A 72089-nucleotide genomic window follows, 5' to 3' on the forward strand; every position below is an offset into this window, starting at 1 on the left:
TGTCTCCTCGGTTCCCAGATGCTTACGGAGTGATGTTAAAAGAAGAGGAGCGTCATGTGTTTTATTGCTGTTGTTGGAAGAAAACCTCATATCTCCACAACGGTGACTTTACAGGAGAAGGAAAAAACCTACTTTACTTTTAATGGAAGTCAATGGAACCAGAATTGTTTACAAGTCATTTTGGGCCGTTTCTTTTGGTCCATTCATCATGAAATTTATACACCTTGTAAAGAGCAAGACGTACTTTCATATTATGTCAAAAACTGAAAAACGTAAAAAATGAGATATGAGGTTTTCTTCCGACAGCAGCGATACGCACATGGTTTAAAACGTTGAATAGACATCCTTATACTGTATAATCATTATATTCATGCTGTTTTGGACAGCATGGCTTTTTAAAGTGGTGCTATTGGGGCATTTTTCTGTTGTAACTCATCAAAGGCTTCTATTCCAGTTATCCAAAACCTAATATTGTGATAAGAATCATAAAAAACATTTTCAAGAATCACGATGCTGCATTCCTGGCATATCGCCCACCCTTAGCTTGGAGCAGCCAACCCGAAGGGGAATCGAGTCAAACCCCTGAAGCCACAAACACAGTCCTATTGTTTAAATATGGGGAAATGCTGGAGCTTCTCAGACGCAAGAAGGTGAGGAATCAAACGGGGACATTTGAGGAAGCCGTCATTTGAAAGAAAAACAGCTGGGTTAGGATTTCTCAACTCTGGGGTTATTTCATTCAGACCTGAATGATTCACCACGACGCTCAGACACATTTCTGTGAGAGATACGGTGAACAGTTCAGTCTGAGACTCCCAGACTGCCCAGGGCCTCCGGCGCTAACTCAGCATCACACACACTGGCACTGTTAACAAGATTACGGCCAGTGTTTTACATTCAAACCAGTATGGACAAAAAAATCTGCACTAAATGCATCTCAGAATATTTTCCCACATTAACCAACTATTTATAAAACACATTTATATGAAAAGAATGAGGAAATATTACACATAGAACTGCTCAGAATTAACGTCTCCTGGCCGTTCACTCTTCACACCTCAGAATTAACGTCTCCTGGCCGTTCACTCTTCACACCTCAGAATTAACGTCTCCTGGCCGTTCACTCTTCACACCTCAGAATTAACGTCTCCTGGCCGTTCACTCTTCACACCTCAGAATTAACGTCTCCTGGCCGTTCACTCTTCACACCTCAGAATTAACGTCTCCTGGCCGTTCACTCTTCACATCTCAGAATTAACGTCTCCTGGCCGTTCACTCTTCACACCTCAGAATTAACGTCTCCTGGCGTTCACTCTTCACACCTCAGAATTAACGTCTCCTGGCCGTTCACTCTTCACACCTCAGAATTAACTTCTCCTGGCCGTTCACTCTTCACACCTCAGAATTAACGTCTCCTGGTCGTTCACTCTTCACTCTCAGAATTAACGTCTCCTGGCCGTTCACTCTTCACTCTTCACTCTCAGAATTAACGTCTCATGGCCGTTCACTCTTCACTCTCAAAATTAACATCTCATGGCCGTTCACCCTTCACACCTCAGAATTAACGTCTCCTGGCCATTCACTCTTCACTCTCAGAATTAACGTCTCATGGCCGTTCACTCTTCACACCTCAAAATTAACGTCTCATGGCCGTTCACTCTTCACTCTTCACTCTCAGAATTAACGTCTCATGGCCGTTCACTCTTCACACCTCAAAATTAACGTCTCATGGCCGTTCACTCTTCACTCTTCACTCTCAGAATTAACATCTCCTGGCCGTTCACTCTTCACACCTCAGAATTAACGTCTCCTGGCCATTCACTCTTCACTCTCAGAATTAACGTCTCCTGGCCGTTCACTCTTCACACCTCAGAATTAACGTCTCCTGGCCGTTCACTCTTCACACCTCAGAATTAACGTCTCCTGGCCATTCACTCTTCACACCTCAGAATTAACGTCTCCTGGCCGTTCACTCTTCACTCCTCAGAATTAATGTCTCCTGGCCATTCACTCTTCACACCTCAGAATTAACGTCTCCTGGCCGTTCACTCTTCACACCTCAGAATTAACGTCTCCTGGCCATTCACTCTTCACACCTCAGAATTAACGTCTCCTGGCCATTCACTCTTCACACCTCAGAATTAACGTCTCCTAGCCGTTCACTCTTCACTCTCAGAATTAACGTCTCCTGGCCGTTCACTCTTCACACCTCAGAATTAACTTCTCCTGGCCGTTCACTCTTCACATCTCAGAATTAACGTCTCCTGGCCATTCACTCTTCACACCTCAGAATTAACGTCTCCTGGCCGTTCACTCTTCACACCTCAGAATTAACGTCTCATGGCCGTTCACTCTTCACTCTCAGAATTAACGTCTCCTGGCCGTTCACTCTTCACACCTCAGAATTAACTTCTCCTGGCCGTTCACTCTTCACATCTCAGAATTAACATCTCCTGGCCGTTCACTCTTCACTCTCAGAATTAACGTCTCCTGGCCGTTCACTCTTCACACCTCAGAATTAACATCTCATGGCCGTTCACTCTTCACTCTCAGAATTAACATCTCATGGCCGTTCACTCTTCACTCCTCAGAATTAATGTCTCCTGGCCGTTCACTCTTCACACCTCAGAATTAACGTCTCCTGGCTGTTCACTCTTCACTCTCAGAATTAACGTCTCCTGGCCGTTCACTCTTCACACCTCAGAATTAACGTCTCCTAGCCGTTCACTCTTCACTCTCAGAATTAACGTCTCCTGGCCGTTCACTCTTCACACCTCAGAATTAACGTCTCCTGGCCGTTCACTCTTCACACCTCAGAATTAACGTCTCCTGGCCGTTCACTCTTCACTCTCAGAATTAACGTCTCCTGGCCGTTCACTCTTCACACCTCAGAATTAACGTCTCCTGGCCGTTCACTCTTCACACCTCAGAATTAACGTCTCCTGGCCATTCACTCTTCACACCTCAGAATTAACGTCTCCTGGCCGTTCACTCTTCACTCCTCAGAATTAATGTCTCCTGGCCATTCACTCTTCACACCTCAGAATTAACGTCTCCTGGCCGTTCACTCTTCACACCTCAGAATTAACGTCTCCTGGCCATTCACTCTTCACACCTCAGAATTAACGTCTCCTGGCCATTCACTCTTCACACCTCAGAATTAACGTCTCCTAGCCGTTCACTCTTCACTCTCAGAATTAACGTCTCCTGGCCGTTCACTCTTCACACCTCAGAATTAACTTCTCCTGGCCGTTCACTCTTCACACCTCAGAATTAACGTCTCCTGGTCGTTCACTTTTCACTCTCAGAATTAACGTCTCCTGGCCGTTCACTCTTCACACCTCAGAATTAACGTCTCCTGGCCGTTCACTCTTCACACCTCAGAATTAATGTCTCCTGGCCGTTCACTCTTCGCTCTCAGAATGAGCTTCCTGTGGCTGTTCACTCTTCTGCTGGAAGCCTGGTGGTGAGATGATCTCTGAGTCATGATGCAGAGCTGAAATGGGACAGTAAGATGTTGTTTTGAAGAATTTTTGCCTCAAACAATCGAACAATTTCGGAATCGGTTCTCGTTACTTAACAGAGACGCTTCGTAATAAAAACACCTCCCTGTTAAATGCACTGCGTGTTTATATTTTACACATCATTTGTACTTTTAAAGCGACGCTAATTTCGCTCATTCATCAGCATTAGACCAGCTATCAGTCAGTATTGTGTTGGTACGCTGCTTTACACCAAGGCGAAACACACGCAGTGCCAAATGTAATCAGGTTCAATAATCAGGGGCAGTAACAGGGGGTGTAACACGATTCTCCCTCTTTTCCTGGTTGCTGTTCATCTGCTGCCTGACACAAATGCTGACGTGTTCCAGCACAATGACGCGGTTTATTCTGCAGCGGTTGGGCTGATAATTAAGGACACATTCGCTCGCGCTGGTCTCCGGCCAGCCCGAGATGCTCCTGGCATCGCCGGCCGATGCAGTAATGATATTTGCTTCTGATCGGCCAACAAAAACATTTGATCACACCGCACGGCTGTACGCTGCACAATAGGTGGTTTTCTTTCTGCTCTATTTTCTCCCCTGCTCAGTTCTGCCTTGATAATTGATGGAGTGAAACTCTCAGCAGGATTGTTTGTTTTTAGCCTGGCCCTTGTGTTTATTTCTCATGAGTGAGTGCACTGCAGAGGCTCAGCTGGTCTACAGGAGGAGATTATCCTGTGCTCTCTCATTGTGGGGCTCAATCCCACCTCTTTTTACACTGCCTTCTAATAGAGGAAATCTACTTACACACTCATCATCTCTCCAGAACGCTCAGTCAGCATTTCACTCTTTACACCGCAGCGTCTCTGCTTGGGTCCAAAATAGCTCTCAGAACTGCATTACTTACACAGCACTTTCAGGATCGTTACTAACTCATTTGTCGTATTTACTGAAGCACTATAGTAGCTAGTGAATCATTTATAGTAGATACTGAATCATTTATAGTAGGAATTCAATCATTTATAGTGGAACTGATTCAGTTAGAGTAGTTACCAAATCATTCAACACATAATGAATAATTTATAGTAAATGATGAATCTTTTATAATAGTTACTTTATCACTTTTTAGTAGTAGTTCAATTATAGTTGGAACTGAATCATTTATAGTAGTTACTGGATCATTTAGAGTAGATATTGAATCATTCATAATAGGCACGGAATCCCTTGTAATATTTACAGAATCATTTATAGTAGGAATTCAGTCATTTATAGTAGGAACTGAATCAGTTAGAGTAGTCCCTGTATCGCTTATAGTAGTTACCAAATCATTTGTAACACATAATGAATCATTTCTCGTAGTTAATTTATCATTTGTAGTAGTTACAAAATCATTTAAAATAGTTACTGGATCATTTAGAGCAGATATTGAATCATTTCAAGCAGGCAATGAATCATTTGTAATATTTACCGAATCATTTATAGTTGGAACTAAACCATTTACAGTAAATACTATATCATTTGCAGTAGATTATGAACCATGTATAGTAGAAGCTGAAGGTTTTGTAGTAAGTACTGAATAGGTACTGATTCATTTGTAGCAGCTACAGAACATTTATAATAATTATAGTAGATACTGAATCATTTGTAGTAGGAACTGAATGATTATTAGTAGTTATGGGATCATTTATGGCAACTACTGTAGCACTTATAGTAGAGATTGAATCACTTGTATTAGATACTGAATCATTTATAGTAGGAACTGAATCATTTCTATTAGATACTGGATCATTTATAGTAGCCTTAAATCCTCTGACATGCAGTTTCATTACTACTGTAAACACGGCTGTGTGTACGTACAGTATGTTTGCATTTGTTCTGATGTTATGTAGGAAATAACTCACTCACGGCCTGTATGTGACACTGACTCTCGCTCTCACTCTCGCTTTTATGGGCCTGAGTCAAGCCGAGCCCGCCGGGCCTCGGGCCTGACAGCGCCTGTATTTCTGGGGTACGTAACGTTAAATGACCTGAAATCAAAGGTCAATGTTGGGCAGGTAAAAAGCGCCCGACATCTGGAAAGCTCTGATGGGCCGCGGCGTGGGCTTTGGTAGTCGTCCCCGGGGGAGGCAGGAGGGAATACAAGCGGAGGCTTTGAAGCTCTCCGACTTCGCTTTGATAAATCAGACCAGCTTCCTCTGTTCATCCCTCCAGCCCTTGCCCCCAACACCCCCCCAACACCCCCACTGTGGCCCAGGAGTGATGGGCAGCATCCCCCCAACCCCCAAGCCTCAGAGCGACGACCCAGGCCGAACACGTTAGCACTGAGCGAGTGAGCAGCCTCACTGCGGTTTGTACCTCAGTGATCTACTGTCTGCCTCGCCGTAACAACGCCCCCTCCAACACGCCGACAGGAAGCGTGTGGTCCTGGATCCAGCGTTTAGCTCCAGGAGAAACCACTGAAGACACATTACTACAGCGATTATCAGGCTCTGAATGGGTTCTGCTTCACAGACTTCGGTGACGAGACTGGGTTTCCTGCCATAATGATGATAATACGAGATTGTTTCCATGTTACTTTGACTTATGAGTCTGTTTTTCGAGCTTACGGTAAGAACTGGGTTCTTCCTGGAACTTCCCGCATCGTTCCACAGTGTCCTTCGAGGTACAGCAGAACCACCAGCTCAGCAAGCGTCTCGCATTGTGCTAGATTTCATGAAAAACAAAAGATTTCATGCTGTTGCCAGAGCCAACAGTGGCTCCACCCAGGCTCCGCCCACATGTGTGCACTGTGCTGTTCACCTAATAGCCAGTTAATGGCTCAGCCTTCCCTACTGAAAAAAAGACCATTAGATAGTTAATATCTACTTGTCATGAATAATCCTATAACTACTAATAATCATTCAGTTCCTACTATGAATTATTCAGTATCTAATACAAATGATTCATTAAATGATTCAGTATCTAATACAAATTATTCATTATCTACTACAAGTGATTCAATATATATGTGATACAGTAGTTGCTATAAATGATCCTGTTGCTACTAATAATCATTTAGTTCCTACTATAAATGATTCAGTATCTAATATAAATGATTCCATTCTTACTATAAATGATCCAGTATTTAGTACAAATTCAGATTCAGATTCAGATTCATTAATTGATCCCAGGGGGAAATTGCAGAATTGCAATTTGAAATGATTCAATATGTACTACAAGTGATGCAGTATTTGTTATAAATGATCCCATAACTACGAATAATCATTCAATTTCTACTACAAATGGTTGTGTCTACTATATTTGATCCAGTGTCTACTATAAACAGTCCTTTAACTACTATAAATGATTAAGTAAATACTATAAACACATTTAGTTCCTACTACAAATGAATCAGTGTCAACCATAAATAATTCAATATGTATTATAAATAATCCAGTAACTACTACAAAACCTTCAACTTCTACTATAAATGATTCATAATCTACTGCAAATGATTACTGTAAATGGCTCCGTTCCAACTATAAATGATTCTGTACATATTACAAATGATTCAGTGCCTACTAGAAATCATTCAAAATCTGCTCTAAATGATCCAGTAACTACTATAAATAATTCAGTAATGATTCATTATGTGTTATGAATGATTTGGTAATCACTACAAGTGATAAATTAACTGCTAGAAATGATTCATTATTTACTATAAATGATTCATTATGTGTTATGAATGGTTTGGTAACTATTATAAGTGATTCCATCCCAACTGTTATCTAATGCTCAGACAGAGTACTCATAGAACCTTATTAAAAGGTTTTGCTGGTCCAACAGTCGCTAATAGTAAAGTGCATTTTCTTGATGGGTTGATATCACAGGGTAAAGGACTCTAATGGTGGAACTGGTGTTTTCCAGATTTTTCAGTTTTGCATCTGATGGTTTCGTAAAGAGACCTAAAGGTGTCCTACAGGAAACTACAGGAAATTCCAATTGGAATACATCTAACCAAACATTTATGGTTCTAGCTCGCTAAATTACGGTTACAGCCTGCTCCACTGTGGTCTGGCAGAAGTTACTGTAAAGGGTCTTTGTCATGGTGCTAGCTAGCCCACTCAATGTTGCTGCCTTCTGGGTTCGATTCCCCGGCCGGGCGACTGGCTCCTTTCTGTGTGGAGTTTGCATGTTCTACCTGTATCTGTGTGGGGTTCCTCCAGGTTCTCCGGTTTCCTCCCACAGTCCAAAGACACAGTCAGGCCAACTGGACATAAACTACCCATAGGTTTGAGTGAATGTGTCTGTCTGCCCTGCGATGGACTGGCGACCTGTCCAGGGTGTATCCTGCCCGATGACCACTGAGATAGACTCCAGCTCCCCCTGCATCCCAGAAGGAGCGGAGGCTTAGAAAATGTGTGTGTGTGTGTGTGTGTGTGTAGGTGTGTGTGTGTGCGTGTATAGGTGTGTGTGTGTGTGTGTGCGTGTGTAGGTGTGTGTGTGTGTGTGTGTGTTTTCTTTTCTCACACCAAAAAGTAATTAACTTGCACTTAATCACCATTTTCGACTGGAAATTTAGTAAACGAGGGGTCTCTGACTTTTGCATTCGAATGTTCCCGCATGTTTCCCATTGTGTCCGTGGAACATCATCAGCCGGAAAATCCAGCATGCCCTTTTTTAATATGCAAACATGTTCCGTTCCATTGAAGACCCTGGGAAATGCTAATAGATGCTGACAGAGCAGTTCTTTCCATCGTTCCTCAATGCCGCCCTTTTCAGAGCGTTTCCTGTTCATTAGTATCAATATACTTATTTTTCTCCGATCTCTATCAGTGGTTCTCTTTATTGACGAGATTCCTGTGGCTGTGAGACCCTCGAGTGTGGGGGTGTCTGGGGGTCCTGCAGGGAAGGAAAGTCCAGCTGGAGTTGGCCCAGCTGGTGATGGCACAGCCCCAGCGGAGCAGCCACTAATCCACTAAGGCCCCTGACCGGAGTTCTCCCAACACCACCCCCCAACTCACTCTTCCTCAATCACCCCCCCCCCCACACACACACACAGACCCCCTCCATCCGTGATTGGGTTTCTGACCTGGGTGGTCACCCACACCAGACACATCTGGTGCAGGACAACGACGCTCTCACTGCTGAAGCTTCACTGAGATAATGTGTAGATTTAAAGCGCTAGTTTTGGGGGTGGCGGGTCACAGATGCAGCCTTTTTTTGTGGGGGTGGGGGAAACGCTCCTTAAGTTGGGAAATGCTCCTTAATACTCCTTAAAAAATGGACTCAGTTGAGTTTGTGTTTTACTTTGTTTAACGTCCTTTAACAGCTATAAAATGTTGTATCTTAGAGACTATACATACATATATATATATATGATATGATGATATATATGATGGGATGAATTAGAGCGGAGACTGTGAGCCAGGCCTTCTCGTCCAACATCAGTGTCTGACCTCACAAATGTGCTTCTGGAAGAACGGTCAGAAATTCCCATAAACACTCCTAACCCTTGTGGAAAGCCTTCCCAGAAGAGTTGAAGCTGTTATAGCTGCAAAGGGTGGGCCGACATCACATTAAACCCTATGGATTAAGAACGGGACGTCACCCAAGTTCACATGCGTGTGAGGCCAGTAAACCACATATTGCACATATGAAATTAAATATTTCTGTTGTAATTATATGTGTTTGTATTTTTAATTCTGTCTGTTTAATCGAATGAAATTAAAATCCGGAACACTTAATATTTTATTTCTTTCGACGTTGACAAAACAACTAACGTACCTGGATAATAACGGCGCAGCGTTCGTCATTCTGTTACAGAATCCTTCAAATATTGAGTGGATCATCTGAAAACAGCTGTTAATTCATGCTTATGCTAATCTGACAGGCGTGAAATCTAAAATCTTAATATTTAATATTTTCTATATTGAAATGTCTGTTTTAGATTCATGATCATTTTCAATCTTGGCTAAAACAGAAACAATATTGCTCTCACTCTGAATGCTTGTATGTTATCGTATTTGTACTTGTATTGTTTACTAGTTTTAATAAAGGCCTTTAGTGAACAGGCTATATGCACTAACCGCAGTGCCTCAGGTGCTTGTGCTTCACTGTGCGCGGCAGCTTTGGTGCTGCCGTCATACATAAACTATAAGACACCAAACATATCCTGGGCCGACTGCTGTAAAATAAAGGCACAATTTTCCACGTTTTGTTCTGAGGAAGCCTCGTGTTAAGACGTCTTTATGAGACGCTCTCCGTCACTTGTGGTTGTCCCTGAAGGTTGGGAACGTTTTCGGAGAGCGCTGCGGATTTTGTGTCTCCTCTTTCATCGTCTTGCCGCACTCTTGGCCTTCAAACTGCTCATAAAGTCACACAATAACAGAGGCCGTTGGATTACACGGCCAGTCAGCTTCAGTGGTGATGCTCTAAACACATGGAGCTGGTGTGGGTGGTCCCTCGTGGATAAAGATCTCCTCCTGTCCTGTCACGGAACCCTCTCATGGAACGGCCGCTTCCTGCCAAACCTGGCATCTGTTTACCGCTCGGCCATCGAGGACACGCAGCGACGTTTGAACTTCCCTCGTTTAACTGCTCAAAATGACTAGAACCGGGTTCTCCGGTGTTACAGCGTCAGGTTCCTCTGATCTGATTTCTGTCCTCTGTTTTTAGATCACTGGCTCAGGAACACTGGATTCGGACATGATGTTCCCTCATTCCTCACTCAGGGGATAGGTACTAAAGCCCTGCTCAGTCTGAACACGGAGTTTTTCCCGGGGGAAGTGTGGGAACACGACGTGATGGGAGGAGCAGGGCGAGGACCGGCACCACCGCCCACGTTCCACCAGACACAACCAGTCTGTCAGCGCGTAGGGTTACTCATCAGCAGGCCGCAGAACCTTCCGTCGATTAATGCCTGAAGGAGTTTTTGAAGCGATGTAAAAGACGGATACAGGTTGAATGGTGAGTCCTATAAGGCCCATTTCACCCCTCGCCCCTGCCCTACCCCTCACGTCTAGGGGTGGGGGTCCCGATTCTTGCTGAGATAGAGGGGTGGGGTGAAGTGTTGGGGCTACATGATCCTCCAAACGGAGGTTTTTCAGAGACTCCAGACAGAGAGACATGAGAAAAACAGAGAAACCGGCGAGACGGAGAACAAGAGACCAGAGAAAACCCACAAATGTGGGAATCTTCTCTGTTAAAAAAATTACAGTAACCATCATTTTACCTTAGTTTAGTGTCGTTCCAGTGAATTTTGGTCGTTTTTCTTCATAACAAGAATAAAAATCACTAATATCATGCTGATGTCTCGGTAGCTAGCCAGCTAACTCTCCCATTCCACCTTAAATGGTCCATCAGTTCTGACGCCTGAAGTGCCAGAATGTAACTGCCGCTCCATTTAAGGTGGAACAGGAAAATTCCAACAAGAACATCTTGACTTCAGCTTCACATCACTGAAGAATGAGGGGTGGGTGATAATAAATAATAAGAACAACTGCAGCAGTGACCGCTACTGTCCTGAAAACGCCTCGTGTCTCAGGTACAGTCCAGCGAGCGTGCAGGGAGGGTGGGGGGTCAATGAGGTGGTCTGGCACTTGTGACCCATTCTTTCACTAATGTCTGTAGAAGCAGGCTGCATATTCCTACTACTAATACTACTGCTATTAATATTAGTAGTATAATCACTCTGTAGGTAGTCTGACCAGAGGAGGACGGGTCCCCCCTGGTGAGCCTTGGTTCCTCCCAAGGTTTCTTCCTCAGCTCTGAGGGAGGTTCTCCTTGCCACCGGCGCCCCCCTGGCTTGCCCACCTGGGGGTTTTACATTCTTGTTAAAACTCTGTCTTTGCTGGAATTCTGTGAAGCTGCTTTGTGACATCATCGGTTGTAAAAAGCGCTACAAATAAATTTGATTTAATTTGAAATATTCTAATATAATAAAGTCTTATAAAGCCAAACGTCCCCTTATTAAACAGTAATAATGCTTTTATCTGCAGATGAACACAAACACGGCTGTATTTGACTACAGAACGAACAGCCTGGCTCTTACTTACTGTAAAAGATGATAATAATTATTAATATGTGGTCACGAAGAAAAGAAGACTTTTATTTTTATGCAAATGTAAAGTCCCCTTGGTGTGTTTCTGTGTTAGTGAGTGTTGGTTCCTGAATTCAGTGCTTTATTTACAGTTTAGGCACACATTTTGTGTTTTATCGAAGAGAAAAATTCATTTTTGTCCACAGTTTAACACATTGGAAAAAAGAAAAGCGTAAAGTGTGGCATCGGAAAGACGTTCGTATTTATGTTTCCAGTAAATTCAGCGCATAAATAGACGTTTTGTGCTATAATATTCAGAAAAAGTGTCACATTTACTGTCCAAAAAGGGTTCTTTGGTGTCCCAAAGCAAGAACAAAAGGAGAGCACCTGTTTGATTGATTGACTGATTGATTGTTTGATTGATTCATTGATTGATTGATTCATTGATTCATTAACTGACTGATTGATTGATTGACTGATTGATTGGTTGGCTGTTGTTGGTTGATTGATTGATTGGTTGGTTGGTTGTTGGTTGTTGATTGATTGATTGATTGGTTGGCTGTTGTTGGTTGATTGATTGATTGATCGATTGATTGAAAAAAGCTCCAAGTAATGGTTCTTTGGAGAGCCGTTTTCACAAAAGAACCTTTTTAATGTTCAACATTAAGCCTCAACAAAGTGTAAAGGTTCTAGAATTAACCCCTCAATTGGTCAAGAACTTGTACATTATGTGAAGCTCTGAAAATTTCTTCACACAAAGCTCTTTATCAAACAAGGTTCTTAAGGGCAGCAAAAGGGTTCTTCAGTGGTGAGCTACTGTTACTGTCTAGCTCTACACCATAGCTTAAACTGTTAGGTACTGTAACTGTACTGAAGTTACTGTAAGAGAACCCTTTATTTGAAATAGGTCATATCAGTTCTGTGTACACGACGTAGATAATTAGGAAATCACCACAACGTGTCCTGGAGTGCACAAACTTTTGCATGCTCGCCTGAGTCTGAGTCATCCCGTAATTCCTGGTTTTCCCTCATCAAATCACTCAGTACTGGGAATAAACGTAAGCACTGCAGGTCGAGGGAACAGTGGCAGTGGACGGTTCTGGTGAGGTCATCATGTTTATGGAAGCTGCAGTGGTACAAACGCCTGATAGAGTGGAAACTGATAAAGACATCTGACGAGGGCGAGGCGAGTCGGGAGGCCCACGAATTCTCAGCTGTGCAGGACTTCCTTTCTGATCAGTGAGAGCCACTGATAAACCAAACCGTGGAACTGACCTCTCCATGGAGGCTGTTTCACAGCTGCTGTTGTTTTTTTGGACAAACTTTACAGAAATACCATTAAAACCAACGAGAAACTGTAGAACGGACTCGGTTTATATCACAATACCTACGTTTAGAGAACCAGGCGTCGCCATGACTACAACACAGATATAGACACTTTATTTACCATCCAGAACCACCAGAGACCCTACACGAGTCTTCTGAGCTTATATGGAATGTTGATGATGGAAAACAGTGGAAAATCTGGAATAATGAGTTTTCTTTGGGGACTATTTTGCCGCACAGCGCCCTGCATGTCTCCCTCCACCATGAATGGAGTTGAAGTTCTCTAAACTCTCATAAAACAGCGTCTCAGTCATCAGGCAGTGAATTCAGAACCAGTTCATGGAGGAACTTTCTGTAGGAGCTTTTAGAGGGACGTCTGGTTCCCATCACCACCACTGTGAGCAGCTCTGACTCGGTCAGTTTATCTAGAACCGAGAGTTTTACACCAAATCACCCTGAACTGCTCTGTTTACATCTTAACCATTTAATTATGCAGAAGTTTTGGTGGACTTCCTCTTTAATTCAACTTGGTAGTAACATGGGTAGAATATAAATATTACCAGTGACTTTTAAAGCTTGTTGAGCAGCACAGCAGTAGCTGCGAAAGGGCAAGTATACATTGCCCAACGGCCCTGATTACAAACATAACACAGCTCTTTTTAGCTGGATATGTTATTTGTGAAATGTGCGGTCATTAAAGAGGCTGCTGTCCCCTTTCCCCCAGTTCTCATTGTTTCGATGACCATCTGTGCTGGATTTCTCTGGCTGCAGAACACCAGGCAGACTCTGGGGCGGAATAACAGAGCGTGCAGTTTAGTGTTTGATACAAAACAAAAACACTGCCATTGTTTTTTCCCTCTTTGCCAAACATCAGTGCTCTGCTGGAGGTACGGGGGGTTGGCACATGCTCTTTGGATCAGCTTGCAGACCCCCAGGGTGGCCCAGCTGAGGGGGAGATGATTGCTGAAATAGGGGCTGAGTGACTCCCACACACGGAGCTTCCACTGGGCTCGTAGGTAAGACCAGTTCTGGGAGCCGTGACTGGACACAGTGCATCATTGTTCTCGCTGAGCGGCCACTGAAACGGGCGTTAAAGTAAGCTAGAGGAATAGAACCGTGCGGCAGGTCAGCTCGTTTTCCAGCATGACCAAATGAAGTTGTCCTGCGACGGAAGGACTTGAGGACTTCAGATGGACTGATTTCTCATTCCGGTGATGCGTTTCAATGATGCAGCTGAATAAGAGGCTCTGGGCCCTGTAGCGGTTCACCATCAACAGCAGCATGCAGCCGTAGAGGTGTTGCCATGGCGATAGCATCATCTGCAAAACTAGGTGCCCCTTCAGAAGTCACATGAATTTTACATGGAAATAAAACACATGAGGTTATTGCAGATTCCCATGTGATCACATGGGAAACAATTTGTGATCACATGGGAAACAATTTGTGATCACATGGGAAACAATTTGTGATCACATGGGAAACAATTTGTGATTGCATGTTATTTGAAAAGGGTTCTATATAGCACCCAAAGGGTTCTGCTATTGTTAAAATGTCAAGTATAACAATAGAAGAACCCTTTATCGTGCTATATAGAACCATATACACAACTAAAAAGTATGGTTCTTTAGGAGTTCTTTAGAAACGAAAATGGTTCTATATAGAACTACGAACTCTTAAAGAACACTACCTGATTAAAGGGTTCTTTGCATGTTGAAACATTTGCATGTTCTTCAAACTGATGGAAAATGTGTTATATATGGTTCTACATAGAACCTCCTTGAGAAGGGTTCTATATAGCACCAAAAAGGGTTCTGCTATTGTTACAATGTCAAGTATAACAATAGAAGAACCCTTTATCGTGCGATATAGAACTGTATACACAACAAAAAATGATGGTGCTTTAGGAGTTCTTTAGTATGAAAATGGTTCTATACAGAAAGAACCTTTTTCCTTATTAAAGAGTTCCTTGCATGTTGAAATGGTTCTTCAGACTGATGGAAAATGTGTTGTATATGATTCTACATAGAACATCTTTGAGAAGGGTTCTATGTAGCACCAAAAAGGGTTCTGGCATTGTAACAATTTTTCGTGCTATATAGAACCATATAAACTCAAAATTGTTTTTTCTAGGAGTTCTATAGTAAGAGAAAGGGTCCGACATAGAACCAAGAACTTTTAAAGAACCCTTTAACATTCAAAACAAACAGGAACAACGTGTGTTTATGATATTATCCATTTGAAACATGCATTATTTTCATGCAGAGTGACCGATCAGTGACCGCGGGATCCATCGGGAACGTCGTTTTATTGGCGTGTAATAAAGTGTGACGGTCCTGTTTCTGCCTGCGGTCTGATCTCTACACTGGACGTGTTCCTGGTGTACAGTAGATCCAGACCAGACTCCAGAACGTGCTGTAAAACGCCTCTGGTCTCCAGGGTCCACTCAATCCGGGGTCAAACGAGGACAATTACAGCCAGACACGCCCAGATAATTGTTCCCATCTTCACGGCGGGGAAGCAATCAGGAAGGTTACGACCGTTTACAGGCAGTACAGGTGAGGAGAACGTTTACACATTTGGCAGCTCATCAAGCTCTCGCTGCATTTACAGGGTAACCCAGGTAGCAGAGAACGTTCCCACAACTTCGGCTCACGTTCTCTACGAGTTTTAACAGCGTGTGAAAGGAACCCTCTAAATACAGCGCTCAAGAATCAACCTTCTCGATTAATGTACCGTCAAACGAGGACAGAACGTTTCTGAGATGATGTCAGAGACAGAGATTATGATACATGATGGTTTTAGAGAACGTTATAAAAGCCTTAAGAACAACCTGCCAGCAAAAAAACCCCAAACAAACATTAAAACCTTGTTTACACCTGGTCACTTCATCACGGCCTGTATTACAGAAACTTCTTAAGTCTGAAATGTGGTCTTATCTGAGTCTAGGACTGAATTAGTTCAGTAGCTATTCCACAATATCAGCTCCTCCCTTCATGATCTCCTCATTAACTCCAGATCAGAAAACAGCATCACTCAAACATCCGGCCCTCGTGGGCAGTCGTGGGCGGGAGGTTAGGGAACCGGGCCTGTGACCGGAAGGTTGCTGGTTCGTTCCCCAGTGCTGACGGTCCGTGACTGAGGTGAGAACGTTTATAGAGAAATAGGCTCTTCATGGGTTCTTTAGTAAAGACAATGGGTCTATAGAGAACCATGAACACTCAAACATCCATTTGCGTGATGAAATGGTTCTCTGTATGCTGAAATAGTTCTTTAGATTGACACAGAACGTGTCGTATGGTTCTATGCTCGTGGTTCTATATAGGACCATTGTCTATACTAAAGAACCCATGAAGAACCCTCTTTTTCTAAAAGTGTATGCTGGTAAATAAAAGCGTCTTATATTAAGTCTAAATATAATATTTGTCAGTTTGTTGAGTTTGTTATGCACTACAGTTCACATAATAATAATAATAATAATAATAATAATTATTATTATTATTATTATTATTATTATTATTATTATATTTAATACACTTCAAAAAATGGTTCTGAAAGGGTTCTTTAGTAAAAACAGTGGTTCTATATAGAACCACGAATACTTAAAGAACCCTATGAATGCTTATTATCTCTTTGATGAGATGCTTCTTCAGATTGATGGAGAAGCTTTGTAAATATGGTTCTACTTAGGGTTCTTCTATTGTTATGATATCAAGCTTGTGACAGTAGTAGAACCCTTTTTAGTGCTATAACGAACTATATACAACACACTGTCCATTAATGTGAAGAACCATTTCGCCATGCAAAGAACCCAGCATACACATGGTTATTTGAGTGTTCCTGGTTCTACACGAAACCACCGTCTTTACTAAAGAACCCTTGATCTTTTTTAAGGGCGTAGTTTGAAGAATTAAAGCTATGGATGATGTTCTTTAAAGGAACTGTGATCTAATGAGCTTCTTAAAACTCTGGCCTGAGACGTTTGTACAAGATTTAAGACGTCAAATGTTAAAGGAGAGTACAGTTCTTAAGGGTTCTTAAGGATTCTTAAGGGTTCTAAGGGTTCTAAGGGTTAATATAGACACACTGTGTCATTGTTTTCTTGCGTAAACAGTTCACAGACGTCAGCGCGAAGCCTGTTCTTCTCAGTGACGTCGCCGGCGAGGTGTGGTGGAGGACGCTGGAAAACATCTGCCCTCTATCTGGGCCTGTGTGGTCAGACGAGAGGAGCGAGTGGTACGTGATGCAGCCGGCTGGGGGGGGTGGGGTGGGGGGGGTGGTTGATGGGGGTTGGGTGCCCCCCTCTGCTGGAGGCACTGGGGTCACACGTGGTCACACACGGCCTTCACTCACTGTGGGCACGCTGTGGAGTTGTGGGCTCAGCATCTGGTCACCGTTTACACACCACGTCTCCTTATTTACCTTCTCATGACTCTCGACTGGCATTCTGAGAACCCGAGAACCCCAGAGGTTCCCCGGTTCCTCTCAGTGGTTCTTCCTCATGCCCTTACACTCCAGATCGTTCTGTGTTTGCCAAGATTTCAGATCTTGGATCTGGAGATCTGAGACTAATGATCTTGTGTTAAAAGTTATTAGCTGCTAATTTCTGTCTTTAAATTCATGGTCGATTCCCAAATTGATCAAAAATGAGTTTTATATGTTTCAGTTGGTCCGTAAATCTTAAAATTGAGTAGTTTACCGGTAAAACAAGCTGCAATCTCACCATAAAATGATATCTTAGCCAGTGAAAACAGCTGAAAGGTACTCAAAAAGTCCAATAAGTCTCATTATTATTATTATTATTATTATTATTATTATTATTATTATTATTGTCATCAAGTGGCTTCAGACCGCTGGTAAATGTATGTAAAGCGTTTTTGTGGCGCAGTAATAGTTGTGAGGTGGTCATAGGTGTGCACGTCTTCAAGCCCGGCTCGGCCAATCAGATTTTAGGACCGGAACGATCCGTTTTATAATTGTATAAATTTCTAAACTCTGATTGGCTGAGCCACAATTAGTGGATTCAGACCAATGGTGACCACATGGACAGTGCTTCTCCAGACTGTCCGGCCTTCTGTTTGGATCTTTGGTTCCGGTGTTGTAACAGTTGGCTTGTTTGCGAATCCTCAGCTTGTCTCTGTCGATCTTTGTTCTGGATGTTCTCTTTGTTTCGTACCCTCAACTGTTCTAAGCGTAACTGTGTTCTCCAACAGGCAGCTTCTTCTCAGAACGTGTCCAGAATAAGGGCCTCGGATTGGTTGTCTGCGATACATTTACCGTCCAGCGTTAACGTCCGTAAAGAAGCGCAGAAATGACCACAGGCTGGGGTTCTTCGTTCCTAGAGCCGCACTATATCTGAAGACCTTTTCCAGCTCCTTGTTCTGAGGCTGGGGTAACGAAACAATGGAGCCTCTGCCAAAACTTTCACAACACATGGCGATAACAATACAGAACAGCTACGGTTCTTTACCAAAGACAGGCTCTAGGTAGAACCATGAACACTCAAAGAACCATTAGCTGTTGGTTACATGGTGAAATAGGTCTTCATATTGATGGAGAATGTGTTGTATATGGTTCTGTATAGCACCATTTCGAAAGGGTTCTATATAGCAGGAAAAAAATTTTCTTCTCTTGTAACATCATATCAACAGCAGAACCATTTTTGGTTCTATTTTGGTGACACATTCTCCCTCAGTCTGAAGAACCATTTAAATATGTAAATGTGTTTTGAGCGTTCGTGATTCTATACTACACTTGTAAAAAAGGAGTTCTTTAAAAGTTCTTTAGCAAAGAAAATGGTTCTCCATATAATGAGCACTCACAGAACCCTTCGCACAATTAAATCGTTCTTTAGTGAAATAGTGTTGTATATGGTTCTACATGGCATTAAAAAGGATTCTTTTGTCATGACGTCAAGCTTCCAACAGCTTTAACATTGTTCTTTGAGTGTTTATGGTTCTATACAGAGGTTCTATGTAGAACCATAATACTATTATCTTTACAAAAGAAATCTTGAAGAACCATCTTTTTAAGAGTGCACTAAAGAACCCTTGAAGAACCATCTTTTTAGAAGTGTACTAAAGAACCCTTGAAGAACCATCTTTTAAAGAGTGTACTAAAGAACCCTTAAAACCCTTTTGTCTAAGCATGTAGTTGATCTAACACCTTCACCACTGAAGCCCTGGACCTCAACGCCGCCTGTGTGGCTGCTGTAAGTGTATTATATTGTTGAGGTGCCGAGGTGCTGGATCGCGACTGCAGGAGAACCGCTAACACTGTAATCAGCTCTGACACATTTCTGGTCTCTTTTGTGGTTTGTTCTAAAATAGACGGACTGATTAGCTGCTTATCTGACTCGGCCTTTTAAGTCCGAAAAGCTGGACGGTGCTGGACGTCAGGGTCAGGGTCCAGTCTGAGCTCCCTGACGGCTTCCTTTGTGAAGGTGACCCTTAAAAGGAAGATGTTCTGTCATTTTTCATTTACACTCACACTAAAGCTTCTTTGGTTCTAGAGTTGATTATTGGTTATTGGTGATCAATGCAGATTCAGATGTTATCAATATGTAGCATAAAAGCTGAGCCATCAAAATGCGTGATATATGGTTCTTTATAGCACCAAAGGGGTTCTTTTTGGTGCAATGTAAAACCATTTTGAAAGAGGTAGTACATAGAACCATACACAACATGTTCTCCATCAATCTGAAGAAACATATCACCATGCAAACGGGTCTTTGAGTGTTCATGGTTCCATATAGAACCCCTGAAGAAACATCTTGTTTAAGAATGTACCAAACCCCTCTAAGCTACCAAGGCCAGGGGAATGGTTCTATTTAGAACCATGAGTTCTGTGTAGAACCATTTGCATGCTTAAATGGCTCTTTGCATGGTAAAATGGTTCTTCAGATTGATGGATAATGTGTTGTATGTGGTTCTATATAGCACCAAAAAGGGTTCTTCTATTGTTACAAACTTGACATCATAACAATAGCAGAACCTTTTTCAAAAAAAAATTCTACACAGAACCGCAAACATTTAAAGAACCGTTTTTCTTCAGACTGATGGAGAATATGTCACGCATGGTTCTATATAGCACCAGTGGGGTTCTTCTTTTGTTTTGTTTGACAATAGAATCAATCTTTTTGGTGGGATATTGAACCACATTCAAAAGTAGAACCACATAGTACAACACATTCTCCATCAATCTGAAGAACCATTTTGCAATGCAAAGAACCATTCAAGCGCCTTTGAGTGTTTGCGGTTCTATATAGAACCCCTGTTGTTACTAAAGAACGCTTGACAAATCATGCTTGGTTTGTAAAGGGGATTTAGAACCGTGAGATTTGTATAGAACCATTTGCATGCTTAAATACTTCTTTGCATGGTGAAACGGTTCTTCGGACTGATGGAGAACATGTTCTACACCTATCCTATACAGCACTTTCTTGAAAATGGTTCTATATTGCACCAAAAAGGTTTCCGTGAGTGTTCATTGTTCCGTATAGAACCATCTTTTTTAAGAGTGCACCAAACACCTCTAAGCCACTGGCCTGTTCTGGGGCCGTTCCAGCGAGGTCAGGTCAGTGTTCCCATGGAGCTCCTGTTCTGACTCCTTCACCTTCTAATTCCGAGAATCCGCGTTTCTTTTGTTCTAAGAGTTCCTCGCTGTTCATTTTCCTCATGGAGATGAACAACGTAGACCTGGAATTCCATATATGGGCAGAGTGATGAGGCGACTTTACCAGGTCAATAGACGGTCAGTCTCAGTCTACCCAGCACTGTTATAGATCGGTCAGTCCAGAGCCGCGCCAGGCGCCGCGTTCTTATCTCGTCCAGCGCTGGGCTACTGTACAAAGCCCCTGCTATCGGTGCGGGTGGGCCGGGGGGCCGGGGGGGCCGGGGTGGGCTGCGCTCGAGGGCCTTGGCTCTGATTCCCAAGCCTCTTATCAGGTGAAGTGACGGGAATGGCTGCAGTAACAGACACAGATACTGTTACAGGGTTAAATACGTCCCATCAGAACACCTCCAATCATACGCCGCGGTTCTTGGCGTGAACGGACCGTAGTACCTTATTTTAGCGTGTGTGTTCCCTCGGTGCTCAGGGGACACGTCCACTGACCCATTAAGCCACTTCAGGGACTAATGAGAGGCTGATTACCGGCAGTGCGGGGAGGGGGGGGTCGCACCGGACCCCCTGATGTCTTCACTGGACCCCTCATTCTGTACCTTTCAGTGATTCTATAATATATACACATTAAAAAAGGCTGGTTCTTCAAGGGTTCTTTAGCAAAGAAACTGGTTCTGTATAGAACTATGAACGCTTTGCGTGATCACGGTGTCCCTGCATCGTGGACGGGTCCTTCAGGTTGATGGAGAGTGCCTTTTATATGGCTTTATGCAGAACCTTCTATATAGAACCAACAAGGGTTGTTCTGTTGTTACGACATCAAGCTTCACTCTTAAAGGAGATGGTTCTTCAAGTGTTCTTTAGTAAAGAAAATAGTGCTATATAGAACCATGAACACTCAAAAAACCCTTTGTATGATTAAAGAGGTCTTTGCATTGTGAACGGGTTCTTCTGATGGAGAGTGTGCTTCATATTGTTCTATGTAGAACCTTTTCGAAAAGGGTTCTGTATAGCACCAAAAAGGGTTCTTCTACTGTTACGATGCCAAGCTTCACTCGTAAAAAATAACGGTTCTTCAAGGGTTCTTAAGTAATGGAAATGGTTCTATCAAGTACCATAAACACTCCTCTGCTTGGTTAAAGGGTTCTTTGCATCATGTGGGCGTTCTTCAGATTGATGGAGAATGTGCTGTAGATTGTCTTATATGGAACCTTTTAGAACGGGTTCTACATACCTTCTATTCTTACAAGCATGACATCGTAACAATAGAAGAACACTTTTGGGAGCTACAGTATATAGAACCCTTTTTAAAAAGGTTCTACATAGAACCATCTACAGCACATTCTAAAGAACCTGTTCATGATGAAAAGAGCTCTTTAATCATATAAAGCATTCAATTTAAGGTGGCACAAAATTTAAGGTAGAACTCTCTTTAAGGTAGCAATAAAATTAAGGTGGCACGGAATTTAAGGCGGAAATACAGTTAACATAGCACTTAATTTAAGGTGGTGCAGAGATTAAGGTGGATTTTCTTTTAGAGCAGCACTAAAATTAAGGTGGCACAGAATTTAAGCTGGAACTTCTTTTAAGGTGGAACTGCAATTAACATAGCACTAAATTTAAGGTGGCACAGAACTTCAATTAACAGCACCAAAATTAAGTGCCATAGAATTTAAGGTGGAACAGCAATTAACATAGCACTACATTTAAGGTGGCATAGGATTTAAGGTGGAACTGCAATTATAGCATTAAATTTATGGTGGCACAGACTATAAAGCGGAACTCTCTTTAAGGTAGCACTAAAATTAAGGTGGCACAGAATTTAAGGCAGAACTGCAATTAACATTGCACTAAATTTATGGCGGCGCAGACTTTAAGGTGGAACTCTCTTTAAGGTAGCACTAAAATTAAGGTGGCACAAAATTTAAGGTGGATCTTCATTTAAGGTTTAACACATTTTAACACTTTAGCAAACGTCAACAGTCCTCCACCTTTAAACGTCTAGTTTATATAGCACCTTTCTCATGGTCAAGGGTGCTTTACAGTCAAAGAACATGAACACATTAAAGAACAAATAAAGGACAAAACAGGTAAACGTCCAAGTATTAGTGGAAGAAGAATAACAGTGAAAACAAGTAAGATTTTAACAGAGATTTAAATGAAGACAGAGAGGTTTCATCCCAAATGGACTGGTGGAGAGTATTCCATAATTTGGGACCTACTACTACACCACCCATAGAGTGCAGTTTAAACCCTGGAACATGAAGAAGGCCTAAATTTTGCGATCTTAAAGTACGAGATGGCACATATGGATGAAGAAGCTAAGCCAGATGTTGAGAGGTCAGAACGTGCAGAGCTTTATATGTAAGAAGCAGAAACTTGTACTGAACACGGAATGTAATGGGTAACCAGTGAAGGCTCTGAAGGACAGGAGTGACATGGCCTTTCCTGTAGTCCCAGTGAAGCCACAGCTGTCCACATCTGGTAGCCCGAGAGGAGAACATATCTGATGCCGCTGTGATGGGAAGACTCACAGCCAGTGGTGACGTTAAACCAAGTGAGATGCAGACAGAAGCAAAGCTGGGAGAATTTTTGACTGATTTGGGTGAAGTTTGGTGTAGTTCAGTAGAATTAAATCAAGAAAAGTCGTGTAATCAGTTACTTGGTCATTTTAGATGTTTTGCTCTTTGATCTATAATGTTTATATTGTTAAATCTGTGAAGCACCGAGTTTATCTTTGGTATTATGTATCGCTGATGTCAAGATAAAACCTTGTACCTCTATTTTTTGTCATTTTTCAGTTTCTGACATCATTTGAAAATGCCTGTTGGCCTTTACTTCTCCTGTAAACTTCAGGATGAATTGACCAAAAGAAACGGACAAAATTACTTGGAAAAAAAGATTTACAATAAAAGTAAAGTTGCCATTTTGGTCGGAAACATGCGGCTCTTTTACTGCCCTGTCGTGGCTCCACAGCTGAATCAGATTAGTAGGTAATAATATAATAATCCTCCTTTACAGTAAAATAAAGCTCTGCTGATCGTTAAATGGTCTTAAACGCTGGAGTTAATGTAGAACTGCTGATTCACCCTTTAACCCTGAAGATCAGCCCAGACTGCTGGTCACTATAGCAACACAGACAACAGTCTGGCCCACCTAGTAGATCATGTAAAGTCAAAGAGAGAGACTGGTAATGCTTTATTTGTAGTTGTCCTTAGATGATTAATAAACTTTTAATAGAGTATAACCTAACCTTAACCTCAACTCAAAACCTAGTCTTAATCCTAGCCCTAATCCTAACCCTAAACTTAACCTCAACCCAAAACCTAGTCCTAATCCTAACCCTAATCCTAACCCTAAACTTAACTTCAACCCAAAACCTAATCCTAATCCTAGCCCTAATCCTAACCCTAAATTTAACCTCAACCCAAAACCTAATCCTAATCCTAGCCCTAATCCTAACCCTAACCTTAACCTCAACCCAAAACCTAGTCCTAATCCTAGCCCTAATCCTAACCCTAAACTTAACCTCAACCCAAAATCTAATCCTAATCCTAGCCCTAATCCTAACCCTAACCTTAACCTCAACCCAAAACCTAATCCTAATCCTAGCCCTAATCCTAACCCTAAACTTAACCTCAACCCAAAACCTAATCCTAATCCTAACCCTAATCCTAACCCTAAACTTAACCTCAACCCAAAACCTAATCCTAATCCTAGCCCTAATCCTAACCCTAAACTTAACTTCAACCCAAAACCTAATCCTAATCCTAGCCCTAATCCTAACCCTAAATTTAACCTCAACCCAAAACCTAATCCTAATCCTAGCCCTAATCCTAACCCTAACCTTAACCTCAACCCAAAACCTAGTCCTAATCCTAGCCCTAATCCTAACCCTAAACTTAACCTCAACCCAAAACCTAATCCTAATCCTAGCCCTAATCCTAACCCTAACCTTAACCTCAATCCAAAACCTAATCCTAATCCTAGCCCTAATCCTAACCCTAACCTTAACCTCAACCCAAAACCTAGTCCTAATCCTAGCCCTAATCCTAACCCTAAACTTAACCTCAACCCAAAACCTAATCCTAATCCTAGCCCTAATCCTAACCCTAAACTTAACCTCAACCCAAAACCTAGTCCTAATCCTAGCCCTAATCCTAACCCTAAACTTAACCTCAACCCAAAACCTAATCCTAATCCTAGCCCTAATCCTAACCCTAAACTTAACCTCAACCCAAAACCTAATCCTAATCCTAGCCCTAATCCTAACCCTAACCTTAACCTCAACCCAAAACCTAGTCCTAATCCTAGCCCTAATCCTAACCCTAAACTTAACCTCAACCCAAAACCTAATCCTAATCCTAGCCCTAATCCTAACCCTAACCTTAACCTCAACCCAAAACCTAGTCCTAATCCTAGCCCTAATCCTAACCCTAAACTTAACCTCAACCCAAAACCTAATCCTAATCCTAGCCCTAATCCTAACCCTAAACTTAACCTCAACCCAAAACCTAATCCTAATCCTAGCCCTAATCCTAACCCTAACCTTAACCTCAACCCAAAACCTAGTCCTAATCCTAGCCCTATTCCTAACCCTAAACTTAACCTCAACCCAAAACCTAATCCTAATCCTAGCCCTATTCCTAACCCTAAACTTAACCTCAACCCAAAACCTAATCCTAATCCTAGCCCTAATCCTAACCCTAAACTTAACCTCAACCCAAAACCTAGTCCTAATCCTAGCCCTAATCCTAACCCTAAACTTAACCTCAACCCAAAACCTAATCCTAGCCCTAATCCTAACCCTAACCTTAACCTCAACCCAAAACCTAGTCCTAATCCTAGCCCTAATCCTAACCCTAAACTTAACCTCAACCCAAAACCTAGTCCTAATCCTAGCCCTATTCCTAACCCTAAACTTAACCTCAACCCAAAACCTAATCCTAATCCTAGCCCTAATCCTAACCTTAAACTTAACCTCAACCCAAAACCTAATCCTAATCCTAGCCCTAATCCTAACCCTAACCCTAACCCTAACCCAAAACCTAGTCCTAATCCTAGCCCTAATCCTAACCCTAAACTTAACCTCAACCCAAAACCTAATCCTAATCCTAGCCCTAATCCTAACCCTAAACTTAACCTCAACCCAAAACCTAGTCCTAATCCTAGCCCTAATCCTAACCCTAAACTTAACCTCAACCCAAAACCTAATCCTAATCCTAGCCCTAATCCTAACCCTAAACTTAACCTCAACCCAAAACCTAATCCTAATCCTAGCCCTAATCCTAACCCTAACCTTAACCTCAACCCAAAACCTAGTCCTAATCCTAGCCCTAATCCTAACCCTAAACTTAACCTCAACCCAAAACCTAATCCTAATCCTAGCCCTAATCCTAACCCTAACCTTAACCTCAACCCAAAACCTAGTCCTAATCCTAGCCCTAATCCTAACCCTAAACTTAACCTCAACCCAAAACCTAATCCTAATCCTAGCCCTAATCCTAACCCTAAACTTAACCTCAACCCAAAACCTAATCCTAATCCTAGCCCTAATCCTAACCCTAACCTTAACCTCAACCCAAAACCTAGTCCTAATCCTAGCCCTATTCCTAACCCTAAACTTAACCTCAACCCAAAACCTAATCCTAATCCTAGCCCTAATCCTAACCCTAAACTTAACCTCAACCCAAAACCTAATCCTAATCCTAGCCCTAATCCTAACCCTAAACTTAACCTCAACCCAAAACCTAGTCCTAATCCTAGCCCTAATCCTAACCCTAAACTTAACCTCAACCCAAAACCTAATCCTAGCCCTAATCCTAACCCTAACCTTAACCTCAACCCAAAACCTAGTCCTAATCCTAGCCCTAATCCTAACCCTAAACTTAACCTCAACCCAAAACCTAGTCCTAATCCTAGCCCTATTCCTAACCCTAAACTTAACCTCAACCCAAAACCTAATCCTAATCCTAGCCCTAATCCTAACCTTAAACTTAACCTCAACCCAAAACCTAATCCTAATCCTAGCCCTAATCCTAACCCTAACCTTAACCTCAACCCAAAACCTAGTCCTAATCCTAGCCCTATTCCTAACCCTAAACTTAACCTCAACCCAAAACCTAATCCTAATCCTAGCCCTAATCCTAACCCTAAACTTAACCTCAACCCAAAACCTAATCCTAATCCTAGCCCTAATCCTAACCCTAAACTTAACCTCAACCCAAAACCTAGTCCTAATCCTAGCCCTAATCCTAACCCTAAACTTAACCTCAACCCAAAACCTAATCCTAATCCTAGCCCTAATCCTAACCCTAACCTTAACCTCAACCCAAAACCTAGTCCTAATCCTAGCCCTAATCCTAGCCCTAATCCTAACCCTAAACTTAACCTCAACCCAAAACCTAGTCCTAATCCTAGCCCTAATCCTAACCCTAAACTTAACCTCAACCCAAAACCTAATCCTAATCCTAGCCCTAATCCTAACCCTAACCTTAACCTCAACCCAAAACCTAGTCCTAATCCTAGCCCTAATCCTAACCCTAAACTTAACCTCAACCCAAAACCTAGTCCTAATCCTAGCCCTATTCCTAACCCTAAACTTAACCTCAACCCAAAACCTAATCCTAATCCTAGCCCTAATCCTAACCCTAAACTTAACCTCAACCCAAAACCTAATCCTAATCCTAGCCCTAATCCTAACCCTAACCTTAACCTCAACCCAAAACCTAGTCCTAATCCTAGCCCTATTCCTAACCCTAAACTTAACCTCAACCCAAAACCTAATCCTAATCCTAGCCCTAATCCTAACCCTAAACTTAACCTCAACCCAAAACCTAATCCTAATCCTAGCCCTAATCCTAACCCTAAACTTAACCTCAACCCAAAACCTAGTCCTAATCCTAGCCCTAATCCTAACCCTAAACTTAACCTCAACCCAAAACCTAATCCTAATCCTAGCCCTAATCCTAACCCTAACCTTAACCTCAACCCAAAACCTAGTCCTAATCCTAGCCCTAATCCTACATGGTGACTCAGGCATCATTTAAGGAGGAACGGGAAAAAACAAGATTGTGGTGAATATGAAGCGACTTTAGCCTCGTAAAAAGATGAATGTGGAGAGACGTTTTACAAGAAACTGTCCTGCTTTCACGGGAAAGCCTTGAAACCTTGAAAGCTGCTGAAACGAAAGAGCATCTCCAGTGGACAGTAAAACTCAAATTGAGAGTGAGCCCAAATTCAGCCAGCGGTTTTCCTGCTTTCTCTGTTTCGTTTCTTCTACGGATTCAGCGCAATTTATATTGCTACATTTGAAACTGACCACGTCAGATTCGCTTCCCAATTGACATTCATCGCATGGAATTGTTAACCAGAGGCCTGAATGAGGGTGTGATGAAATACTGCACATTGAAGCTGATCCAGTGTCTCTCTCTCTCTCTCTCTCCTCCATCCAAGTGCATTGAGCAACAGCTTAGAGAGCCACAGACCACAGATTATATTTATAATACTTCTCAACCAAAATATTATTCCCCTTTAACACAAAGTGACTCCTGTTGATATTTCTCAAATGCCCACTGAGAATAAGGACGACTGGCCTCTGAAGAAAGTGGAAACGATTGAATTGAGACTTGTGAGAAGTTCTTTCCAAACGGCCTGATTGGCTTATGAATAACACATGGCTGTAAATCATCATTTCTCCTCCAGCTCAGCGCTGTTCCCAGCTCTCCCTCGCCGCTCCTCCTTCACGGAATCCACAGCGCCGCCTTAAGGGCTGTCCCATCGCTGGCTGTGTTTACATGCAGAGATTTTCATCGGTTTATTCCGATCGTAGGTTAAGACGGAGCTGCTTATGGGCTCAGTCTACTCAATCTCCATTTACATGCACGCTGCAAGCAACCAGGTCCGAAACAGGCACATACGCATAGAGAATCTCTTAGCGTAGATGTTACCGTGACAACCAGCATCACGTCTGGTCAGAGTGAGACGAGCAGCGGTGAGTTTTCGTTAAACGATGCGTTTTACCTTTTTAATGGAGCGGTTCAATAAATGTCCCGGTTTTAAATTTGCTGTGCGGTTTGTGTCATTGGTTTGCTTTTATATTCGTCTGAACAGCTTCATCATCATCATCTACCATGTCACCAGTCCAAAGAGCCTCGTAGCCACAGTGTCTCTCAAACGGTCACATCACAGCTGTGATGTAGCGACGCCCAAACAGCCAACCTAAGACGTCTTTGAGCCACGGTCGGAAAATCACTCTCAGCCGCTATCTCAGTGGACATGATGGCAAACTCCTCAGCCAGCAGGAAAACATCAAAACATTCACACAAATAACACAAAACAAACGGAAAAACGAGACCAAAATGTAAAGCGGAAGCCATATTGAGCCAGGTTTCTGTTAAACTTCCGCTGTGACGCAAATGTACACGCGCAGTACATACTTAAACTTTCCGATAGGGAATGTAATCAGATACAAGGGTTTACACGGATATTATTCCTCTATTTAACTGATTATTTACAGGGTCACCCACCTCGTTCAACTGTATTCCCAGCGGCCTCAGTTGAACCGCACTATTCTGATAGAGGTGTTTACTTGGACGTAGTCTATTCCGATCGAGCTATTAGTCGGATTATTAATGGATTATCAGGCTGCATGTAAATGGAAGTGGTTACATGCATTGAATAATCTGATCATTACCACATTTCTGCAGTTATCTGATTATTCAAGTGGTTGTGCAGACAGCACACTCTGATGTGTTCTCAAGTTTGTGTTGAAAAACAGGTCATTCATTATCAGAGGAGAGCTTTAGCAGTGTAGACTGAAGGTGGAGAACGTCAGGATGAGCTCGGCACGTTTTTATTTCGCATTGTGTAATACTGGATTCATCTGGAATTCAACAACGAGATGTTTTGTCTCCACGGCTCCCCAAAAAGTCCACATCCAGTTTATTCTGCTGCTGCAGATGATGGCTGGTGGTTACCAAGCTGGACTAGATGAACCCTATGCCTCAATTGGTACTAGATAGTTGGTACTACACTTACCAGAGGTTAAGCAGCACAGGGTTTGTTCTCATTTGAGTTCGATGGTTTAGCTGGTCTGCCAGCAGGACCAACTTGACTGTGCTGATCAGCAAGTTTGGCTCTGAAAGCTCTGGAACAGGATGAATTTTAAAGGCCCTGTTTGTAATTACATGGCGAGCAGTGGGGCTGCTTGTTTATTGGTTGGATTTACTGTAGAACGTCTTGCAGTGTTCTTTACAGAGGAACCATTTTTAACCCAGTCAAAGTCCAGCATTTCCCATAACTCAGCTCACTGGAGTCCTGTCTGCATCACACACAGCATCAGGCGAATCCAAATATACACCAAACAGATGTCTGTTAAACACATAACGTCCATCTTCTGCAGTGTAAGGAAAGCTCTTGACTCAAATGGGTAGATGATGATATTCTATTGAAGATAATGAGATTTTTTTTGTTTTGAAAGGGATTTCTCTTTACCACCTGGATTCCTGCTGGTGTGTCATGGTCACTAGAGGTATTTAGTGCCTTCCTAGTGTTTTAGAACCACTAAGCTTCCAGGATCCCATAGCAACTACCTGGGAGCAAGGATCCCATAGCAACTACCTGGAACACCTTTAGCAAACATGAGAGAAATCATAGTAACCATATAAATAGACTCTATCAATCACCTCAAATGCCACCACAACCACCTAGCGACTACACAAGAGAGATACAAGACAAGTCACCTAGCAACCACCTGGAATACCATAGTAACCACACAGTAACTGTAGCAACTCTGCAACAGCCTGTAGATATACCATAGCATTCCGTAGTTTGTTCACAGTCCATTGACTTTCTGGGATGTTTTTAATTCACGGTTAAAATTGGGGACAGGGCATCAAACATGGGGACTATCTCTGGAAAATGGGGACATCTGGTCACTCTACTCTACCAGCTCATTTCCTGATCCTGTTTCCTGGCCTTAGACGTGCATGAGAGGAACCTTTTTACTCTAAAAAGTCTCTGAGGTGGTATCCAGTCACTTTAGTGATTAGAAACACACAGAAGCACGGAGGTGCCGCAAAACACGGCGGCATTTATTAGCAGTGTGCATAATGTAGGGAGAGTTGGCCAGGCATGAGGTGGACGAAGCAGAGAGCAGTAGTAATTTGGTTGTCATCCCAACTGACTCTTTCATTCCCCTGCTAGAAAAAAAACAGCATAGATCAGCAAGTCAAGGAAACAAAACCTCCACGTTTGCTGTTTTTCAGATTTGGGCAGATTGTGAAAATGCTTGCTGTTCTTTACCAACAGAAACGCCCCAAAATGAGTTGAAAAAAGTCTGGTTCCATTGACTTACATTAGACATACAGTACATGAGTCAAGTCTTAAGCCTCAGTGGTGTGAGTCTGAGTCGAGTCTCGAGTCTCTGAGATACGTATTTCTGAGCCGAGTCTCTGAGGTGCGAGTTTGAAGTGTGAGTCAAGTCAAGTCTTTGAGGTGAGTCTGAGTAAAGTCTCAATTCTCTGAAGTGTGAGTCAAAGTTGAGATACTCTGGCATCCACACTTAACAGGAGGTGCAAATCTGAGTCAAGTATCTAGTCTCTGAGGTGTGAGTCTGAGCGGTGTTTCAAGTCTCTGATGTGTGAGTCCGTGTTGAGTCTCGAGTTTCTCAGATGTCCAAGTCCAAGTCAAGTTCTCGAGTCTCTGAGTTGTGAGTCTGAGTTGAGAGAGAGAGAGAGAGAGAGAGAGAGAGAGAGAGACAGAGAGAGAGAGAGAGAGAGAGAGGGAGAGAGGGAGAGAGAGAGAGAGAGAGAGAGAAAGAGACAGAGAGTGAGACAGAGAGACACAGAGAGAGAGAGAGAGAGAGAGAGAGACAGAGAGAGAGAGACAGAGAGAGAGACAGAGAGAGAGAGACAGAGAGAGAGAGAGAGACAGAGAGAGAGACAGAGAGACACAGAGAGAAGAGAGAGAGAGAGAGAGGGAGAGAGGGAGAGAGAGAGAGAGAGAGAGAGAGAAAGAGACAGAGAGTGAGACAGAGAGACACAGAGAGAGAGAGAGAGAGAGACAGAGAGAGAGAGACAGAGAGAGAGACAGAGAGAGAGAGACAGAGAGAGAGAGACAGAGAGACACAGAGAGAGAGAAAAAGAGAGAGAGAGACAGAGAGAGAGACAGAGAGACACAGAGAGAAGAGAGAGAGAGAGAGAGAGAGAGAGAGAGAGAAAGACGCCTAAAACAGAGGCAGAGAGAGTTGAAAGCCAGTGAGGGCTGAAACCCTCCACTGCGTATGTTCAACATTTACATGTAAGAACCTGAAACCAAACAAACATCCACACCGGAGACTGCACAGGTTTGCTTGACAGATGCTAACAAGAGGAAATGATGTAAGAGAAAAGAACACAAACAGTCCAGGCTGTTATTGCCTCTAGAAAAACACATCTTTTGTTCGATTGTTTTTCCCAGTAGTGGTTATGATCTAGAGCAGGGAGGCTTCCTGTGGAACCACGGTGAGAGATGTTCGAGGTGTGTAGGCTCTGAAAGGTCTGCTAGAGGAGACCCAGGAAAGCATGTTTTTGATTGATTAGCACTAGAGAATCTGAAGATGGTAATCTTTCACAATTTACCCTAAAAATAAAATAATAACACAAATCACCACAAAAGGAATTACCTCTTACTTTCTCTCCGTGGTCTCGAGTTTCTCTAAGTTGAGTCTCAAGCCTCTGTAACATGAATCTGACTCAAGTCTAGAGTCTCGAGTCTCAGAGGTGCGAGTCTGAGTTGGAACTCAAGTCTCTGAGGTGCAAGTCTGAATTGTGAATCTAAGTCCAGTCAAGTCTCTGAAGGTGAGTCTGAGTCAAGTCTTAAGCCTCAGAGGTGTGAGTCTGAGTCTCAAGTCTCTGAGGTGAGTCTGAGTCAAGTCCAAAGTGTGAGTAGGAGTCAAGTCTTCAGTCTCTGAGATATGAGTTTGAAGTGTGAATCTGAGTCAAGCTGAGTCTTTGAGTTGAGTCTGAGTTAATTCTCAATTCTCTAAAGTGCGAGTCAAAGTTGAGATACTCTGGCGTTCACTCTTACCAGGAGGAAAAATCTGAGTCAAGTCTCGAGGCTCTGAGGTGTGAATCTGAGTCGAGTCTCGAGTCTCTGAGTTGTGAGTCTGAGTGGAGTTTCAAGTATCTGATCTGCAAATCTGAGTCAAGTTCTTGAGTTTCTGAGGTGCGAGTCTGAGTTAAGTCTTAAGTATCTGATGTGTGAGTCCGTGTTGAGTCTCAAGTCTCTGAGGCGTGAGTTCAAATCGAGTCTCAAGTCTCTGAAGTGTGAGTCTGAGGTGAGTCTCAAGTCTCACAGGTGCGAGTCCGAGTCGAGTCTCAAGTCTCATAGGTGCGAGTCCGAGTCGAGTCTCAAGTCTCACAGGTGCGAGTTGCCACTTCATTTTATACTTTTGTCACTGTCACTGAAGTATTTTGGGGGTCTATCTTCCACAGTGGAAGGCTGAAGCCCCCTCACGCCCTCACAGCTGTGCCCCTTTGTTATCTAATAATATCTACACTGTGAACTTGGCATAAACAGTGCGTTCACTCCTCTTATAGGATCTCTGAGGAAGCGGTTTACATAAGTGTTAAAGGAAAAACGAGACGAGTAGACGAATCCATCCATCCATCCATCCATCCATCCACCCATCATCTTCTGCCTCTTCGGGGTTTGGGTCGCGGGGGCAGCATCCTAAGCAATGAGGCCCAGACCTCCCTTTCCCCAGCCACTTCCACAAGCTCCCTGGGGGGATTCCGAGGCGTTCCCAGGCCAACTGGGCGATATAGTCACGCCAGCGTGTCCTGGGTCTTCCCCGGGGTCTCCTCCCGGGTGGACTTGCCTGTGACACCTGAGGCATCCAGGAGGCATCCTAACCAGATGCCCGAACCACCTCAGCTGGCTCCTCTCAACGTGGAGAAGCAGCGGCTCCACTCCGAGTCCCTCCAGGATGACCGAACTTCTCACCCTATCTCTAAGGGAGAGTCCAGACACCCTGCGGAGGAAACTCATTTCGGCCGCTTGTATTCGCGATCTCGTTCCTTCGGTCATTACGAGGAGATGAATCTGCCATCGAAAGCGCAGAGGCTTTGCTAATTGGGTACGACGACGTGGTGTAAACTGTGCAGAGTTTAGATAAACACAGCCGGCCTTAGGAAGGCAGTTTACCCTCCGGGCTCTCCCTCCTTTCGCTACAGAGGTAATAACATGTTTTATAACTGTAAGAAAGGGCAGTATAAGCATCACTCATGTGCATGGAAGCAGTTTACTAATACGGCAGTGCCTCACGGTGAGGAATGTTTTCTATGAATATTAGCTGAACTTTGCATAGAGTTGACCCTGGACGTTCGGCGTTGCCAGTACCTGCAGTATCATTCCTTCCCTGCAGTAATAATACACCAGGTGAAAGTGCGGAGCCTGTTTTAGAAACGGTCACAACATCTGGACCGTGTTTTACCGCCCCTTTAGGACGTAATCACATGGCATTACAGCTCATGGAAGCTAGCTGGAGAGAACGGAGATGTGAACAAGCTGTTGGAGAACAGCGCATCGTTTCATTCAAGAGGCTTTCAAAGAGCACATGTGGAAGGAGCGCGGCCAGCCGCTCTGTTTTCAGTTGAGATGTGCTGGATGACAGAACTTTCCTCAAAAGCATATCTGTTACTGTTACCCTGAACCTCTTCATCTTCTGCGTGGTTTATACTACGCGGAGTCGCTCTGGAAAGAGAATTTGAGGATCTGGTCGTGAGGCTCGGCCGTCATTATTATCAGATGGAACTGCGTACAGTGTCGAGTACTAAAGACCGGTGACCCTGACTGCTCTGAAACATTTACAGCAGGCATCTCGCAGTCAAATTACCTGGGGGCCTCGAGCCAGGTGGTCTTCTCCGAGGACAGGAGATTCAAAAAACACAAGGAAAAAAGGAGCCCGTATTTTTTTCATTAGGAATTATTATTATTATTATTATTTATGCAAACCTTAATGTATGTTTAGTAGCAAAACCACGACAGTCACCCCCACTACTACTAATGCTGGTGATAACAGTAGTAGCAGTAGCATAAATATACTGTTAGTGACTGTTATATGAAGGTATATATTTATTCTTCTTATTCTTCTTCTCCCTCTTTTTCTTATTTTTCTGCCGATTATTGTCTGCTAACTTGCCCCGCAGTTTTCAAGATATTGAAGACATCCAACTCCAAAATGTGCTGATCGGGAATGGTGTGCTTGTATACATCTCTTATTTGTAAAAATTAGGAATTTTCGCACGCCCGACTTTTATTAAGATGACAGATGTCTTTTAGTAACAGCCTATTAAACATGTAGGATCTCACAGTGACCCTACACCCTAGCATCCACCTGGGATACCATAGCAACTGCCTACCAACACCCTAGCAACCATATGAGACACCATAGCAACCACCTAGCAACAGTATACCAACCATGTAGCAAAACCCTTTGAACCATGTGGGATGCCATAGCAGCCACCTAGCAAAACCCTACCAACCAACTGGGACTCCACACAACCACCTAGCAACACCCCAGCAACCATGTGGGATACCATAGCCACTACCTATCAAAACCCTAGCAACAATATGGGACACCATAACAACAACCTAGCAAAACCCTAGCAACTGATTGGGATAACACAGCAACCACCCAGCAATATCCTATCAACCACCTGGGATACCACAGAAACCACCTAGCAACACCCCAGCAACCACCTGGGATACTATAGCAACCACCTAGTAACAATTTAGCAAGCTTAAGTTGCGCAATCACTTGCATTCTCTACAGGATTTTTTTCTAGTTTAATTAATATTTCAATTAATCAAGCAAACTTGCGTTTAACAGTAGAATTATATGGGACTCTAATAGTGAAAGTATTTTAGTGTGAGTGTAAATGAAGCTGCTGTGAGTGTTGATGGTTTAATTCCTGCGTTCTCACTGGATTAGTTTAACTTGATTCAGCCAGCCAGAGGAACCTGACTTTTCTACAGATTATCTGTCTCGTGTATTACAATTAGCTCGTCGTGCTAGTTTTTTAATACAGGTTACCTACTGCAGGTTCAAGTGGATTTATGGAAGTCAAAGCAGCATCTGGGAGTCCAAAAACCTTGTATGCTAGTCAGAAAGGCAAAGTAAAACCCCCGTATGACAGCAAAGGATCTGCAGGAAGGTTGAGCAGACAGGAGTCGAGGTGCACCATTCAAACACGATCTGCGTGGGAGTGTCATCAGAAGGAAACCTTACCAGCGACCTCGTCACAAAAGCCAACATCTGAAGTGTGCAGACTAACATCTTGATAAACCAGTGGCATTTTGGAAACAAGTGATGAAGTAAGAATGGAACTTTTGGCCACAATCGCCAAAAGTATGTTCGGAGAGAAAAAGCAGCGGCATCTGATGAAAGGAACTCCGTGCCAACAATTAAGCGTGAGGTGGCTCTGTTATGCTTTGGGTTTGTGTGGCAGCCAGTGGAACCGTAAACACCGCATGAGTGGGTGGAGGAATGACTCCACTAAATATCAGCAAGCAAACATGACTCATGAAACTGAAGCTGGCTTCCATGACAGGACAGAGATCCATCCCTCAGAATCCACCCTCGAGTAATTGCAAGAGATGCAAGCCGAAGTGTTTGGAATGGCCCCTGATCCCTTCCCCCTTAAACATGCTGTTCATGCAGAAAAGCGTTCTGCAAGGAGGGGCGGGTGAAAGTTCCTGAAACAGGAATGCAGTAAAGGCCTGCATAGGAAAAAGCCTGTTCCTTCAAATCGCTCAATTAAAAGGGCATCTGATTCGGTGCCAGTGTGCACTCATTACTGCAAGGTCCCGGCTGTGGAGAGCGTTCAGCGGTGAGTAATGAGTTCTGACCAGTGGCGTGAGGGCAGGGATTTCGCCATGTTATTTGGCATCTTTTGACATTAGTTTAATTGCACCTTGTTTCATCCTCATTATACTCCACGCTGCGACAGCTGAGGGCCGTCCAGCGGAGGAGCCGATCATCATGTGATCGGGATAATTACTCCTGCTCCGCCAGCCCAGACGGGGCGTCTGAACTTCACAGCACGTGCCTCCTTTAATTACACAGATAACGCCGTTAATGGACGCGTCCAGCTGTTCAGAGCGACCAGAAACGAAAGAGGGGCACGGCAATATTTTGACGTGGCTGCTTTACGAAGCGGTAGGTTGATGGTTGACAGTTGACACCAAGGCCGAAGTACGAGGCCAGAAGGCAGCTGAACTCCTGTGTACTAAACATGAATTATAGTTGTCAAGGCGGTTGGGTGAAACGGTCCGTATTCTGATTTGAGAGCTGGTGGGGGTTCGGGGGTCTGCGGTCTGAAACTGCCCTGTTGCAGAAGAACAGAAAAATGATGTTCTGCAGGCCTTGACGTTTACCTGGCAAAGTATCAGGTTCCACCTCCTTAATGTATTGCCACTTTGTCTGAGGAAATCTTAAAACATTTCTCCAGCTTTTTCGGCGTGTTTGGATTATGGAGCTATCTCGGGGGATCTGTGAGTGGGGCTTAAACTCAGCTGGACGGTTTCCTGTTGAAAGGAAAGCCTTTTATCTGCAAGAACACGGAGAGCAGGAAGAGAGGGGTGGAAGGCCAGTCTTCACAGACTCACTACTGACTGCTTTTATTTACATCAAAGGGCCGCGCAAAGGTGAACATCATCCGTAAAGGCAAAACCCCTAAATATAAGGAGGCCGGAGAAGAACCGCTTTTGGTTCTCTAGAGCAGAAGCTCCCAAACCTTTTCATGCCAGGGCTGCCAGAAGATCAGCACAACGTAAAAATTTTAAGGCAGCATACTTCACAGATTTGTTTTAGTTTATTTTTGGGTACTTTTATGATTCATTATAATCTAAATGACTTAATAAACGTGCTGTAAAGTGTGACACACTTTCTAAACATTTAGATCCAGGTTTACCACGCCTTATAAGCGCATTATAACCCATTATGAATGTGTTCACAGCGTGGTCTCCCAAACTTTAAGTACTTTTTACTAAGTATGCATTGAAACATGTTTAAAGTTTCAAGGCAACCCACCTACTAATGCCCTCACTAATTGTTGCCATAAATTTGAACCAGCTTTTTTACAGAGCAGAACATTCATAACATGTTATAGCGCATTCATAAGGCATTAGAAAAATAGATGAATACAAATATGTATAAAATGCATTACATTACCCATTCATTGTGCTTGTAAACATGCATGAGCTGGTAACATAAAGCATCATAATTAGAATTCATGTCTTTTTATAGTGCCAGTTATTATAAAACGTATTATAGTGTTGACATATAATAACTTATTACACTGAGACATGCCATAATTTCTTTTAATAACTTATGATCTGGATCACTGGCCTGTGATCAATAAGTAAAAATTCAGTAAATTGACAGCATATGATGATGGTAAATGAGGTGTGTAGAACCAACACCAACCACCAGGTTTATCACCTGCTAATAATTATTACATATTAATTACAATTTAACAAACCGTTGCTAAGTCTTTAATAAGCCATATTACTCAGTAACTACATGGAAAAAGATGCAAACTGAGTTGATCTTAATAAAAATCATGGACCTTCTGGCATCTCCTGGATGTTTAAGCGTGTAAAGAACCTTCTACACAACATTAAAGCTCTTCACAAGTTTAAGGAACTGCAAAGCAAGAGAACTGAAAGCAGTGGTCCTCAGGTGTCCTGCGTTGTTGTTGATGTTTATTTTCTATCTGAGTTGCTATGGTCATTTACGGAGTGATCTGACTCAACCAAACGCATCATCAGGGATTTCAAACAATCCAAACTTTCCAAAGTCCTGAAAGTTGTTTAGAAACACGGGCTTAGAGTGGAAGAGCACCACACATTCAACACGAAATGCACTAATCTTTCCAAACCCAGCTTAAGAGCTGGCAAACACTTAAAACACAAGGAATTCCCCACCTCCTGACTTCACTTGTGCGCTGAACTGGCTTTACGGTTGGATTCTGACTGGTGCGGAACCTTTTCTCAGGCTTCCACCAACGTCAGGTCAAGACAGGTCTCATCTTAGGCTCGTGATCTCTGATGATTTACTGTTTAAAGCTGACTTTACATGCTGAGACGTTCACACACTCAGAAAAAAAAAAAGGAGAGCTGGCTCTTGTACAAGTTAAGCAAGCCATGCTTAAAGCATTAGCGTTGAAAGAACATCATTATCCCACACATTAAATCAGGTCAAGTCAATCCAGTCAAATAAAAGGCAAAATGATGGGAATTCCACCTGCCATGAGACACAAGTCCAAATACATTGAGTCTGTTGTAATTAAAATGTGATTTATCCCATTTTGAGGGAAATTCTGGATGATTTCTTATACTGGACGCTGATAGATCTACTGCTAGCTCGGCCTGGTTGCACATTGGGGCATATCGCTCCACTCATTTTACTCTCCTTCTCGGGATTGTCTTTCTTCCCTACATTCCCTCAACCGGGGCTTAGGCTTTCTTTTGATATTGAGGTTGATTTTATAGCCTCATTATTATGTTAAGGTTAATTGCCTAGACTCGTTACTGCTGCAATTTTCACACTCCCTATTGCTGAGTTTGGTTCTAACCTGACTGGATACCACAGTGACCACTTTTAAACCGACTCTAGAACAATAAATTAGACCAAGATAAGGTAAATCACGTTCAATGACCTTGAGTTGAGTTGAAAAGTCATAGCAGATTAAGTTTAAGCCCATTTATGTAAATTATATTGGATCAGCAAAATTGCCATATTTTGGCTCCAGTGACGTCGCCTTGGCTGCGGTTGGTGGTGGAGTTTGGCGTGAAGCCTTCACCCTCGCTAACGGGCGCAAGTATGACTGCCAGTGCACAAACGAGACCAAGCGTCTTGGTCCAAGTCAAATCGAGTTTGATTTTCAAATGAATTTCGGGTGAGGCTCATAGCTTATGCTGAATATAAACACACTTTAAATTTGACTTGGAAATGATGTAATTTTACATTTGAAATTCAGAGCTGGTTCCTCTTTTTCACCCAATTTCTCTTCTCAGTTTATAGATTGCCAGTCGTAGTGCCACCTGTTATCTAGATCACCCTCTACCACAAACTGCTGCCGAGCTGGGAGGGTGAAAACTAGCACGAGCTTCCACCGAGACGCGTGAACTGCCACTGATGCAACATCACTGAACACCAGAGACAACAGAGATTGGTGGAGTGAGTTCACGTCACGTGTGAAAGGTTGCAAAAATAAAACAGAAGGTGAATAAAAATAAAAAAGTTCCACCCTCTGAAAAATCACATGTGACTTGCACAATATCGTCAGTTAGACGTGCACTTTAAATAAATAAATGTATTGTTTTCCAAATAAACGGGAAAAACTTTTGTGAAATTGTGAAATATTTGGACACAGATTTGACCAAAAATGATAAAAAAAATATACACACAACACATTTCTTTTGTAGTTTCACCATGTTGTTCACACTGCAAAAAAAGTACCGTGTAGTTACGATGGTATTCCAGGTGGTTGCTAGGATATTGCTAGGTGGGCAGCATGATATCTCTTAAAGGGGCTAGGGTCTTGGCTGTGTCCTTGCATTGTGGGGACATATGAGGGATGTACAAAATCTTCCACAACCATATTTTGAGCGTTCCATTCCACAATTGATTTCCATTGCAGATATGCTGAAGTTAAAAGTCAAACAGAAGGTCCAAAAATGTGTTTTCACTATCTGAAAAATGGCATTTGGTTGGCAAAAATTGTCAGTTATGTGGAAAATATGGAATTTTTGGACACGACAAATTACGTTTGGAGTTTTGCCGTGTTGTTTATGCCTATGTACAATCCAGTTACCATGGTATTCCAGGTAGTTGTTAGGGTGCTGCTTGGTGGGTAGCATGAAATCACTCAAAGTTTGCGTGACTGTATTCTAAGCGTTCCACCAGTCATTTCTAATTAGAAAAAAGACATTTGGATGAGTGCAGCGGTGGCAGCAACTGCACATGCAGCGAAAAGTCTCACATCACACAAGGAGAATTGCATATTTGTAGATATCCTGAAGTCAAAAATCAAACTGGTGTGGAAAATGTATTTTCACAATCTGAAAAATGGCATCTGGTTTGTTAAAATGGTCAGTTATACACGGTCTGAGTAAAATATTGACGTCCAAATAAATCAATGTGTAAAAATGTGAAATATTCAAATACAGTTTTTAAGCGTTTAATAATTGTGTATTTACAGACGTAAATACACAATGCGTTAAACTCAGACTTTTGCTGTCTGACTCACGCCACAAAAAGATAAACACCCGGAATGTTTTAAGCACAGAAAAGCCCCAGAAAAGTGTGACTGGTGTGTAAGATGTCATCAAGTTAATTATGTTGACATCAGAATAAATCCCACAGATACATCACACTCCGTTTGTAAAGACCTTAAAGGCCTCAATTTGCTCTGATTGTCTGGACAGGGTGTGAAGATAATGTGGTAAAATCAGCAGATTAAGATTACAGCACAATGTAGACAGTGTTCTCCTGCTGGAGTGCTGCTTCATGAGCAAGACGAAGTGAGTGATCCACGTTATTATCTTATTAAGCCTTTTCACATGTTGCCTGCCGTATTATTCTAATGGAATCTGACTGGCGACCACACACAGCTCTGCGCTTCCCACAAATTCACAACAGACACTGCACCTCTCCAGTAAGCTTCCTCTACACGTCCAGCTGTGTCCGGACTCATATACGTTTGGAAACCCGGAGCGATTCTGCTCTCTGAAGTCAGTCTGATCATTGGAAAGCTGCTTGCTGCAGACGGAGTCGTCAACACGAGGCCCGCACTCTTACGAAAAGCTTAGACATAAGCTGTTGGGACCGGGCCGCGATGATACATAATGAAGGGTGTTGGCCTGCAACGGAATGGCTGCTCCACCCGAATGCCCCCACAATGCTGACAGACCACGCCGTCATTCCCAAAAACAACAATGCCTGCAACACTGACAGTTGTGTAAGGGGTAAAGAGCCAAACCCCAGAAAGACGGCTGTCTGATTCCGTCCAATCTCAACAAGCGGCTCCACGTCAAATGGAAATTACAGCAGCTGCTTTTCTGGGCTTCTGTTTTCCCACAGCGTCCAGGGTTTGGAGATAATCGCTGCTCTTCTGTGTTTTGCTCCAGATCATGACCGCTGAGCTAATTGGACCTCTTTGTGTGTCGCAATGGTAAAATGAGCATTAAAAAAAGTCTAGATCATTTTATTATGCAGCAGTTCCGTCAAACGTACACGTTACATTTGAATTGAAACTGCTTGATTTGTGGTTAAATCATTATTAGCAGCATTAATAATATGATTAATAATGATAAAAAATGAAAATGAGGAGAAAATGATGATGACGATGAATGAAGAGTGATTGTGCAGCAATTCTCTGGTGTTGTTTGGCTGTTGATCTGGTATTTCTTTGGTGTTGCTATATTCTTAGGATGTTGCTAAGTGGTTATGATTAAGATTAATTCATTCATTTAATGATTAATTGACCCTTATTAGTCCCACAACGGGGAAATTTCACCTCCGCGTTTAACCCGTCCGTGAAGTGAAACACCACATACACACTAGGGGGCAGTGAGCACACTTGCCCGGAGCGGTGGGCAGCCCTATCCACGGCTCCCGGGGAGCAGTTGGGGGTTAGGTCCCTGACCTCCAGCCCACGACTGCCCCACAAGGATGCGTTGTGCATTGGCCGGGAACGCACAATGCTAAGGTATTTAAGATAAAAGTATGCTAAAGTATTCCAGGTGGTTGCTAAGGTGTTGCTAGCTGGGCTGCTGTGGTGTTCCAGATTTTTGCAAGGTTATCATATAGTGATGATCTCTCATGGGCGCCCTAGCAACCACCTGGAACACCATGCTGTCTAAGTAGTTACTATGGCATTTCACAGTAGTTACTATGGTACTTCAGATTGCTATTTTTTTTTTTTTTAGGATGCTGCTAAGTGGTTGCTAAGGTATCCAAGATGGTTGCTCTAGTGTTCCAGGTTGTTGCTAAAGTGTTGCTAGCTGGGCTGCTGCGGTGTTCCAGGTTTTTTGCAAGGTTATTGTTTGGTGGGAATCTCTCATGGCTGCCCTAGCAACTACCTGGAATACCATGCTGGAATACCATGCTAAGTATTAACTATGGTATTTCATAGTAGTTCAAATGGTATTCCAGGTGGTTGCTAGAGAGTTAGTTACTTGTGTATTTGTATACTGTTGATGTAAGAGAGCATTTTTGAGCACCACCATTCATTGCTAATGGGAAAAGTGCACATTTTGGAGGGTCGCTAGTGAGTTAGTGGACAAAGGCATAAATTGATCACACGACCATTATAACAGCCGTTCACTCTTGCTGTTATGCAAGCTTGATGAATAAGAACGATCGTCTTTATTCTTATGCCTTTATTCTCATGTCTGCTCTTGATGTTTCCAGTGTAGACATCCTGAAGTATTTGCAATGCTTTCAATACTTTTCTAAGCAGCTACTTTCCTTCGCAGAGTGGAAATTTAAATAACATCTGTCTTATTAATCAGTTTTCGTGCTATATTGTGAAATATTGGCGCTGCAGTGCTGATTTATATATAGCTCCTGGTTTTGCTTTGCCTCTCATGTGTTATTGCAAAAATATATATTTGCAAGTTTCCACGGAAGGCTGAAATATAAGCTTTCTGTTGCAGAATGAATTTAAAGTTGGCTAATGTCTTTGGTCTTTGTGGGATTCCCCCAAATTCCCATAGATTAGCCTCCCAACCCAGACAGAGTGGATTTTTCATCAGTCTGGCCTGAATCTCCAAACATCATCATGGTGAAACAAAACTCTGGTCTTTCTCGCTGTTCAGTGAATCAGAATTATTCACACTCTAATCATCGCTTTATCTGAAGGGCTGTCCGTGAGCCAGGGCTGTCCATTTTTATGGTGGGAACTTGTAACTCCAGGAATAACAAGCAACTGTTAAATTCAACTTGTCAGCTGTTAATGCCTGAAAGGTACCACAGAATGGAAACCGTATTGGCTTTGGCGTAGTTGGATCTGCACACCGTGAACCTCAACCGCTGCCGCCTCCGCCTTCAAATACAAATGCATTTGCAAAAAGGAGCAGGAAAACAGGCCAATTTCAAACTGTTACATAGCAGTCTTGACTCATTAATATTCACGCCCCCAGCATTTGCATACACCAGCCCACTTTCTAGCCCAGCAGGTTTTGCGAGCAGTTAAACAACAGCAGAGCAACAGCAATGAAAATGGCCCACTGTGTGCAGAAATGTAGCTCCAGCCTCGCAAGAACCGAAGAGTCAGCAGATGTTGATCATCTTTACACGTCGGCTCCTTAATTGAACGTTCTGTTTCACCTCATATGCAGGAAGCTGCCTTCAGCTCGCGCATCTCTAACAGGATCCCAGCAGCTTTAACTCATTTAGCTCATTTCACTTCGGACAGGTTCTCAAAGCTCGGACAGCGTCGATCAGCTTCGCTCAGCGTCCGACCCATGAAGAGATGGAGACGCAGCTCCACCTTTATTAGCACCACAACCCCAACAGCAGCCTGTAAGCAGCCCTGCTGACGGATTATGTCTGATGGTTAAATCATCTCACAGTGAGAACAGCTCAAATTTACTTTGTGTGGTCAAAATTGAAAGCAACTGGCTAGTGTAGGTAACGTTGGCTACTAGCAAGCTCTGGGTAACTAGCATAGCTAACTAAATAGCATGATGATGTAGCTTATTTACATTTTTTTTCCTGAAAATTATGGTATAAAAATACATTTTTAATTGAGGTATAATGAAAACATTAGAGGGCCTTGTATAGACTCTTGAGGAACACCATCTGTTAAACTGCATCTGGGCAATTTTTATGCTCACATCACATACCTTGTATGCAGACATAAGACAAAAAAATGTAAATGCTGAATAAAGGCATATATACACATCCTAGAATTTGAAAAGTCACAAACATATATATCTCACACGATAACAGGCATGTAACTGAAAACATTAGAGGGCCTCGGGTAGACCCTTGAGGAACACCATCTGTATTTCTTGCTGTAAGCCACAACACACTGCTTTGTACCACATAGATCATCAAGGTTCAGGTTTTTCACAATCACACGCTTGCGTAACAAATGGTTCTTTAAAGAAAGAACCACTGATTGATATTTACAAATACCAGTGCTTTAACAATGGAGAATGTTATATATATAGTCTACATAGAACCAAAAAGGGTTTTGCTATTGTTACATTGTCAAGCTTGTCTGAAGAACCATTTCAGCATGCCAAAAATAAACCTTTAAGCAGGCAAATAATTCTTTGACTTTTCATGGTTCTTTATAGAACCAGTTAGCAAGTTTTAAGACGTTAATGTTTTTCTGGCTTTTATTATCATTTTCAGGCTAAACTCAAGAGTGAATGTTTAGATCAGCCTGACTTAAGTTACAAAAGAAGCAGCTTTTGAAATGCAATGTTTTCAGAAGAAAGACAAATGTTTTTTAATGTGATTCAAACCAAAAGCGTCCTCAGTGTTATTGTTTCTCACGCTTTTCTACTTGTCTCAGCTTCTTCACATCCCCGACTGTCCTCAGATGACTTTGGAGCGATGTTTGTGGCGTTAAACAGCCCATTCTCAGCATTTCTCTCATCAAAGCAGACATGTGTCATGCATTTTAACTTTTATTTTCACGCGGTCTAAATCATTTGGACTACATCATCATAAACCACGTCGTTATCAGAAACACATGGTGCCCACGCAAACAGAAGCCCACAGAGACGGCAATGAAGGTATCGCGGCCGTAGCCTCGGGTGTTTGGGCTAGTGCCTTTCGCATAAAGGCACTTTTCTCTTTTACTGAAAAGCCAACCGCTTTCAAACAGAGCTCTATTGTTAGAGGCAGACAGTTCACCTGCTGTGAAACAGCAGTTTAATCTCAGCAATGCTCACAGCTCTATTAGGAGATATTTCCGGGGACTAATGCCCGAGTCTGAACCGACGTTTTCTAGATGCTCTTTTAATCCGGAAGCAAGTTTCCTTGATGGACTTTCAATCTTCTTAACTGAGTGAGTGCCAGGACACTGAATGCACTTCCACAACAACACAACAAAGTAATAACTTCATGAAAATATGGTCACTGTCCAAAGAAAAACATGTATCGCCACTTTTGACTTTTTTGTTTTTCTACATCTTTTCCACACGCCAGCTGTTCTTTATGCTGTGTGAAAGTTTCATGAAGAACGGACCAGTAGAAATGCTCTAAAATCACCTGGGACAAAGCCTCTTTGCATTGACTTATATTGAAAGATAGGAGTGTTTTTGCCTTCTCCTGTAAAGTCACTATTTTGGGGATACTTGTTTTCCTTTGGACAGCGATAATATGTAGATCTAACTTAAACCTAATCATTTTACCTACGTTTTCTGCCTTAATTAGTAGAATATAACCACGTTATGTTGAGCGTTGAGGTAATAAATAATAACAAATCAATCCGGTTACCTTGGTGTGATTTACTCGCATACATATTACTCAGCTGAGCATAATAGCTACTTAACCCAGCTGCGTAAAACCACTTGACAGAACATATTCAAGTAAATCCATTCATTTTCTTGGAGAGCACATTTACACCCTTGGATGCACCAAATATACAAACTGAGACTGAAACTGTGGATGAAATTTGCCTATGAATACAACAAACCTGGGCCAATACGTTTTAACAGAAGATCTGTAACGTAACTCAGTCCAGTGAGAGTATAAGACACGGTTTAAGCCCTCGATCACTTGCACACGCCTCTCGGGCTCCACTTTCAGTGTACGTCATGTTGACTTTGGATCTTTCATTACATCGTTAAACATTTAGAATAAACCCGGGTCTTAAAGCTCTGGAAGCCTTCAAACTCCAGCTGACGGCACATTTACCTCCAGCCCAGTCCAGGATTCCAGAGCGCTAGACGTGAGCCAAGAGCAATGTTAACCCCCACACCCCCCCCAAAACACACACACACACACACACACACACTCTCTCCTGTTAGTACTGACTCAGCTCTGAGTGTGCATTCTGGGAAATATAGCGCTGAATCATATGCAAATATGCGCATTCCAGCAGGAGGATCAGTTTCACAGTAACCCCATGCAAGTAGAACCTTGTTTAGAGCTGGGCGGAGCCGTGGGTTTCAGAACGTGCCGCTTTACCGCTGGCATTTCACCTTCATTCAGAACTCTAGAGCACAGTATAAACATGTTAGCGGGTGGAGAACATCAGAGCTGTGACCTCCGGGCACAAGAACAGCAGCGTCAGGCTCTTTAACCCTTAACGTCTGTCGTTCGGCTGCTGTTTTTAAATGGAAATATGTGGCAAAATAATTAATGGAACATTCCAGGGAATTATTGAATGTTCAAATGGGAACAAAGTCAGAACAGAGTCAGAGCCGTTCCCAGTGGGCGTGATGGGAACCGGACGTCCCCCCTCTAAAAGCTGCTCACAGAAAGTTGGTCTCTGGAGGTTCTGGATGGTAAATAAAGTGTCTATATCTGTGTTGTAGTCATGGCGACGCCTGGTTCCCATCACCACCACTGTAAAGACGTCTGAACCATTTCAAACGAAACCCACTGAATGTCTGAAAGTTGTTTTTTTTAATCGTGGAATTCCTCTTTAAGCACATACAGGGAAAACTACTTCAGTGCTCCTTGGATTAGATTCAACAAGTGTCTATAAGCCCAGATAAGCTGACATAACTTAAAGGTATGAACTTTATAAAATTTGAGGTAATCCGTTGCCCCCCAAAAAAGTCAAGCCTAAAACTCCATTTAATAATAAAAGTCAACGCTTGATAAACAGTGGTGATGCTCATGGGGGCTCGGACCTGGATTTTTCCGTAAAGTTGCTTTGTGACGAGATTGTTATTGATCACATTGCCATTTGAGTCTGTAATCATCAAAAACATTCCCTTAACTTAAAACAGCTGCGTGATATGTGAGATGTATTCAGTTTTATGTACAACAGACGTAATTCATTTGAGATAAAAACCAAATGCGGGATTACAGGGATTATGTTGTGTCGATGGCGATGGAGAATGCGGACACCACAAGCTCCCCTAGATGTTCAGCAGGGTTGAGATCTGGTGACTGTGACGATCATAGAGCATGATTAACAGACCTTTTAGTGACCCCTCGTGCCCTGAGGTTGTGGCCAGCCAAATGCCCCCTCCCCATTTCCCCCAAAAACATAACAGAGCCACCGGACACCCTCAAAGACTAAACATGAAAAAGGATGTTTTTTTTTAGCAAAACAGAACTGCACACAAACAACTTTGCAATAAAGTCAAATCATAACAAAATATCTGCTCGTCTACTTCCAACGCCAACATCATCTGGACGGACAGACCTGCCCTGTTGTTCACGTATAATTCCAGCATGCTTTAGTTATCACCGGTGATGACCGGCACTACTGAGAAACAGTGTTCGGGTAAGTGTGTGTGTGTGTATAGGTGTGTGTGTGTGTGTGTGTGTCTCTGTGGGTGTGAGTGAGAGTGTGTGTGTGTGTGCATGTGTGTGTATAGATGTTTGCATGTGTGTGTATAGGTGTGTGTGTGTGTGTGTGTGTGTGTGTGTGTGTGTGTGTGTGTGTGTAGGTGTGTGTGTGTGTATGTGTGTATAGGTGTGTGTGTGTGTGTGTGTCTCTGTGTGTGTGAGTGAGAGTGTGTGTGTGTGTGCATGTGTGTGTATAGATGTTTGCATGTGTGTGTATAGGGGTGTGTGTGTGTGTGTGTGTGTGTGTGTGTATAGGTGTGTGTGTGTATAGGTGTGTGTGTGTGTGTGTGTATAGGTGTGTGTGTGTGTGTGTGTGTGTGTGTGCACAGAAGCTGTACATTACTGTATAAGTCTATCCAGCCTGCTTATCAGCTCAGCGTGTGGGGCCTTAATATCAGCCCCAATACACACACAGTTTAAACCTAAACCTGGCACAGCGCTCTAGACATACTGTATCTCCCCCCAGACCGTCTCAGACCCTCTCAGACCCTCATTATCACCAACTCCATCTATGGACGTATGCCAAAATAACCCCTTACAGGGTGACCACTGACTCAGGACAAAGGCCCAGAGTCAGGGGATCAATTAGTGAAGCAATGCCCTTCATGTGTTCAGCATCAGCATCAACTATACATTACTCAGCGTTAAATATGATTTATTCAGTATCTACTATGAATGATTCAGTATCTACTGTGAATGATTCAGTATCTACTATGAAAGATTCATATCTGCTATCAATGATTCAGTATTTACCATGAATGATTCAGTATCTGCTATGAAAGATTCATATCTGCTATCAATGATTCAGTATCTACTGTGAATGATTCAGTATCTGCTATGAATGATTCAGTATCTACTGTGAATGATTCAGCATCTGCTATGAAAGATTCATGTCTGCTATCAATGATTCAGTATCTACTGTGAATGATTCAGCATCTGCTATGAAAGATTCATATCTGCTATCAATGATTCAGTATCTACTGTGAATGATTCAGCATCTGCTATGAAAGATTCATATCTGCTATCAATGATTCAATATCTACTACGAATGATTCAGTATATACCATGAATGATTCAGTATCTGCTATGAATGATTCAGTATCTGCTATGAATGATTCAGTATCTACTGTGAATGATTCAGCATCTGCTATGAAAGATTCATGTCTGCTATCAATGATTCAATATCTACTACGAATGATTCAGTATCTGCTATGAATGATTCAGTATCTACTGTGAATGATTCAGCATCTGCTATGAAAGATTCATATCTGCTATCAATGATTCAATATCTACTACAAATGATTCAGTATATACCATGAATAATTCAGTATCTGCTATGAATGATTCAGTATCTGCTATGAATGATTCAGTATCTACTGTGAATGATTCAGCATCTGCTATGAAAGATTCATGTCTGCTATCAATGATTCAATATCTACTACGAATGATTCAGTATCTGCTATGAATGATTCAGCATCTACTGTGAATGATTCAGTATCTGCTATGAATGATTCAGTATGCATGCATTTACTATACTGTAGGTTAGAGGGTGAACCTCAGGGTGAGAGAGTTCTCTAACGCTCTGTAACTGTGCGACTCTATAAGAATCTATAATATTTCCACTGTGTAATGGAGCTGCTGGAGTTCTGTACTGGGATCTATGGCATGTATCCTGTAGCGAACTGTGATTTGTGTGAATTCATCTTCTTCTTCTTCCTCGGTTCTTCTGAGAGTATCATCATCATTATCATCGTAATCGTCACCATCATCATCTCCTCCTTTTCTTCTTCTTTTATCATGACCGGTCATGACACCTGCTGTTCGGCGTCTATGGCATGGTTATGTCAGTGTTATGTAGCAGTGGTGTTCCAGCAGGGCACCTTCCGTGTTTTTCCCCTATTTTGTACTGGTTGAAAACTCCAGCCGTCTCTACACTGTGTGAACTCTTCACGATGAGCGGTCCAACAGAAAAGCTCCAGAATTACTCGGAGTGAATTCCTTCAGTCATTGTTGCGACAGCGACGTGATGAATGTCCGTCTATGTCCTGCGTGGTTCATTCTGGTCGTCTTCCATAGTTTCAGAACAACCATCAACATTCTGTGTGGCGTGGAAGGAATGTTTCACCGGATTTGGTGCATTCCACACCAACCGAACCGTCCAGAACAGTCCCCCTCCCCGAGCCCTGGGCTGGATGAAACGACCATTGTGCACACATCTGTCTTGCCACTCAGAGCCGTCCCTGAAGACCCCAAACGAGAGCAGAACGTGGGGGACGGACCGCATGGCCTGGCCAGACGTGGAGTAACTAAATCTATTTACTTCATTTCCAGGCGCTTAAGCCCAATCCTGATGGATTTGTGCTTCTCTGAGTATTTTAAAATGCACCAAGCTTTACTTCCACCGCATTCTGCTGTGTTAGCTCAGCTCCTGGTCTGCTTTACTGGTCTCCGCTCCTCCCGCTTCACGGCTTCAGTCCAAAAAGAAACTTCTTCTTCTTGTTAGAAGCCATTTTCAGCCTCATCGCTGCTTTTCTGACCGATGTTAGATGTTCCAAGAAGTTGGGCTCAGATGACGAAGCTTCTTGCGTGTCTGAATCGCGAGGAATCGGCCTGTGACGGATATTTATGGGCGGTTTTAGGGGCAGGAAGTTCAACACCACATCACACGTCTCGCTAAAAGCACAGACTGAAGAACCTCGCGCTGAGTTAAAAGCCGTGAACACCACAACCAGCAAAGGAACGCAGCATTTCTACGTTACAGTCAAGTACTCATCAAGCCACAGCGCTGGGGGGAGCTCATACAGTGAGTGCCATTCTGGAGGCAGCTGCCTAACGAGTCACTGCCTTTAAAGTTCCCTCTCTTAGCAGGCATCGCATTCGGGACAGTCTTCAGAGCCGGCACACGTCGCTGTGCTGCACACGTTTTATCTGTTTACTCAAAGTCTGAGCCTCTGATTGGTCAGTGAATTAGGAACACAGCCTCTGATTGGTCAGTGATTCAGGAACACAGCCTGTGATTGGTTGATGAGGCAGTATTTTGCCTCTTATTGATTGATAAGGAACACAGTCTATGACAGATTGACAAGTCTCTTCTTCCTCAAGCTCCTCTTCCTCAACTCCTCTTCCTCAGCTCCTTTCTCTCTCACTCTTCCTCCAGTTCCTCTTCCTCAGCTCCTCTTCACCTCTCTGTGAAGACTATATGTCAGATAAACAGGCTATAGCTAGCATTTAGCAGTTAGAAGGAGTTTTGTAGGATTGTGGATGGAAAAATATTAGTGACCAAAAACGTACCGAGTCAGAGCTGCTCACAGTGGTGGTGATGGGAACCAGACGTCCCTCTAAAAGCTCCTACAGAAAGTTCCTACATGAGCTGGTTCTGAATTCACTGCCTGATGACTGAGACGCTGTTTTATGAGAGTTTAGAGAACTTCAACTCCATTCATGGTGGAGGGAGACATGCAGGGCGCTGTGCGGCAAAATAGTCCCCAAAGAAAACTCATTATTCCAGATTTTCCACTGTTTTCCATCATCAACATTCCATTTAGACTCAGAAGACTCGTGTAGGTTCTCTGGTGGTTCTGGATGGTAAATAAAGTGTCTATATCTGTGTTGTAGTCATGGCGACGCCTGGTTCCCATCACCACCACTGTAAAGACGCCTGAACCACTTCACTCCAAACCCTCTGAATGTCTCGGATTACGTCTCAGTGCTTCAATTGTGGGGAATTTTGTACAAACGGCTGAATTTCTTCTTTAAGATCAGATGGTCAGCATGGTGAGAAGTTCCACTGCATTGCTGTGCTTATTTAAACTTGTTAGTATTGATTACTGTAGGCTCTGTCCACTATCACTGTAAAGGCTGACTCTGCCTCTGATCAGCCCCCAGGAAGGTTCTGTAGCTCTTTCTTACTCATCGTTGGTTTTCTCTACTTTTACTTCTACTGATTCATTACTGTATTAAAGTAATGATAGTGTGTGCGCGGGTTCAGGCCACTCTGCCCACCACTGGGAGACACTGGCACAGTCAGATGGCAGGACAGAATGTGGGCTGGCCATTCTGGAGACTGTGGTTAAACACGTGTTTGTGCCAAGACGAGGCAGACGCTGTTGTCTTTCATTAAAGAGCATCAATTCAAATCAATAATTCACTCAGCAGTTTTGAAATTCTTCTTTTTTATGTTTCAATTCTGCTCTGTAATTTAGATTTTTGAAACATGAATCCACACAAGGCTGAATCGGTCCAGGACCACTGAATGTGCTGCATCCACACGAGGCTGAGACAATAAAGCAGCTACACAGTTCACTCCATCTCCGTTAAACCTGAGAACAGACCGAAGCAGAGTCACGTCAGCCGCTGTGTACCGCAAGAAACGGCATCGGAACAAGAGAAATCATCAAAAATCTGGTTTACACATCTACTATTTTTCATTTTGAGACCATTGAATGAATCACATGAGACTATTCAACGTACACCTCCTCATTTCTACGCTCACTGTCCACTGTATCAGCTCCACTGACCGTTCAGTTCCCCTCTGTAGTTCTACAGTTACAGACTGTAGTCCATCTGTTTCTCTGTTACCCTGTTCTTCAGTGGTCAGGACCCCCATGGACCCTCACAGAGCAGGTACTGTTTGGGTGGTGGGTCATTCTCAGCACTGCAGTAACACTGACGTAGCGGTAGACCGACAAGGTAGGAGTGTCTAATAGAGTGGACAGTGAGTGGAAAGTGAGTGTTTAAAAACTCCAGCAGCACTGCTGTGTCTGATCCACTCGCACCAGCACAACATCAGTGTTACTGCAGTGCTGAGAATGACCCACCACCCAAATAGTACCTGCTTTTGATTTAGTCATTATTATTTCTATTATTATACCGGTAAAGAAGGTTGGTGTCTATAGGCGGAGTCATAAAGATGGATGGTGTCCATAGAAACAACGTAAAGAAGGTTGGTATCCACAGAAACAGTCATAAAGATGGTTGGTTTCCATAGAAACAGTCGTAAAGTTTGTTGGTTTCCATAGAAACAGCCATAAAGATGGCTGGCATCCATAGAAACAGCCATAAGGAAGGTTGGTGTCCATAGAAACGCCCATCAAGAAAGTTGGTATCCATAGAAACAGCTGTAAAGAAGGTTGGTGTCCATGGAAACAGCCATAGAAAAGTTTGGTGTCCATAGAAACAGCTGTAATATAGGAAGGCATCCTTAGAAACAGCATCAGATCTTTTATCTTAATAATAATTTGCCACATGTTAACGGCACAGTTGTCAGAATCAGAATCACTTTATTTCACTAAGTGTATCACATATCACTGCTTCGGAAGAAAACCTCGTATCTCCAAAACGGTCACTTCACAGGACCTGCTTGATTTTTAAAGGAAGTCAATGGAACCAGAATTTTTTCCAAGTCATTTTGGGAGCTGTTTCTTTTAGTCCATTCATCAGGAGATGTACATACAATATAGAGATAAACACACACACACACACACACACACACACACTTTCTCCCTCAGAGTCGCGGGGCCGTGCTAGAGCCTATCCCAGCAGTCATTGTGCTCTTTCTGAGAGCGTTTCAAACTACAAACAGACTATTTCACAAAAAATGATCTTTATGTTTGCCATAAGTACCAATTTGTCCTCTTTATCTTCTGATAATTAAGGAAAAATGACAAAACAGACAAAGTTTTAACAAAATTGCATAAATTTGTGGTTCTTCCATGATATATTCAGCCCATATTGAGATAATATGATGTAAAGATACACCTCACAGAAACGGACTCTTCACATGATCTTCATCTGGCTTCCAGCCATGTCCTGGTATAATCTGTGGATCTTGCCATTGGGTGGCGGCCAGGCGTTCAGGGAATGTTACAGATACATAATCAGAGCCGTATTCATAGCTGCGCTGCTGAAAGACGAGTCTTCCATCATTTGGGAAGGTCCCTCGCTTAACGGGGTTTGGAGAAGATGGCACATGTGCGTGAAATCTGGAGAACGCTGGATGAGTCTGATCTCAGACTGTGGTTACGCTCCTCGCTGTGGAGTAATGTGTCCCCGAGGACGCTGAGGAGGGGTACGGAGGGGTATATCCTTTTGGGATAAGGCATAAAATAGTGAGCTTAAGCAGCTTCAGCCAGACTGTAATTGGCGTTTTGTGTTTGTGTGGACAGAGGCTTCAGTCTTCTGCATCAGTCTGGGAAAAGAGAAACATGGTCACAGTGAGTTCCTCGTAATTACAGCCAGCGCAGGACTACACATAAAAGCACATTAAAATCCCCCCTTCTGTTTACCCAGCCTGGCCCTTCCTGACCACGTTGGTTTTAGGTGGACATACTGTGGGCATGCGTGAAATCTCCACGAGCTACAGCGCTTTTCCACAGTTTACGTTCATTTCTGTGCCGCCTCAATTAAGTTCGCCTCTTTCTGTGCGGACACGACATGTGACGTTTGGTAGGAGACCTTGATTTGGAACAAACGCTGCATTGTTCATTGTAAATCGCCTAATTTCAGGAGCGGACGAGCCAAAACTAAGCCAATGAGTTGGGCTTCCATGCTGAAAGGCCTTTATTATCACATGTTCAGCCTCACAGCTGTGCAGCAGCAGAGAAGAGGGGTAAATGGATCCTGTGATGATGGTTTATAGGTAAGCCCTCGGCTTTAAAACTTCATTCCAAAACCAACAATCACGTGTGCGACGCAAGAGCTCAGCTGCTGTTTTAACTCTTTAGAGCTGACTAAGCCTGAAAAAGGCTGAGATTCTCAGAGGAGTCAACAGGTAACACTCAAAACCTCTCAGTATGGCAGCTTGTTACAGGAAGTCCTGCACTTCAATAAACAGAGCCAGTCATCTTGCTGGTAAAGGTGTAGATGTGAAAAGGCCTGACTGAAAAGGTTGGTGTCCATAAAAACAGCTGTGAAGCCAACTATTGTCTATAGAAACAGCTGTAAAGCCGACTTTTGTCCATAGAAACAGCTGTAAAGCCGGCTTTTGTCCATAGAAACAGCTGTAAAGCCAACTATTGTCTATAGAAACAGCTGTAAAGCCAACTATTGTCTATAGAAACAGCTGTAAAGCCAGCTTTTGTCCATAGAAACAGCTGTAAAGCCGGCTATTGTCTATAGAAACCGCTGTAAAGCCAGCTATTGTCCATAGAAGCAGCTGTAAAGCCGACTTTTGTCCATAGAAACAGCTGTAAAGCCAGCTATTGTCCATAGAAGCAGCTGTAAAGCCGACTTTTGTCCATAGAAACAGCTGTAAAGCCAGCTATTGTCCATAGAAACAGCTGTAAAGCCAGCTATTGTTTATAGAAACCACTGTAAAGCCAGCTATTGTCTATAGAAACCACTGTAAAGCCAGCTATTGTCTATAGAAACCACTGTAAAGCCAGCTATTGTCTATAGAAACCGCTGTAAAGCCAGCTATTGTCTATAGAAACCACTGTAAAGCCAGCTATTGTCTATAGAAACCGCTGTAAAGCCAGCTATTGTCTATAGAAACCGCTGTAAAGCCAGCTATTGTCTATAGAAACCGCTGTAAAGCCAGCTATTGTCTATAGAAACCGCTGTAAAGCCAGCTATTGTCTATAGAAACCGCTGTAAAGCCAGCTATTGTCTATAGAAACCGCTGTAAAGCCAGCTATTGTCTATAGAAACCGCTGTAAAGCCAGCTATTGTCTATAGAAACCGCTGTAAAGCCAGCTATTGTCTATAGAAACCGCTGTAAAGCCAGCTATTGTCTATAGAAACCGCTGTAAAGCCAGCTATTGTCTATAGAAACCGCTGTAAAGCCAGCTATTGTCTATAGAAACCGCTGTAAAGCCAGCTATTGTCCATAGAAACCGCTGTAAAGCCAGCTATTGTCCATAGAAACCGCTGTAAAGCCAGCTATTGTCCATAGAAACCGCTGTAAAGCCAGCTATTGTCCATAGAAACAGCTGTAAAGCCAGCTATTGTCTATAGAAACAGCTGTAAAGCCAGCTATTGTCTATAGAAACAGCTGTAAAGCCAGCTATTGTCTATAGAATCAGCTGTAAAGCCAGCTATTGTCTATAGAAACCGCTGTAAAGCCAGCTATTGTCTATAGAAACCGCTGTAAAGCCAGCTATTGTCTATAGAATCCGCTGTAAAGCCAGCTATTGTCTATAGAATCCGCTGTAAAGCCAGCTATTGTCTATAGAATCAGCTGTAAAGCCAGCTATTGTCCATAGAAACAGCTGTAAAGCCAGCTATTGTCTATAGAATCAGCTGTAAAGCCAGCTATTGTCCATAGAAACAGCTGTAAAGCCAGCTATTGTCCATAGAAACAGCTGTAAAGCCAGCTATTGTCTATAGAAACAGCTGTAAAGCCAGCTATTGTCTATAGAAACAGCTGTAAAGCCAGCTATTGTCCATAGAAACAGCTGTAAAGCCAGCTATTGTCTATAGAAACAGCTGTAAAGCCAGCTATTGTCTATAGAAACAGCTGTAAAGCCAGCTATTGTCTATAGAAACAGCTGTAAAGCCGGCTATTGTCCATAGAAACAGCTGTAAAGCCAGCTATTGTCCATAGAAGCAGCTGTAAAGCCGACTTTTGTCCATAGAAACAGCTGTAAAGCCAGCTATTGTCCATAGAAGCAGCTGTAAAGCCGACTTTTGTCCATAGAAACAGCTGTAAAGCCAGCTATTGTCCATAGAAACAGCTGTAAAGCCAGCTATTGTTTATAGAAACCACTGTAAAGCCAGCTATTGTCTATAGAAACCACTGTAAAGCCAGCTATTGTCTATAGAAACCACTGTAAAGCCAGCTATTGTCTATAGAAACCGCTGTAAAGCCAGCTATTGTCTATAGAAACCACTGTAAAGCCAGCTATTGTCTATAGAAACCGCTGTAAAGCCAGCTATTGTCTATAGAAACCGCTGTAAAGCCAGCTATTGTCTATAGAAACCGCTGTAAAGCCAGCTATTGTCTATAGAAACCGCTGTAAAGCCAGCTATTGTCTATAGAAACCGCTGTAAAGCCAGCTATTGTCTATAGAAACCGCTGTAAAGCCAGCTATTGTCTATAGAAACCGCTGTAAAGCCAGCTATTGTCTATAGAAACCGCTGTAAAGCCAGCTATTGTCTATAGAAACCGCTGTAAAGCCAGCTATTGTCTATAGAAACCGCTGTAAAGCCAGCTATTGTCTATAGAAACCGCTGTAAAGCCAGCTATTGTCTATAGAAACCGCTGTAAAGCCAGCTATTGTCCATAGAAACCGCTGTAAAGCCAGCTATTGTCCATAGAAACCGCTGTAAAGCCAGCTATTGTCCATAGAAACCGCTGTAAAGCCAGCTATTGTCCATAGAAACAGCTGTAAAGCCAGCTATTGTCTATAGAAACAGCTGTAAAGCCAGCTATTGTCTATAGAATCAGCTGTAAAGCCAGCTATTGTCTATAGAAACCGCTGTAAAGCCAGCTATTGTCTATAGAAACCGCTGTAAAGCCAGCTATTGTCTATAGAATCCGCTGTAAAGCCAGCTATTGTCTATAGAATCAGCTGTAAAGCCAGCTATTGTCTATAGAATCAGCTGTAAAGCCAGCTATTGTCCATAGAAACAGCTGTAAAGCCAGCTATTGTCTATAGAATCAGCTGTAAAGCCAGCTATTGTCCATAGAAACAGCTGTAAAGCCAGCTATTGTCCATAGAAACAGCTGTAAAGCCAGCTATTGTCTATAGAAACAGCTGTAAAGCCAGCTATTGTCTATAGAAACAGCTGTAAAGCCAGCTATTGTCCATAGAAACAGCTGTAAAGCCAGCTATTGTCCATAGAAACAGCTGTAAAGCCAGCTATTGTCTATAGAAACAGCTGTAAAGCCAGCTATTGTCTATAGAAACAGCTGTAAAGCCAGCTATTGTCTATAGAAACAGCTGTAAAGCCGGCTATTGTCCATAGAAACAGCTGTAAAGCCGGCTATTGTCTATAGAAACAGCTGTAAAGCCGGCTATTGTCTATAGAAACAGCTGTAAAGCCAGCTATTGTCTATAGAAACAGCTGTAAAGCCAGCTATTGTCCATAGAAACAGCTGTAAAGCCAGCTATTGTCCATAGAAACAGCTGTAAAGCCAGCTATTGTCTATAGAAACAGCTGTAAAGCCGGCTATTGTCCATAGAAACAGCTGTAAAGCCGGCTATTGTCTATAGAAACAGCTGTAAAGCCAGCTATTGTCTATAGAAACAGCTGTAAAGCCAGCTATTGTCTATAGAAACAGCTGTAAAGCCAGCTATTGTCCATAGAAACAGCTGTAAAGCCAGCTATTGTCTATAGAAACAGCTGTAAAGCCAGCTATTGTCTATAGAAACAGCTGTAAAGCCAGCTATTGTCTATAGAAACAGCTGTAAAGCCGGCTATTGTCTTTCAGAATGAAACCACCGCGGGTTTTGACTGGATCCGCTGCACAGCCTTTTTAATCCTCTTTTTAATTAAGTGTTCCAACAACAACAATATGTAGAAAAATAACCACTGAACATTGATCAGTGGACAGTGTAATCTAATGTGGACAGTACAGCTGAGTGCAGATGTAGAGTAGATCAGGAGTGGGATTTCACAGGAAAACGCGACACGTATAGCACACATACATAACCAGAAAACTCAGCAGGCCCAAGGTTTTATTACACCCTTCTATAGCCTAAGAATAGCTCAGCCAGCTTGCACTGTAGTCCGTGTAATTACTGAATAATAAGCATGGGTCTGTAATCAGCCTGGGATTTTAAATGGTTACCGTGGTCTGTTATGTGCTGTGGTGGGACAGTTGAAACCAGAAGTTTACATACACTGTATAAAAAAACACACATGCATTTTTTCTCACTGTCTGAGATGAAATCGGAATAAACTTTTCCCGTTTTAGGTCAATTAGGATTACCAAAATTACTTCTATTTGCTAAATGCCAGAATAATGAGAGAGGGAATTTCTATTACTTTCTTCAAAGTCAAAAGTTTAAATACACTAAGATTACTATGCCTCTAAACCATTTGGCACAGCCCATTTGATGATGTCATGTCTTTGGAAGCTTCTGATAGGTTTATTGGCAGCATCTGAGTTAATTAGAGACACACCTGTGGACGTATTTTAAGGCACACCTGAAACACACTGCTTCTTTGTGTAACATCATGGGAAAGTCGAAAGAAATCGGCCAAGATATCAGGAAGAGAACTGTGGACAAGTCTGGTTCATCCTTGGGTGCAATTTCCCGATGCCTGGAGGCGCCTCGTTCACCTGTACAGACAATTATACGCAAATACAGACGAGAGGGGAATGTCCAGCCATCAAACCGCTCAGGAATGAATGTACGCTGGTCCGAAATGTGCAGATCAACCCAAGAGCAAAAGCGAAAGACCTTGTGGAGATGCTGGCTGAAGCTGGTCAGCGTGAGTCTTCATCCACAGTGAAGCGAGTACGGTATCGACATGGGCTGAAAGACCACTCTGCCAGGAAGAAGCCATTACTCCCAAAGAAACATAAGAAAGCCAGATTAATGTCTTCAAATGCACTCAGGGACAAAGACCTTCATGTCCTGTGGTCTGACGAAACTAACATTGAACACTGGCCATAATGACCATCGTTACGTTTGGAGGAAAAATGGGGAAGCTTGCCAGCCTGAGAACACCATCCCAACTGTGGAACACGGGGGTGGCAGCTTCATGTAGTGGGGTTGTTTTGCTGCAGGAGGGACTGGTGCACTTCACAAAATAGATGGCATCATGAGGAAAGAACGTTACGTGGAAATACTGAAGCAACATCTCAAGACATCAGCCAGGAGGTTAAAGCTTGGGTGCAAATGGGTCTTCCATGGACAATGACCCGAAGCATACTGCCAAGCTGGTTACAAAGTGGCTTACGGGTAACAAAGTCAATGTTTTGGAGTGGCCATCACAAAGCCCTGATCTCAGTCCTATTGAAAATGTATGGGCAAAGGTGAAGAGGCATGTGTGAGCAAGGCGGCCGACAAACATGGCTCAGGTACACCAGTTCTGTCAGGAGGCATGGGCCAAAATTCCTGCCAACTACTGTGAGAAGCTTGTGGAAGGATATCCAAAACGTTTGACCCAAGTCATACAGTTTAAGGGCATCGGTACCAAATACTAATGAAATGTATTTAAACTTTAAAATGGGAAACGTTTATTGTGATTTCATCTCAGACAGTGGGAAAAAAATGCATGTGTGTCTTTTTATATAGTGTATGTAAACTTCTGGTTTCAACGGTATATAAGATGTAGGTGTTTAATTCAAACCTCATGATGTTCTTAGAAATGATCTCACTCTGAACAAAGATTGCTCAGAAGGTCTTTGGATGTTCGTTTGTATGCCATTAAACTCAATCCCTGTTGTGCACAGAGCATCATGAGAGCCCCATCGCTCATCGGAGACCTAGGAGAGCTTCCCAAAAGCCCTGTGGTCATGCACTTTTATGTCATCCTTGGCTGTCAAACCTTCGTAAAGTAATAATGATCTATCATCAAAATGTTCTTCAAAGCTCCTGAGTCCTGGGAAAGTAGATGAGTTGGAGAATCGAACTGGAAGATGAGGTCAAGGTGCTCTTGTCCTGCTTACTTCCTCCAGCCTCGCAGTGACCTTCCCGTAAAAGCCGTTCGCCGGACCAGCTGCCAGCTGTAACGTAGAACCGGCAACGGTTCTGCCTCCAGATTCAGGCTGATGTTGCAATGTTTAATGGCATGGTTAAATCACCGGGGTGGAGCGCTCTGCTCATTACGAGCGGGTTGCAGAGCCGTTCTTCACACAACAGGAGAAATCCCAGACTGCATAATTTTCATGAGTGGTGCAAAACTGGGTGTGTGATGTCAAGATAAGGCCAAGGATTCTCGCTGCACATCACTGAGCAGCCAACTGACCACCAGCAGCGCACCAATCAGAGACATTCTCAGAGTAAGACCCTCAAAACATCTCAATAAATATTCTTACCACTGAGGCATTGTGCAGATTCTGGGTACTGCTGTGTTTGGGACAGTCCCGACTGCTCTGATGATACAGCCATAAAACAGGTTGTTGTTCTTAACCATAGAAACAGCCGTGAAGGAGGTTGTTGTCCATATAAACACTTGTAATTATAGAAACAGCTCTAAAGGAGGCCATTAACCCTATAAACAGTGGTAACCATAGAAACCATAGAAACTGCCGTAAAGTAGGCTGCTGTCCAAATAAACAGTCATTACCGCAGAAACAGGCGTAAAGAAAGTTGTTGTCCACAGAAACTGTCATAACTATAGAAACAACCGTAAAGAAGGCTGTTGTCCGTATAAACAGCGTAATCATAAAAACAGCCATAAATAAGGCTACTGAAAAAACAGCTGTAAAGACTGTTGTAGTTCATAGGAACAGCCGTAAAGGAGGCTGTTGTCCATAGAAACAGTCGTAACTACAGAAACAGCTGTAAAGGAGGCTGTTGTCCGTATAAACAGTTGTAACCATAGAAACAGCTGTAAAGTAGGCTAATGTTCATAGAAACAGTCATAACCATAGAAACTGTCGTAAAGGAGGTTGTTGTCCATAGAAACAGCTGTAAAGAAGGTTGGTGTCCACGGAAACAACTGTATCCATAGATACTGCCTAAAGAAGGTTGCGGAGGGGGGTGTATCTGTGTAGTAACTTGAATAATGCTTTTGTTTGTGTTATTGGATCAAAAAGCCACAAATATTTTTACATTTTTTGTCAGTTTTAGTCCAAGACGAGAGTGGACAGTGACTTGTAAGTTATGTCTTTAAGTTTGAGCCTGTATTTCGTCCTGAGCTGGAAGAACAGTAGGTCGTGTTTGGGTAACCACTCTGTTATACCCTCAGGCTCAGGGGCTCATATACCCACCACACAGGACACATTCTGAGACAGCTATTGTTTACAATTATTCCACAGAGAGTAATTACATGTGTTTTTACAGGCAGGCATCAGCACGGCGGGCAGCAGTGAAGCAGGTCCGCAGTGCCCCGAAGTTCAGCACATGAAACCCGTCTTTCATTGTGAAACCAGAGCTCAGAGTTTCAGATGAGCGCCGTGAGGAGAGCGTGTCCCAGTGATCCGAAAGTGAGGGACATGTTGACCTCTCGCAGCGTTAGGCAACACCCTAAACAGGCAGAACAAGCATGTTTAACGATGGCTCTGCTCACGCTGCGCACCGACAGCCCAGCAGCTACAGTGAGGTTTTGCAACACGCAGCGCTTCATAAACCGAAAACATCGTTTTCTTTCCTCAACACCTCACATCACTGCATTGATCAGGGGTCAGGAGGAGGTCTGTTTTGTGTCTAAATAGAATTATTATAATCATAAATCCAGTGTTGGTTTTAATTAGTCCATTTAGAATTCTACCTCATGTAAAGTGCTTTTTATTTAAAGTGACCAAAGCCCTCATTTTTCTAGCATTGTAGTTTTATTCATGAGCTACTTTTGTGTTTTTATGTACCAAAACCAGACCTAATTCATTGTACATGATCGTTTCCCAATCTGTATCCCTTAGAATTAAACAGACTGCTTTGTTACAGAAAGTTATTATATGAAATGGTTATGGATTCACTGCCTGATGACTGTTGCACTCCTTACTGTAAAGTAAGTTGCTGCCCATACAAACAGTTGTAACCATAGAAAGAGCCATAAGGGAAGTTGTTGCCCATAGAAACCACCGCATCCGTAGAAACAGCCACAAAGAAGGTTGTTGTTCATAGAGACAGCTGTCTCCATAGAAACAGCTGTAAAGAAGTTGTTGTCCACGGAAACCTTCGTAACCATAGAAACGGCTGTAAAGAAGGCTGATGTCCATATAGACCGTCGTTACTGTAGAAACAGCTGTTTGAGAAGAATTTGGCCTTAAACTCCATTCATGGTGGAGGGAGACATGCAGGGCGCTGTGCGGCAAAATAGTCCCCAAAGAAAACTCATTATTCCAGATTTTCCACTGTTTTCCATCATCAACATTCCATATAAGCTCAGAAGACTCGTGTAGGTTCTCTGGTGGTTCTGGATGGTAAATAAAGTGTCTATATCTGTGTTGTAGTCATGGCGACGCCTGGTTCCCATCACCACCACTGTAAAGACGTCTGAACCACTTCACACCAAACCCTCTGAACCTCTCTGTTTATCTGAAAAATGAGAAAAATTCACCTTTAAGTAATTTTCACGCCACAGTGTCTTCATAGCTTGGTCCATTAATTACTGCAGCTCCATCTTTTGTTTGTCTTTAAATTCTGAGTTTCCCACTCGTTTGTGTGAAGAACATCATAAGAGCACCCTCCTTGGAGGAGACTCCCAAAAGCGCTGCAGTCGTTTTCCTTCATGTCATCCTGCAGTCATGATCCCAGCAACATAATACCCATAATTCCTGGAAAAGTTGGGCCTGGGCTGTCAAACGCTTCCCTCGGCGCGCTGTACTTCTTTACATAATTTCATATTCACAGTGTTTCTCACAGCTGAATGTCTGAATGAGCTCCTGCTGTGCTTCTATACGTTTAATGACGTTTGGGCTGAGCTCCAGCTCTGTGTGCCAAATACCCGTCCAACATTTCAAAGGTTCTCTGCGAACAAGCCGTCACATTCACACTCTCCATCACCACCCGGTCCCATCCTGCTCTGGAACATTTCATAGCTGAACTACTAAAGTTGAAAGTCTTAGTCTGGTGGGTTTTGTGGGTTCTCCAGTGCTCTAATGGTTCTTTCAAAGGAGCTATTAAATACAATTATTGTTCTCTGATGTCTACATTGAAGGTACACTATATTTATATATAAAAGTATTCAGTCACCCATCCAAACCAGTGAATTCAGGTGTTCCACTCACTTCCACGGCCACAGGTGTATAAAGCCGAGCCCCTAGGCCTGCAGACTGCTTCTACAGACATTAGTGAAAGAATGGGTCGCTCTCAGGAGCTCACAGAGGTCACCGACTTTCTGCAGAGTCCATCACTACAGACCTCCAAACTTCATGTGGCCTTCAGATCAGCTCAAGAACAGCGTAGAGAGCTTCATGGAATGGGTTTCCATGGCCGAGCAGCTGCATCCAAGCCTTACATCACCAAGCGCAATGCAAAGTGTGGAATGCAGTGGTGTAAAGCGCCGCCACTGGACTCTAGAGCAGTGGAGACGTGTTCTCTGGAGTGACGGTCTATATGGACGAGTCTGGGTTTGGCGGTTGCCAGGAGACGGTACTTGTCTGACTGCATTGTGCCGAGTGTAAAGTTTGGTGGAGGGGGGATCATGGTGTGGGGTTGTTTTTCAGGAGTTGGGCTCGGCCCCTTAGTTCCAGTGAAAGGAACTCTTAAAGCTTCAGCACCAAGAGATTTTGAACAAATAACCTCCAGCCTCCAGGCCAGGACTGCCCCTAAAGATAAATGGCACCACAGTTCAATTCTGGCTGCAACATTTGTGCAGATACACCCCTGCAGGTGGACGAAGACCAAGCAAAACAGACCTGAATGACCGTGAAAAAGATAAAACAATGTGCAGACGCCACGCTTTAATGCAGTCTCCAGAAAACACTAAGAGGAGAAGATTGGCTAGATTGATGGATCAATATACCCTGCACATCTCTAGAGTTCAGAACATTCCGGTGCATCATATTTTTAAAAAAGTAATAAAAGTGGCTTCTAAAGCTCAAATAATAAACTTGCATTACTGAAGTCGGCTTCTTATTCACCAGCTTCTCATTTAAATTTTCCTCCCCACCTTAAATGTAGCTGCAGTTACACTGTGGCGCCTTAAACGGAGAACAAATTTTAACAGTTGGAAAATACGAAGCAAATAAATGGCCAGTAAGCATCAAACCCATCAAACTTTCTCTTGGAGGTGTTTAACGAGCAGCGCAACAGAGCAGCTGTTGATCGCGTCCCAAACCACACACTTCTGTACTTCACCTACTGCATTCATGAGTGCACTTCTAATGTGATATGCACTATTTTTACACCCTATTTAGTGAGCTAGTATGCAGTTTGGGACAGGGTGCTAGTAACACAGCAGGAAACATCAGTCATTTAGATTTCAGCTTTCATTTGTTAGCACTACAACAACCAATCAAATAAAATCGAGTCACACACTCCAACAGACTGGTTAATACACTACATAAAAAGCGTTTGCAACCATGTTTTACTGCCTTTGCTGGATTTGTTAAGGACTTATGTCATTACAAAAAGGTTGGCAGTGCGATTGTTATGTCGTCAGAATACTATTAATAGGAAGCCGACTTCAGCCTGGTTTTTAGAGAAGATCGTCAGCCCCCTGACAGCTTGGTTCTTGTGAAGGGAATGAAAAGTGCCGACGTCCCTTCATAGCCTGGAGCCTCATTTCTGCACACAGTCTGACATTTTCATTGCTGCTGCTCTGCTGTTGGTTTTTTGATCTTCACAATACCGGCTGGGCTAGAACCTGGCTAGAACTTAATATTAAGGCTGTTGGCAGTTTAGGAGTTTGGATTTGACCCATTTTACTGCACCCTTTTGCAAGTGCTACATTTCTAATTACGCGCCCAGTGATGTTACAAGAAGGGAACGTGAATTTTTGTAGTCCTTTCGGCTTTCTAGATTCCAGGGAACGTGTTCTGATGCCATCACTGTAAAATGAAATGGTGTAACAGGCGTAAAAAGAGTCAAGCTGAGCTCAGTTTACTAGTAGTTTCATTCCACTCTTATCAAATTCCTCCGTATAACAGCCTTTATCATAACTATAAAACTAAATCACAACCACAGGACAAGTAAAAATGAAAGTGAAACTGTTATTTAAACAGATAAAAGTATTAATGCAGCCTTTAATGTAGCTACAACTGAAATCAAATCAAAAAATCTAAATGAAAAACTAAAAAACAAGTGAACGTTTCAAAACTATTAGAATGCTGATTAAAGCAGCAGGTCAGAAATCAGAACATCTGCTGTTTTTCATAAGAATTATGAAATCTCAGTCCAGTTTATGCTGTAAAGATATGATTGTAAAGCTATAAACAGTAGAAATGAGTTACGATCAGCTCAAGTGAATGTAAACAGGTGTGAGAACTGTAAGAGTAACGCTGTAGGACGATGATGATGACGATGATGGTGATGATGACCACTGACACTTATCACAGGTCTTCCTTGGTCCTGAAAGCGAAGTCGCTCCTGCTGATCCGCTGCGAGTCCGCTGGCTCGTGTCCAGCTCCAGTGGCTCCGAGCAGTGGGGATGAATTAGCGGCCTGGTTCACAGGAACTGACTAATCCTAAATTGGTCTCTGCGCGGGATAAACAGCGAGGTGCCCTTCTTCTCTCTGCCACCATCCAGCTAATTACCCTCCAGCCGAGGAGATCCTGAACTGTTTACTGGAAATGAGGCCTCCCTCTGCCCCCACATACAGCTGCCCTGTAACTGTCATCTTATCCAATTACTCTCACATGCCTTCAGGGGATATGAGGAACCAAGGAACTGAGGAATTGAGGAACCAAGGAACTGAGTAATCGAGAAACTGAGGAACCGAGGAACCAAGGAACTGAGCAAAAAGGAATGGAGGCATATATGAATTGAGGAACTGAAGAACTGAGGAACCAAGGAACTGAGCAAAAAAGGAATGGAGCAACTAAGGAACTGAAAAACTGAGGAACTAAGGAACCGATCGTCTGAGGAACTGAGGGGCTGAGAAACTGAGGAATCAAGGAACAGAGCAACTAAGGAACTGAAAAACTGAGGAACTAAGGAATTGATCATCTGAGGAACTGAGGGGCTGAGAAACTGAGGAATCGAGGAACAGAGCAACTAAGGAACTGAAAAACTGAGGAACTAAGGAACTGATCATCTGAGGAACTGAGGGGCTGAGAAACTGAGGAATCGAGGAACAGAGCAACTAAGGAACTGAAAAACTGAGGAACTAAGGAACCGATCGTCTGAGGAACCGAGGGGCTGAGAAACTGACGAATCGAGGAACTGAGCAACTAAGGAACTGAAAAACTGAGGAACTAAGGAATTGATCATCTGAGGAACTGAGGGGCTGAGAAACTGACGAATCGAGGAACAGAGCAACTAAGGAACTGAAAAACTGAGGAACTAAGGAACCGATCATCTGAGGAACTGAGGGGCTGAGAAACTGACGAATCGAGGAACAGAGCAACTAAGGAACTGAAAAACTGAGGAACTAAGGAACCGATCATCTGAGGAACTGAGGGGCTGAGAAACTGACGAATCGAGGAACAGAGCAACTAAGGAACTGAAAAACTGAGGAATGGAGCGTCTGAGGAACTGAGGAACAAAGAGAGTTCCACTGTTAAGCATTGTCCATGAAATTCTATCAAAACTTTTAAAATGAAGGTGTTTCTGCTGCATAAAAGCACAAAGCAGACCCCAAAAACCACATGAGAAAAATGAAACATCTCTATGGATCAATATCGTATCGTGGGTCCTCTAGTGACTCACTCCTCTCTCTGCTCACTAACGGACTCACAGCAGAGCGACTGTTCAACCTCCTTCTGAACTACAGCCACCAGCGCAGATGTCCACTGAGGTAGATCATCATTCTCACAGGAGGACAGACTGCCAGGCACGCATGACTTAGAACCATTAGATCGCCATAAATAAGCTCTTAGTAACAGTAAGCGTCAGCGTGGAACCCTCGGGGCCTTCTAGGCTCTTCAGAGAAGATCTGATGAGTTCTGAGAACCCAAGATGTCTGTGATTCTTAGTGTTTTGTGCTTAATAGAGTCGTCGAGGTTGTTGTATTTTCTCCCTGTAAAACTGTTGAGCTCTGTTTCTAAACAAAAACGTTAAAACCTTAAAATCTTAAATCTTAAAAGTCTTAAAATCTCAATTTTCTCAATTCATTAATTCAATTCTATATATTTCTAGATGTAAACGAAAAGCTGCGCACATTTCCCGTGTGACGCGTCTCAAATCCACATCACGAGTAATCACGTGAGTTACGTGACCACGTTTTTGTGATTAAGCATCATTAAGATCCTGCTTTTTAGAGGCCATCACATTTTTTCACATGTGATGTTTTTCATGTAATCACACATTTTTATGTGATCACATGTTTTTCATGATGATGAAATGATAATGATCACACACACTGATGCAATCATACATTCTTGCACACGATTACGTTTTTACATGTGCTCACACATTTTCATGTGATCACGTTTTCATGTGATAATACATTTTCACGTGATAATACATTTTCACGTGATCACGTTTTCATGTGATAATACATTTTCACGTGATCACACATTTTCATGTGATCACACATTTTCATGTGATAATACATTTTCACGTGATCACACATTTTCATGTGATCACACATTTTCACGTGATAATACATTTTCATGTGATCACGTTTTCATGTGATAATACATTTTCACGTGATCACACATTTTCATGTGATCACACATTTTCATGTGATAATACATTTTCACGTGATCACACATTTTCATGTGATCACACATTTTCACGTGATAATACATTTTCATGTGATCACGTTTTCATGTGATAATACATTTTCACGTGATAATACATTTTCATGTGATCACGTTTTCATGTGATAATACATTTTCATGTGATCACGTTTTCATGTGATAATACATTTTCACGTGATAATACATTTTCATGTGATCACGTTTTCATGTGATAATACATTTTCATGTGATCACGTTTTCATGTGATCACGTTTTCATGTGATAATACATTTTCACTTGATCATTTTTTCACGTTTTTCCATGAGTGATCTCACATTTCTCACGTGTACTTTTCCATGTGATCACACATTTAACTTGATCAGATGTTTTGCAAGTTTTACCACATGTGATAACACATTTTCTCATCACGTTTTTCATGTGATCACATTTTTTCATGATAACATTTTTGATGCAATCACATTCTTTTCATGTGTTCGTTGTTTTTTCAACACACGAACACACATTTTACATGATGCCCTCCTCACATGGTTTTGGAAATGTGATATTCTCAGTGTGATCCCATGGTTTTCACATGTGATGACCCATTTTTCATTGGTCATCATTCATCTGGGGTTTTCAGGCGACTTTGATAAAAGATACAAAACATAAGGCGCAAAACCAAACGACACCACCGCCCACACGGCTGGAGCGGCTCTGCAGAGTCTGAATTTGTGGACGAGTTGTTTTTGTTTGTAATTTTCCACTGACACCTATACAACCACTCGTTACTCCGATTACATTACGAAGCAATGCACTATTGCTGGCCTGGATTCTCGTCTCCATGGCGACTTAAAGACATGTTCCTCCCTCTTGTTCTTAGACAGTCTGCTGAAAAACCCCAGACATGCATTTATACTGCAATCTGATTTTTATTGCTGGGCTTTTTTGGCCACTTTATAAGAGCAGGTGTGCAGTTTAAAGAGATTTAAACATTAAAGATTTGAATATTAAAGATGTGGACTGAAGATAATATCCAGCACATATCAGCCCTGTGCACTTTCTCCAGTGCATGAAAAATGTGCTCATATGGACGGAGCCTGGATTTCAGAAAGGCTTAGTTCCTCCTGTCGCGTCGACGTATAGAGCAGGAATAATTCATGCAGCGCAGCCAGGAACACGTCAGCGCAGCTCCGATGGAGAACACATTTTCCTTTTCTGCTTTTATAAAAGCCTGTTGCAAAACAATGGAGCGGTCAGCTGCCAAATGGGGGTTTAAAGTAAACTGCAGAAGACTGTGTGTTCATAACGTCGTCCTCGCAGACGTCCAGAGGAGGGAAAGGCTGTGGGTCTGTAAAGCTGGCGTGTGATTTCAGCTGTAATACTGTAATACTTACATCTCCAGACTTTCAGCCAAGACATTAAAAACCCACCCAGGCAGACCCCCATAATGAGCGCTGCCTGTGCTGCGCCCTTCGCTCCATTTTGCAATATTAATCAGGGAGGAAGATCTTAAAGAGCCAGCTGTGAGAGCCAGTCGGGTTCCGCTGACCCTCACAGAGCAGGTCCTGTTTGGGTGGTGGGTCATTCTCAGCACTGCAGTGACACTGACGTGGTGGTGGTGGTGTGTTAGTGTGTGTTGTGCTGGTGCGAGTGGATCAGACACAGCAGTGCTGCTGGAGTTTTTAAACACTGTGTCCACTCACTGTCCACTCTATTAGACACTCCTACCTTGTCGGTCCACCTTGTAGATGTAAAGTCAGAGACGACAGCTCATCTGCTGCTGCACAGTTTGTGTTGGTCATCCTCTAGTCCTTCATCAGTGGTCACAGGACGCTGCCCACAGGACGCTGCCCACAGGACGCTGCCCACAGGACGCTGCCCACAGGACGCTGCCCACAGGACGCTGTTGGCTGGCTATTTTTGGTTGGTGGACTATTCTCAGTCCGAAATCACAATGTAAAGGGTCCTAATGGTTTAACAGGTGACCAGTGGCTGACTCTAAATGCATTTAATGGTTTCTTAATGGGATCTAAAGATGTTCCTGTAGGTTCCTATTGGTAACCATTAAGCCAATTCCTTTTACCAAAATCATCAGGTTTTAATCCTAATGGTTTCTTACGGTCCTTTTGCAGCAAGATTCTCACCACAAAAGTAGATAGTACAGTCCCAAAAGATGGTTCTTTAACAGTATTTAGTAAAGACAATGGTTCTGTATAGAACCATGAACACTCTGCATGATAAAAGGGTTCTTTGCATGGTCAAAGGGTTCTTCTGATTGATGGAAAATGTGCTGTAGATGGTTCTATACAGATTTTAGAAAATTTTTCTATATAGCACCCAAAAGAGTTCTTCTGTTGTCATGGTGACAAGCTTGTAACAATAAGAAGAACCCTTTTGAGTGCTATATAGAACCATTTTCAAAAGGTTCTATATAGAACCATCTACAGCACATTCTCCATCAATATGAAATGCCATCTCACCATGCAGAGAACCCTCTGATCATGCAAAGGGTTCTCTGAGCACTCATGGTTCTATTATAGAATTATTTTCTTTACAGAAGAACCTGCACTTAAAATGTTTCTGATTAGCATGTAATGTAGTCTTTCCTGCACTGAGTTCACTCCGCAGTTTACAGTCTTATACTGAACTATACGACAGTGAGTTCCGGCCGCGCGAGCTGATTGGTTGAGAGACGTTCTAACGGTTCTGTTATTTCACCAGAACATCACGGGTTTATCACAAACGCTGCATCACTCCGCTGAGACGCTGTTGCTAAGCAACGACTCTGACAGCTGTAGGAGACGCTCGAGCCGTCTGAACGTTTTCACTTCTGACTTTTCCACAAACAGAAAACGGACACTGTTAAGACCACATCTGACCGACAGCCGATTTGGTCCGACTCTGAAGACGAGACGACGCTAAATTCCCAAACTGTCGTCTCCACTGAGCAGCTTTTCAGTCGGCAGCTGTGACAGAAGAACAGCTGGACAACCTGGAATCAGCCAGAAATGAACCCAACACCATTCGCCAAACTAAACGGGCTGTAAGAAGCTTCACAGACCGGCTGGAACAAAACAACATTAATACTGATCTGGAGAAACTGACCAAACTGAGCTGAACCTGATATTGGGTCAGTTTTACGGCTCAGTCTGATTTGGTCCGACTCTGAAGATCAGACACGTCTGGCGAATGGTGTTGGGATGAACAGGTATTATAATGCATTATGTGATCTGACCATATGAAGATACATACAGCAGGTGTCATGCATGTCACTATAACTACTTATGAGCAACATGCCAGGCTGTGCTACACATCTTATTAATGCATTCATAAAGCATTATTAATACAGGGTTCATAGGATGGGTTACCAACTCATTTCTAACAAAACAATGGTCCAAACACCGGTTTCCAACAGAATTCCTCCCGGGAACACCAGAAGCGAAGGTATTCCAGGAAGCCGGAGTGAAAACGTTCCTGGAAAATCCCTGTTGTCTCCTGATTGGCCATCGATCTTGTGGGGAATAAAGCTCTGGCAGGTGCTCAGAGACGTAGCGCTCGTCTAACGTCAGGCTGACAGTTCTGATTCAGCTTTCTGGCGGCGCTCGTCCTCAGGGGACGGTCCATTTTTAGGAACGAGCAGGCGTGTTTTTTGTGATGGTGCTGCGGAGAACGTACAGGGATGTGAAAACAAGTCCAAACACCTAGAACTGAGTTAAATAACCTCATAATGTTCCTACAACCACCTCAGAATGAGAG

The sequence above is a fragment of the Pygocentrus nattereri genome, chromosome 3 (genome assembly GCF_015220715.1).
Source record: "Pygocentrus nattereri isolate fPygNat1 chromosome 3, fPygNat1.pri, whole genome shotgun sequence".
Lineage (NCBI taxonomy): Eukaryota > Metazoa > Chordata > Actinopteri > Characiformes > Serrasalmidae > Pygocentrus > Pygocentrus nattereri.